The 59,205-nt window shown below is 33.9% G+C and overlaps 5 protein-coding genes across 6 annotated transcripts; 3 read left to right on the forward strand and 2 right to left on the reverse strand.

Moving 5' to 3' along the window:
- Window positions 1–430: 430 nt before the first annotated feature.
- On the forward strand, window positions 431–16,956 carry LOC123704635 (gelsolin, cytoplasmic-like). Its single transcript, XM_045653036.1, has 19 exons — window positions 431–603; window positions 2,464–2,538; window positions 3,024–3,216; window positions 4,094–4,209; window positions 5,187–5,364; window positions 6,890–6,984; window positions 7,397–7,510; window positions 8,277–8,408; window positions 9,415–9,526; window positions 10,879–10,999; window positions 11,747–11,879; window positions 12,421–12,559; window positions 12,959–13,053; window positions 13,358–13,483; window positions 14,530–14,650; window positions 15,209–15,354; window positions 15,645–15,755; window positions 16,145–16,270; window positions 16,772–16,956. The coding sequence occupies exons 1-19, from the start codon at window positions 541–543 to the stop codon at window positions 16,829–16,831; spliced, it is 2,256 nt and encodes a 751-aa protein (XP_045508992.1). The 5' UTR covers window positions 431–540; the 3' UTR covers window positions 16,832–16,956.
- Window positions 16,957–21,244: 4,288 nt separating this feature from the next.
- LOC123704650 (zinc finger protein 431-like) lies at window positions 21,245–24,492 on the reverse strand. Of its 2 annotated transcripts, XM_045653058.1 has the most exons (3): window positions 23,702–24,492; window positions 22,893–23,065; window positions 21,245–22,122 (listed from the first exon to the last, which is right to left on the reverse strand). In XM_045653058.1, the coding sequence occupies exons 1-3, from the start codon at window positions 24,306–24,308 to the stop codon at window positions 21,727–21,729; spliced, it is 1,176 nt and encodes a 391-aa protein (XP_045509014.1). In that variant the 5' UTR covers window positions 24,309–24,492; the 3' UTR covers window positions 21,245–21,726. The 2 variants fall into 2 exon arrangements, with proteins under 2 accessions (XP_045509014.1, XP_045509013.1); XM_045653057.1 differs by having other exon boundaries at window positions 22,893–24,492.
- A 265-nt stretch (window positions 24,493–24,757) lies between these two features.
- On the forward strand, window positions 24,758–26,171 carry LOC123704590 (phosphatidylserine decarboxylase proenzyme, mitochondrial). Its single transcript, XM_045652977.1, has one exon. The coding sequence runs from the start codon at window positions 24,855–24,857 to the stop codon at window positions 25,995–25,997; it is 1,143 nt and encodes a 380-aa protein (XP_045508933.1). The 5' UTR covers window positions 24,758–24,854; the 3' UTR covers window positions 25,998–26,171.
- Window positions 26,172–38,138: 11,967 nt separating this feature from the next.
- On the reverse strand, window positions 38,139–51,615 carry LOC123704721 (solute carrier family 25 member 44). Its single transcript, XM_045653163.1, has 8 exons — window positions 51,473–51,615; window positions 48,491–48,898; window positions 47,903–48,054; window positions 47,260–47,349; window positions 46,578–46,703; window positions 40,900–41,083; window positions 39,485–39,612; window positions 38,139–38,344 (listed from the first exon to the last, which is right to left on the reverse strand). Exons 2-8 carry the CDS (start codon window positions 48,654–48,656, stop codon window positions 38,150–38,152), a joined length of 1,041 nt encoding a protein of 346 aa, XP_045509119.1. The 5' UTR covers window positions 48,657–48,898; window positions 51,473–51,615; the 3' UTR covers window positions 38,139–38,149.
- A 488-nt stretch (window positions 51,616–52,103) lies between these two features.
- Window positions 52,104–54,978, forward strand: LOC123704642 (calmodulin-like protein 4). The gene is made up of 6 exons (XM_045653046.1): window positions 52,104–52,192; window positions 52,274–52,304; window positions 52,829–52,942; window positions 53,612–53,703; window positions 54,080–54,187; window positions 54,782–54,978. The coding sequence occupies exons 1-6, from the start codon at window positions 52,190–52,192 to the stop codon at window positions 54,881–54,883; spliced, it is 450 nt and encodes a 149-aa protein (XP_045509002.1). The 5' UTR covers window positions 52,104–52,189; the 3' UTR covers window positions 54,884–54,978.
- Window positions 54,979–59,205: the final 4,227 nt, after the last annotated feature.

The raw sequence follows: 59,205 nt of genomic DNA on the forward strand, positions 1-59,205 counted from the left end.
CATACAAGAGAAGTTAATAAAAGCGTGTTAAAAACACATCAAAATTCACTGTTTTAAAGAACTAAGCACGCGGGAAGCGACTTTAAACTTTATATTACGAACTAGCTTACCGCCCGCGGCTTCGGCCGCTTTGTCTAAAACCTAATAAATTATATACTAAAACCTTCCTCTTGAATCACTATCTATAAAAAAAACGCATCAAAATCCGTTGCGTAGTTTTAAAGATTTAAGCATACAAAGGGACATAGGGACAGAGAAACTACTTTGTTTTATACTATGTAGTGATCATATATTATGTACCTAGTGCTTATGCTTATTTAGGTTCAAGCAAATTTGACAAACCTCCACCTCACTCATAATGTTATCAACACCATCGCATCATATCGATTTTATTATCTATTATGAATCACATACGATAATAGAACATTACAGCTAGTTGTGACTCAGTATTAGTTAAAGGAACATTGTGTGACAATATTTATTTTTAAAATCTATTTTCTGACTTAATTTGTTTTTAATTGGCAACATTATAATTTGAAAATGGAACACCCGGCGTTCGTTGATGCAGGCGCGGAAGCGGGTTTGGAAATTTGGACGATTGACGTAAGTTTCTATAAATTACTAGCTTAAGACGCGCGGGTCCGCGCGTTTTGTCTAAAAGTCTAAAACTTAACAAATTATATAGTAAAACCTTTGTCGAGAATCACTATCTATTAAAAAAAATCTCATCAAAATCCGTTGCGTAGTTTTAAAGATTTTAGCATATATTATATGAACAAAGACAACGAAAGTGACTTTGTTTTTTACTACCTATGTAGTGATAGTGATGGAAAAATTATACCCTAATATAGATATTGATTTTTATTATCTACGATGAAACTCTTTCGTGTGTCATCATGATATTTATTCCCCTAATAGGTACTGAGCCACGATAAAATGGTTAACAGTCGATCGAAAAGATGACTAGCAATGCTCCCCGGCTCTGCCTAGAATCCTAGATTGATAAATAAAATGTAGCCTGTTTTTCAAGAAATAGTTTCTACAAGTTTTTCTCCCGCGTTTTCAAAGGAAAACCCGCATAGGTCCCGTTCCCGTGGGATTTCCGGGATAAAACCTATCCTATGTGTTAATCCAAGTTACCTACCCTTTGTATAGTTCAGTAGTTTATGTGTGAAAACTATACATACAAACCATTCCTCTTTAAAATATTAGTATGTATAGATTGAAGGAAAGTTAAAAATCTCACCTATGTTATGACTTATGATATTGTATTTAAGTGGATCCTATGCCAATTAAAAACTCAAGAATAAATTATTTTGAAATTTACTTCAAAAACCTTTTAAGAATCCAAATGAAATTATTATCGATAGTGTAAAGTTTTCAGTTGATAGCAATGTTTCTTCTTTCGATTCAGAATCTCCCTGCATCTTGCCAGCAACATGATAACAGCTCTAACGTTAGAAGAGATTTTTTTTAAACAAATGTTTACCAGAAATTCAAATTCAAATTGTCTTAATTTGCTGAAGGAGGAATGTTTATAAGAAAAAAAGACGTGTGTCACTCGGGTACTGCCGCGGTAAAGTTATTGCATGCTATGCCTTCAAGTCACACCTCCGCCCGTCGGAGTGGTGAGCGTGAGGTTTTTTCGTTTCGGAATTTCTCGATTCGGTCCCCGCGCTCAAGGCCCGCGATAGAAGCTATGCAATAGCAACATAAACGCCGTAAGCCGTTAAGGCGCCAAAGAAATGGACATTCATACACTCGAAAAGCATATCCCTCCTGTCGCAGTCGGGTAAAATGCATAATATTGATTGCACAATTATTTTCTAGCAATACCTATATCGAGTCAGAACTTGGAAAGTCGGAACTTGTTAAAGTTTAAACCGATAGGTACTCTTTATCGATCAAGTACCTACGGATTATTAATTATTATGGATAAATATTATCTTAACTATATAATATTATCTTTATTTATTTATTTTATTACTAGGATTCCGCCCGCGGCTTCGCCTGCGCAGTCAAAGAAAAACCCGCATAGTTCCCGTTCCCGTGGGATTTCCGGGATAAAACCTATCCTATTTCCCGGGGTAAAAAGTAGCCTATGTCCTTTCTCGGGTGTCAAAATATCTCTATACCAAATTTCATGCAAATTGGTTCAGTACTTTAGGCGTGATTGAGTAACAGACAGACAGACAGAGTTACTTTCGCATTTATAATATTAGTATGGATTATAAAACAAAATTTCACATATCTTTCAAATACAATTTTGCGATGCGAAACCTTACGAGGTTTGTGGCAAAACTTAACGTCTTAACTATGTATATAATTAGTCCATGTATGCTTTGGCATTTTAACTGGTACAATGAATGTTTCAATAAATAAATAAATAAATAAAATTAATTAAGTGCAGAAATATTGCATCACAGCCTTAATTATATTTATAAGCGTCTTTTATGTTTACAGAAATTTGAGCCTGTCCCCATTGACCGAAAGAAGTATGGAAAATTTTACAATGGTGACTCGTATATTGTTTTAAAGGTAAGTTGTATACACTATACATGTATTTATTTACATATTATAATGCACTCGAAAAAAATCATTTGTCTCATTTTCTTGTAAATAAATTAATGTCTAAAAAAACAAAAAACAGTTATTAAAAAAAACGGACATGCAATTTTTATAATACGAAGGAAAAAGCTACTCTAAATATTGGCGTAAATAACTAGATCAACTGAGTAATGTCTAGTGTTTGATTTTACGTGAGTATTATACATTTAGAAATTTTTTTAAAAGTTTCTTACGGATTCTAAACGCGATTTATTCATTATATTATTTTCCCGACATTTCGCACACTTTGCAGCGAGCGTGGTCACGGGGATAGTAAGTTACGTCTTGACGGTCATTCAAAATAATATAATGAATAAATTAAAAAAGTTTAATGAATAAATCGCGTTTAAAATCCGTTAAAAATATTTATAAATAAATAATAATATACTTATGTAAAAATTGTACTAAAACTCTAGACAACAGGCGAGAACAATTCAACCCTATACTACGACGTTCACTTCTGGTTGGGCAGTAAAACAACGCAAGATAAGAAGGGTTCTGCAGCAATATGGACGGTGACGTTGGATGATCAGCTCGGGGGTAAAGCAGTGCATCATAGAGAGGTTCAGGGGCATGAGTCGAGTTCTTTTGTGGGGTATTTTCAGCCTGGTGAGGATTTTTATTTATTGATTATCTGCACTTTGTATTTGATATTTAGTTATCGCATGCAAAAATGCATTGCTGATCGGATCTGTATGAAATTTTATGCAGAAATAGCTTATAGACTACAGACCACGTTGAAAAAGTTATGGGTCATTTGAACCACCAGGTGACCTATCTAGAACGATATTAGAGCATAAAATTATAAGATTCTGCACCTAAGTCCTGCACTATGCCGTCACTTGTAAGCCGTCCATTAGAGCGCTTTCCTGATGCTGCGCCATGTCACCATTTTTTTTTTACAATTAACGCTCTAATGCGCGCTAAATACGCGTTTTGTTTGGTAAAGCCTTTATAGTATAGAGTATAGACTATAGATTAACAGACAGGCTACTTTTTGTTGGTCTACCACGCAAGTGAAGCCGTGGGATCAAACTAAAAAATATATTACTAATATTTTACTGTATTTGTTTATCTCTATTTATTTTATTGTAAATTATAATATTATGTATTATTTGTATTAATATATAAGTAACTATATAGATTTATGATTATATTTATATATATGTATATATATATCATACATAGGTATATGTATTTATAAATCATATTCATTATGTATATATTTATAAGTAGTTATTTGGTTTAAATCTATTATACCTAATTAAATTTTCATAACCTACTGCACCACCTATTGTTTTTCCCCTTTTTTAATTCAAAATCCTACCCATAGGTTGCCTGGTAGAAATCGCTGAGTAGCGATAAGGCCGCCTTTTTGGCATAACATTGTAATATTGTCTTTTTATTTTTGTTTTATTGTCTGTTTTTTTATCTGGTGCTAAATAAAGTGTATTTATTTATTTATTATTATTATTATGTCCAACAGCAATCAGATATTTGGAAGGTGGCAATGAATCTGGCTTCAACGAGGTGGAAACAAATGCTGGTGCTGAGAAGCGCCTGTTGAGGCTATCTGGCTGCGATAATATGAGAATTGAAGAGGTATATTAAATTATTAAATACATTCCTTTTAATAATAAAAAATGTGTGTGTACTAGTGTAAACACGTAAGAGGTGAAACTTCTTTATGACCTTATTTTTCGATAAATAATTTACTACAGAAATACGTCGAATCACGCGTGGTAGGGATAAGAAAAAGATGGTGCGTAACGGAAAAATGTAACGCGTAACGAAAAAATGTTACACTAAATTTTTTTCCAACCCCGATAAAGAAGTTTCTCTTCAACTAGATTTCCATCTTTAAAACTTAACAAATTGTGTACTAAATTCCTCGAGAACAACAGTATATAAAAAGAGCGTGTGTGCCGTGCACACGTGTGAGAAGTGAAACTTCTTTGGTAAGATTCAAAGATATGAAAATTGTCGCTTTATTGTGTGACGTTACGGTGTTGCCATGACGCGATCTTGAAATTTTACTCTGAAACCGCCTAAAGAAGTTACACTTCAAAAATATTAAAGCAAACATAGGGACAGATAGCGGGAAGCGACTTTGACATGGCAATACCTACGTCATGGAGTATTAATAAGGCGAAGATATTGATATCTTTGAATCTTGCCAAAGAAGTTTCACTTCTGACACGAGTGCTCAGCACACACGCTCTTCTACACTAATATTATAAAGAGGAAAACTTTGTTTGTTTGATTGATTGTAATGAATAGGATCATAAACTACTGGACCGATTTTAAAAAATTTTTCACCATTCGAAAGCTACATTATCCACGAGTAATATAGGCTATATATTATCACGCTAAGACCAACAGGAGCGGAGCCACGCGGGTGAAACTGCGGGGCACAGCTAGTTTGTTTATAAAAATAGAATCGCAACATGAACGTTTTAAATTTTGCTTTTCTTTCTAACTTTATTCAAATCTATATAAAATTATCTATATAAATATATAAAATTATCTATATAAATATATAAAATTATCTATATAAATATATATCCTTTTTCTACCAGGTACCAGCAGACGCCTCATCTCTAACAGCAAACAACTGTTTCATCCTCGAAGTAGAACATGACATCTTCGTGCTCATGCCACAAGGCGCTAAAGCCACGCAGAGACGAAAGATTATTAGTGTTGCCAATAACTTGAGGGACCAGGAACATAATGGGAGGGCAACTATTGAAATTATTGGTAAGTGAACTTCATATTTTGGATTTATGGCATTCAAATCCTATCCTACTTAATATTATAAATGCGAAAGTTTGTGAGGATGTGTATGTGTGTGTTTGTTACTCTTTCACGCAAGTACTACTGAACCGATTACAATGAAATTAAGCACACATATAGAGGGTAACTTTTTTTTTTTTTTTTTTTTTTTTTTTTTTTTATTGTGTGATAGGGAAGCGCTTGACCACGATCTCGCCTGATGGTAAGCTGAGATGTGGCCTAAGATGGAGCGCGCTTCCCTAGAAGGTACCCGTTCACTCTTCGCTTGAAGACCCCCATATTGTACTCGTCGGGGAACACAGACTCAGGAAGCATGTTCCAGTCCCTCGCGGTTCGGATGAAGAATGTCGATCCGAACCGCTTTGTCCGGGTACATGGAACGTCAACCATATGGCGACCATATCAACTTGGATTAACACATAGGTTAGTTTTTATCCCGGAAATCCCACGGGAACGGGAACTATGCGGGTTTTCCTCTGTAAACGCGGGCGAAGCCGCGGGCGGAAATCTAGTAATATTATAAATGCGAAAGTTTGTGAGGATGTGTATGTGTGTGTTTGTTACTCTTTCACGCAAATACTACTGAACCGATTACAATGAAATTAAACACACTTATAGAGGGTAACTTGGATTAACACATAGGATAGGTTTTATCTCGGAAATCCCACGGGAACGGGAACTATGCGGGTTTTCCTCTGTAAACGCGGGCGAAGCCGCGGGCGGAAATCTAGTAATATTATAAATGCGAAAGTTTGTGAGGATGTGTATGAGTGTGTTTGTTACTCTTTCACGCAAATACTACTGAACCGATTACAATGAAATTAAACACACTTATAGAGGGTAACTTGGATTAACACATAGGATAGGTTTTATCTCGGAAATCCCACGGGAACGGGAACTATGCGGCTTTTTTCTTTAAAACGCGAGCGAAGCCGCGTGCAGAGAGCTAGTGGTTTATAAATTAGCTTGACTGCTGCTGCTTAGATAAATAAAACGGAAAGAGTAGAATAAATTCGATTGCTCTGACGCGATCGGGATCACAGGAATGGCGGAAAGACGCGGGTTCGAATCCCGCCTGGTGATCAAATTATTTATTTTCTTTAAAAACTATATTTATTATTAGTAAGTGATGTTAAGTAAATCGATGAAACCTGGATGCACACTGCACAGCTCGTTTATGTATAAAAAAAACATTTATTGAACAACGTATACAAATAAGGTGTGAACTGTGAATGAACACTTTATTTACAAAAAAAGCGTGTGTGCCGAGCGCACGTGTCCAAAGTAAAACTTATTTGGCGAGATTAAAGATACCAAAATCGTCGCCTTACTCCATGATGTGACGGTATTACCATAACACGATCTTGAAATTTTACTCTCAACGCGCGAAGTTTCATTTTAATAAATAAATCACGTTTAAAATCCGTTAAAAAGTCATCAACTTATAAACTATACAAAAATTTGTGGCTTACACTAACATATTTTCTAGACGAATTCTCATCGAACGATGATTTCGCGATGTTCTTCGAAGCGCTCGGATCTGGCTCCAGGGATGAGCTGATTGAAGGAGAAGAATCTATTGCGGTAAGAAAGTGTTTTTTAACAAAAGTAACGAAAAAACTAAAAGATTTTTTGTTACGCTGTGTTTTTTTGTAATTGTATCGAGTGTAATTTTACTTTTTAGTAGGATGCTCAAATATTGTATGAAAAATAATTATAACCGTATCAATAAAACATAAAAAATGGCGACAAAGTTTAAGTAAATCATAAATAAGATCATTATGTACTTAAAACATATTTTTATAAAGTGTTGTGTAAATTGTAATACTTTTTGGTCTCGGTATTATTATTCGAATTGTTTGCCAAATTTTTTATTAATGATAATTTTCACCAACTTATTCATCTTTTCTTGTCTACAGCGTACCATACGATTTTGATTTATTTATTGTAACCTTATAATATTTGTTTAAATACTTATAAAATATTATTATTCCAGGCTTTCTCCAGAGAAAGCATGACAACTGTATACTTATACAGGGTGCTCTATGATGATGATGTCGAATTGGACGCTCTGAGCAAACCCTTCAAGCAAAGCCAGCTGGAGTCTGATGTGAGTATGAATGAATGAACGAACGAATGAAATTTATTCATTGCACCAATGATATAAGTAGCGTTTAGCTACTATTATGTATTCTGTGATATAAGTAAAAAGGTTTAGATAGGTTACAAACACAACATTCGATCTTCAAAAACGGCACACTAACGCACACACAATTAGATGTGTGTGAGATGGCATGATTCAAATAGGGAAAATGCAAAAAATGAGACAGTTGATGTAAAATATGACTAATTAGACACATTTGGACGTGCCGCTCCCGGAGCGCCAATAATCTATATCTAAATTTATTTACTTACTAGCTTACCGCCCGCGGCTTCGCCCGCTTTCTCTAAAACGATTTGAGATTTCAACTATCCTATCTCTCAAGTTGGATCGAACTGCACATGGTGTGCGAATTTTATTATAATCGGATAAGTGGTTTAGGAGTCTATTGAGGACAAAAATTGTGACACGAGATTTATATATATTAAGATTATTATATGTATTGCATAGTTACTTTAATAAAACAGTATGATAATTGCGGTGAATTTATGACGCCAAATTCAGATCATTTAAATTTAATATTTTAAAACAAATTTATAATACAGGTGATTTTGAAAAATTGCAGTTGCGTTTCTAGCATTGCTTTCTAGTTTTTTTAGCTTGTATCACGAGATTTTTTAAAAAACGTACAGAATAAAATAATTTAGGACGTAACCGCTCTTTTTTTTCTTTAAACTATTTTCACTTTTTTAATATTTAATCTGTTATTTTATAGAACATCTACATATTAGACACCCCCTGCTCTGGGGTATACATTTGGATCGGAAATGACGTCGATGCTGAAGTTAAGAAGAATTACAATGACATCGTTCTGAAATATCTTGATGTGAAAAATTATCCTGCTTGGGTAAGTACAATTAATTTTAAATCTTTATTATTGTAATTGTTTATTATTAAATAAGGGCGTATTCAGAAAGAGAGCTTGAAACTTATAAGCGCTTAACTTAACAATAACGAAGGAAAAAATGTATTTTTTTTTGACTCTCAATGAAAATCTTTTTGTTTATGGTGTAAGGAAAAGTACTTACAAAAAAATAACGTATTTTTTGTCTAAGCTCGACTGCTAATCCCTTAAATAGTTGCTTTTGACTATCTTGTGTATCAAATAGCTGATACAAAGCTTTCTATAGCGTTAAGGGGTTAAAATTACATACTAGATAAGGATAAAATAATCTATAACACAAATTAACGGTTGCGAAGTTTAAGAAGCCGGCATTCAAATATATTAGAATCAATTTCATAATTGCATTAAATCAGGTGACGCTTCTTCCGTTGAAAAATTTTACGAAAGATAAATAAAATCAATTAATAATAAAAAAGACGCATTTTGTTTTTAATTATCTGCAATCAGTATTAAGACTATGATATGCACGTATGGCGCTATATCAATAAATAATCCAATTTACAGAATTATCTTATCAAAACTATAAAATAACGAATTACTTTTCGATATATTAAAGCAAACACTTTCTATAAAATACTGTCATATCCCCACAATTATTTTACAGGTTGTTACAACTTAATTTTTATAACCATCCGTTCAAAATAACATGCCCTATACGTAGCAACAATAATTCTAAAGTTTTATAAAACATTACTAACCGGTTGGCAGTGACCCTGCCTTCCAAGCCAGAGGTCGTGGGTTATATTCCCACCCGGGGCAAATATTTGTGTGATGAACATAGATGTTTACTCTGTGTCTGGGTGTTAATTATCTATATAAGTAATTATTTAAAATTATGGATGTATATTTATCAGCCATCTGGTTTCCATAACGCAAGCGAACGCTTAGTATGGGATCAGATCGTGCCGTGTGTGAAAATTGTCCTGAAATATTTATGAATTCTTTCAAGGTGAATGTAACTCGAGTGTCGGAAGGTTCAGAAAATAGTAACTTCAAACAATACTTCCATAACTGGCAGACTATCGTCACTTCCTCTGTGAGAGCTCTTGTTAGCGAATTTGGTGAGTTCAATGAATGAATAAATAATTAACGAAAAATCTTATTGAAGTGAAACTTCTCTATCGGGGTTGGAAAAAAATTTTGTGTAACATGTTTTTGTTACGCGTGACATTTTTCCGTTACGCGCCATCTTTTTCTTAACTCTACCACGCGTGATTCGATGTTTTTCTGTAAAGTTGCATATAGTAAATTATTTTTTGAAAAATAAGGTCTTACGTGTGTACACTAGTACACGCACACATTTTTTTTACTTATTAATATGTGCATGTGAAAAATCTTTTTTTTTTATTAGTAAAAGGTTATATTGACACGGCTCATGCGGCGTTACCTCGCTCTGAGGCGTTCCATGTAAGGACTTGAAGTGCAAGCGAGAGCGCGGAACGAGCGACAAAGAAGCACAATCGGCCTTAAGACGTTGTCACGTTCAACTATCGTCAGTAAACCGATTTTACAGACAACCATTTTTTTTATATGAATTACAATTCAGAGCTATACCACAGAATACATAATAGTAGCTAAACGCTACAGAACGGACACTCTCCGCCTCCCGCCAAAATTAAACACTTACCTCACCCCGCACGATCAGACATAAAATGGTCCATATTTTTCTACAGGGACGATACGCAACGAAGATTGACAACATTAATCAAATTGATTTAAAGTAATTTTATTATTTTGGATTTGTGATTATCGTTTTTCGTAGAAAATGGTTAGATATTGTGCTGTTTACGGATGTATTTCATCAGAAAAACGCGAATTTTTTTTTACGCTAGTCAAAAATGTGCCAACCATAAAGCGTTAACACACACATTTGCAGTCTCTACAGTGTGACTGTCAAAACGATAATTTTGTATGGAGTGTCCGGGGTGTGGCTATACATAGCTCTTTAAAAGCTCTGTCTAGTACAACTAATACAAGCGTATGCTGAGTTTTCCTTTTGACAATTTTTGAGCGTGGTTGTGAGTCTAGTGATTTATAGAAGCCATTGATAAAAAAACACGTTTTAAACATTAAAGCGATTTATTAAAACGATCCTTGAAAAAAAATGTGTGCGTTTACTAGTGTTCACACGTAAGAAATGAAACTTCTTTATGACCTTATTTTTCAAAAAATAATTTACTATATGCAAGTTTACAGAAATACGTAGAATCACGCGTGGAAGGGATAAGAAAAGGATGGCGCGTAACGGAAAAATGTCACGCGTAACGAAAAAATGTTACACTAAACTTTTTTCCAACCCCGATATAGAAGTTTCACTTCAATAATCCATACGTTTAAAGGCTCAAAATTGAATCGAAAGGAGACTATTACATACAAACATACAGGTGAAGCTAAATTTGTGTTAAATTTCCAGACGTTGGCTATTTCTCAAGCGACGCTGATGAATCAGCAAATGCTGCGAAATTTATTGGCAAGAGTGCAGCAGCGAGAGGTTATATGCCAGATGATGGTAGTGGTGAAATGACTGTCTTTAGGTAAGTTATCAAACTCAAACATTTATTTATTCAATAAGACTTCTTTAAAATCACATTTCAACGTTGGCTTGGTTGGTAGTGACCCTGCCTTCGAAGACAGAGGTCGTGGGTTCGATTCCGATAAAAGGCAAATATTGGTGTGATGAACATCGCTTTTTGCTCTGTGTTAATCCATACTAATATTATAAATGCGAAAGTAACTCTGTCTGTCTGTCTCAATCACGCCTAAACTAGGTAGGTACTGAATCAATTTGCATGAAATTTGGTATAGATATATTTTGATTCCCGAGAAAGGACAAAGGCTACTTTTTATTGCGAAATATGTACCACGGGCGAAACCGAGGCGGACCGCTAGTTATCTATATAAGTACTTATTAAAATTTTTATACGTATTTTTGTCAACCATTTGGTTTCCACAACACAAGCAAGCTTAGTGATCGTGTCGTGTGTGAAGGTCCCGAAATATTTATTTATTATTTATTTTTAACATCCTGTGTACTTTTTCCGGAAATGAAAAACGACCGTAATTTCCTTTCACGCGGGAGAAAAGCTACCTTATTGTTGAAGTGAAACTTTTTTGGCGCGTTGAGAGTAAAATTTCAAGGTCGCGTCATGGCAATACCGTCACATCATGGAGTAAGGCAACGATTTTGGTACCTACCTTGCCAAAGAAGTTTCACTTCTGACACGTGTGCTCAATACACACGTTGTTATTTAGCACAACCTATTTATTTATTTCTATTTCAGAATTGCAGAAGAACCCGAAGATATAACTGAGTTAATATCGAAAACACCAATTCTATATCAAAACGACGTATATGTCATACAATATAAATATGATTCGGATGGTAAAGATGCCTATATCCTATATACTTGGGTTGTAAGTATTTCTATTATTTTAATATCACTACATAGTATAAAACAAAGTCGCTTTCTCTGTCCCTATGTCCCTTTGTATGCTTAAATCTTTAAAACTACGCAACAGATATTGATGCGGTTTGTTTTAATAGATAGAGATCAAGAGGAAGGTTTTAGCATATAATTTATTAGGTTTTAGATAAAGCGAGCGAAGCCGCGAGCGGTAAGCTAGTCTCTATTATAATTGCTACCAGTTTTTTTTTATATTCTTATATCTTTTTGACTCATATATAATTTTATTTTCGGTATTTGTTAGACGAAACGTACAAAAAGTTCAATACTTAAATATCTTAAATAATAAACAGCGTTTGTGCAGAGCACACGTGTCAGAAGTGAAACTTCTTTGGCAAGATATGACTTGACGGTATTGCCATGACGCGACCTTGAGATTTTACTCTCAACGCGCCCAAAGAAGTTTCACTTCAAAAATGATATTGGAAATCTAACAATATTTTATTTTCAAGCATTTTTTCATGTACATAAAACGTTATTAATATTTCAAGGGAGAGAAAACAGGAAAGGATACTAAAACAGCAGCAAAAGAGTATTGCAATAAATTGGAAGAAGAGTTAGAGGGAGATGTGAATAACGTGACAGTGCCGCAGGGGAAAGAGACAAAACACTTCTTGAAACTGTTTAAAGGTAGGTTTTAACCGTTTTTGAGGAGAGAATGTTTAGCCTTATTTAATAATTCTGATGTCTGTGTCTTTTTCAATTTTCTTATTTTTTTATTGCAATCGTCTTAGTATTCTTTCTAGTTTAGTAGTAGTCTACTTTCTAGTTTCTTAGTAGTCTAGCTTTCTATTCTTTTTAACATTGTATAAAATATAACCATAAAACCTTAGTAACAAATGGAATAAACAAAATCTATCCAGCCGTGACGGAAATAATGAACAATCATAACTACCTACTGCTGACTAAAGAATCACAAACTAACTCACAATTTAACAAAGTAGGTAACTAACTCACAATCACAAAGTAACTCACAATCACACAAACTGTCTCACAAACTCACTCGCTCACTATTTTTATTTTTTCCAGGAAAATTGGGAATCCTCTACGGTGGTAAAAACAATGAATACAGTCCAGATAACTTCAATCATTCTTACCAAGATGATGGTATACGGCTCTTTAAAGTGAGTAAAAAATAAATAAAAAAAATTGTTGTGCATTTTTAGTGTGTTGTTTTGTTTTGTGGCGTGAAATAAATGGTTCTTTCTTCATTAAAATAATAATTCTTAGCGCGCTTATTGTTTTACTTGGATGGATGAACTGATTTTGATTATTCTTTTTGTTTATTTGAAAGCTGATGATACCTTCTGGCTTGTGTCATTTAAATTCTGTCTTTTATTAACAATTTGAAAAAGAAGACGGTTTAACCTTTTTTGAAAAAAATAATTAATAACTGTTTAAGAATTATTAATATCAGATATAACACAGGTGGAAGGCATAGAGTTAGAAGAGGATATGAGAATAGTGCAAGTGCCAGAGACAACAGAGTCGCTAGAGAACGATGACGTATTCATTCTAGAAACACCGGAAGTTGTCTATGTTTGGAATGGAAAGGTAAGAAAACTATTTGCTCGGTGATTTCATTATCTATATTTAAATGGATGATTTGTATCAAATAATATCGAGGTAAAGTAGCACTAACTTTGCCACTTTTATTCACATGCGTAAGTAGAAATGATTTTTGTAATCTCAAAATGAATTTGTATTTTTTTTATTAGTTATAAAAAAAATACAAATTCACATCACGAACAAAATCTGTGCGCCATTTTTTTGCTCTAACTAAGTTTTAAAAATTATTATGTAGTTAGGTACTTACCGATGAAAGATATTCCTTTGCACTTTTCCGTATTATTTGTATTATTTGTGCAATATCGTAACACACACGAAGGCATATTTCATGCGTTTCACTTTAAAACAAATAAAAAATGAGCGTGCAGTTACGCCATATGGCGTATGTTGAGCGGAACATAAGTGATGTAGGCGGTGTCGTCTCCATATGTATATCTCAATGTTAACTACAAATAATTAATTTCAACCAAATAAATGAAAACGTTTAAATCGTTGAAATAGTTAAAAGCTCACTGACTTTTACGAAAATTGGTCATCCTTTCTCTATCCTTCCCTTAATTTTACTGTTATAACACCAACATTTAATCTATCACTACATAGTATAAAACAGTCGCTTTCTCTGTCCCTATGTCCCTTTTGCATGCTTAAATCTTTATACTACGCAACGGATTTTGATGCGGTTTTTTTTAATAGATAGAGTGATTCAAGAGGAAGGTTTTAGTATATAATTTATTAGGTTTTAGACAAAGCGGCTGAAGCCGGGGGCGTTAAGCTAGTTTGCAATAAAAATGAGAATTAAAAAAATAGATCAAGAGGCGGGATTCGAACACGCGTTATTTCTCCAAACCGGGCCAAACCGTGAGATCATAGATGATAATCTATGACTCTTTCATTTTTTTTTACTTGCCAAATTTCTTATTTAATAAGCAGTTTAGACTTTAGAGCATTTTAATGCTATATAATTGCTAAGGAACTTTATTTTAAGATCAAGCACCTATTAATTACATAAAACCTCATCAATTCACTTTCAGGAATCAAACGAAAAGGAACAAGCCGCAGCGCTACAGTTCACCAAAACTGTGGTCGGTGATGAGAGAGAAGTGATGGCGGTGATACAGGGTGAAGAGAGTTATGAATTTTGGACGGCTTTGGGTGAGTAAGAAAAAAAAAAACAATAATAAAAAAGAGCGTTTGTGACGAGCACACGTGTCAGAAGTGAAACTTCTTTGGCAAGATTCAAAGATACCAAAATCGTCGCCTTACTCGGCGACTGACATGGCGGATACGTATTATTTTATATCATCTGTATATTTTTTTGAATCGAGAATGCTATCTTTCTAAATCTTAAATGATAATTTGTACATTTAAACTCACGGCTGAAACCGCGGGTGGAAAGCTAGTAATAGGAACTAATTATTCTATTCATCCGCGTTTTTAACCGACTTCAAAAAAAAGGAGGAGGTTATAAATTCGGCCGGTATATTTTTTTTTATAGAGTAGGTACAGTTGACAGAGATCGCTTATAAGCGTTATGGCTGTTAACATAACAGGTAATTAATGTTCGTCCCTTCTCTTTTTCTTTGTATTGTACTACGAGTAGTATAGTTCCTAGATATTACATCGTGTTTAATAAATGGTATTGTAATACAATACATTTTAAATCATTTATATGTATTTTTATTTTGAGATATTATTCGTTTAATAAAACAGGCGGTGCACCAGCCACAGAAAGCATATCGGGTTGGCAACAAGCTGTCACCCGCCGCATCACAACGCCCGTCACACTGACAGCTGTCAATGTCACAATTGGCGGGAAAGTTAATTTCGAAGAGTTGCCGCCGGATTTTAAGCAAACGGTAAGCAAATTGGAGTAAAAACTAAAAATGTACTTTCAAATCAAATAGACCTTCCAAGCAAGAGGTCGTAGGTTCAATTCCCACCCGGGGCAAATATTTGTGTGAAGAACATAGATGTTTGCTCTGTGTCTGAGTGTTAGTTATCTATATAAGTATTCATTTAAAATTATATATGTATGTTTATCAGCCATCTGGTTTCCATAACACAAGCGAAAGCTTAGCATGGGATCAGATCGTGCTGTGTTTGAAAATTGTCCCGAATTATTATTATCTTTGGACAACATTTACAGTATCTCTCAGATGACAGCGTTTACATCGTTGATGGAGGGGAGGAACTGTACTTCTGGAAGGGAAACAACACTCCAGAAAGAGTAAAAGCAGCTAAGGATAAAATTATTGAGGTATTTAATATAATCTAAATTTGTGATTTTACGCTGGCAACATTTAAATTTAGTAGATTTAAAATGTTTGTATTTCTTCCATTTTGTAATAATAAGACTAAATTATGTCTCTTGCTTGTAAAAAGCAATTAAACACAACAATTAAACATCATTAAAATCAAAATGAACTCCAATAATTTGAATAAAACTTACATTCTCATACTTTTCCTGTATCCTAATGTTGCCAGGAAGATATCGCTTCTTAGCGATAAGCCTATTGTACTTTTACTACCTTTATTGTGTTTCTTTATAAAATGATATAATTATTAATATATTTAAATAAACAGGAATATATTTTTATTTTCTGTAATGTTGTGTTTCTTTTAATTATATAATTATTATTAAAACAGGAATATTTAGAAGACGATGGTCTCGACCGTACTGTAGACACCGCTATAGTAGTATCAGTGAAACAGGGTAAAGAGCCGGCTAACTTCAAAAAACTGTTCAGAGAATGGGATGATGAAATGTGGGAGGTGAGTATTAAGGGCGGTCGTACACGGACTGCTTCAAGCAGTTGAGACCGACGGCTTGAAGCCGCTATGGACATTCATTCACTGCCGTACACGGACTGCTCGAGCTGTCGCGACTGCTTCAAGCCGTTAACTGCGCCGTTTGTAGCGAAAGCTCGAGCAGTCCACGACCGACCGTTGGAACAGTCCGTGTACGTTGCTCAGCCGTTAACTGTTCGAGATGCCCGTGTACGGCCGCTCTATTAGTTTAAAAGTAGCATATTTATAAAAAAAAAAAATGGAGCACAGTGTTAATCTGAACAGAGAACGGAATAACAAAGAACAAATTAAAAAATATATATATATAAATAACTCGAACAATTTGTAACAAGAGTAAAAAGTATGGGTACAATCTAAAAGGTTCAAAATTGAAAAGTTCTGAATTGTTTTTTTTTTTACTAAATTTAATTGAATTTAAAATTAAATCGTGTTTTTATAATTCACTTTATAAATTTTTCTTTACAGAATCAAACGTCATACGAAGATTTGAAAAACGAAACGAAAGCTGGCAACACCAAGGAATAAATTAAATATCGGAATATTAACCGTTTTATTCAGTCAAATGTCAAATAATTTTTATACACTTTATATTTTATAACTGTTATTTAAAATCACGCACTATAAATATTAAATTTATCGTTATTATAGTATTTTTGTTAAGTTATTTTAAAACCCTTTGAACACAATACACTACGCGTTTGTAAACTAGATAATAAATGATTGATTGATTGAAACTGACTTACAAGTATTACAATGAACACAGAAAAAATCATAAAAAATATCATATCAAATATTATAATCGTTTAATAATGATTTTAAGACCAATTTTTGCAATTATTTTCTATCGAGCCGATTTCGTCCAATAATGTATCGAGTCCGTCCACGGTCTTCGAAATGTGATGAATATTAACATATATTTTTTTGATGGGCTAGAATAAATATATTTTCTTAAATAACAAGTGATAACTGCGTTAAAAACAACCGACTTCAAACTTGCACTTGCAACATTTACAAATACAGACAAAAATGCTTAAAATATTTTTTTTGATGGGCTAGAATAATAATCCTTTTTTAAAAAACTGCTCAAATAACTTCAATTTTAACAAAATTGGTCTTGTCAGCCCCTTAAGCGGATTTTCTCATTGTTTTATAATGTGACTAGCTTTCCGCCCGCGGAATCAAAGAAAAACCCACATAGTTCCCGTTCCCGTGGGATTTCCGGGATTGCGTCATTTTCCCGGAATAAAAAGTAGCCTATGTCCTTTCTCGGGTATCAAAATATCTCCATACCAAATTTCATGAAAATTGGTTCAGTAGTTTAGGCGTGATTGAGTAACAGACAGACAGACAGTTACTTTCGCATATATAATATTATAGTATGGATTATGGATATTTCTTTAAATTTCTACTCTCATCACTCATAGCGAGTTAAAAGTAATAATTATTGGATTAAAGGAAAAATTAAGGAAATTTAAATTATTTACTCTTGAAATAAAATACCGTTTACAATCTAACATCTATATATTTTTAATAATACAATTTAGATATTTTTCTATTACAATGTCCAAAAGAGCACTCATATATTTGACCTTTACTTGACTAATAAATTTAATTTAAAAAATTTTACCAATTTTAATGGTCCTGACGATGGAGCAAACTACCTCAATTAGCCATTCAATCAATGGCCTAGCCTCTTGATCAAGCGCCGCTTAATAAACGGCACATTTGATATGCCTCATAAATAATAATGTCTGGCCTGTCCATTCAAAATAATACAAAAATAATGAATTTACTGGCTGTATAAAATTGATTAACTACTTCTTCTTCTTCTTTTTACAAATGGCAACTCCCGATCCCAGTGAAGACGGATTCTGCCAATGAATTGATTAACTAAATAAGGTAGTTTTCTGCATTAACATTAAAACAAGTGACAGATAAAGACTACAGCAGCCGTAGTCGAAAATAGTATAGTCTGTGACGTCGTGGTTATAAATCAAATGAATAAATAAACCGTTGCGTTGGTATTTAAATTTTTAAATTTAAATACAAAGATAAAGTCATCTACTTTCCTATTCTTAGTCAAATCTATAGTACAGTCGACTATACGGTTTTGTTAGATGATAATAATGAAATTGAGTTAAAGACAATATACAGGGTGTCCCGCTGTTCGTATACTAAGCTCAAGGGAGGATTTGCATACGCTGAGTACGTAAAAATACTTATAAAATTCCAGACCATTTTTTTTCAAATAGATGAATTGAGTCCCTTCGCGCTTAGTATACCAATAGTGGGACATCCTGTATAATATTAACAAAAAAAAAAACAATTCTTATGTATAGTGTATTTCAAACATTATACAATTTCGAAGAAACTTTTTTTTAAAACATATTTCAAGTAAAAACAAGAGCTTAATCTTTAACTATCTTACATAATATAAAATGGTTATTTGTGCGAGTCTCAACACTATAGTATTCGACAAAATATATGTACATCAAAATTATACATAGCCTTAATAAAATATATTACACTTACAGTTAATTTATAAAATTAAACACAATTCCTGACTTCGAGTCTTTATTTTAAATACAACCAAATAAAATTAAGGCAACACAGTTGTAAGCAAGATGGCGCTATTTTCGTAATGTCAAATTTGACAGCTCAAGTGTTTTTTTTTTCTTTTCATTAGGGTGTATTCACAAAGAAAGCTGGAAACTTATAAGCGCTTATAGGCGCTGGTTCGTTCTACACAAAGGAAGCAGACCAAAACAAATTTTATATGGTAGCGACCAGCGCTTGTTGAAGCTTGTCGGAACTTGTCAGCACAGTTCAGCGCTTATCAGCGCGTGTTCATATATATTCCCGCGCGGGTTACCAGCGCTGACAAGCGCCGGTAAGCGTTTATAAGTTTCCAGCTTTCTTTCTGAATACGCCCTTACATATCAAACACGGACCATATCTTTAACATTTACAGTGAGTTTTCAACTCTTTTTTGCAGTACTTTTGAAATATAAACATTCAACATCTATCTATCTATCTATAACTCTATGGTACTTTTTTCTCACGAGAACAATGAAATCGAAATTAGGCAAATATTTAATAGCCAGTTTCACAACTTCTAGATATATTCTGTTTAGCTTATCTATCAGTTAAATCGACTTGTTTTATCAGCAATTCGTGAAACTGGTTCTTCAATAATATTCAAGTGATTTATTGCAGAGTTGCATTTTTTACATCTTAAAGATATTTAAATAAACAATGTCTATAACTATAGAGTTATAGAGACCTGTAGAGGTCATCATAATAACAATAAAAAAAATATCAATTTTCTTACTTGGCTATGGTACCAAAAATAAACAATAATTTAAACTGTACTTTTTCATCATACACAATACAAACTGTAAAAGTTGATAATTGTCATATAAGCATGTAGTTTTAAATCTATTTTCATATATTTTACATTTATTAAATAAAAATGTACTTCAGTACACGACAATATATTCCAAACTTCCTTGAAACATAACTTGTGTAATTTTTTTAATATCAAATAGGAAATAATAACAATAAACACAATCTCAATTTAAATGAGCAATAATATCTTAACCAGATCCCTCATCATCATGCTGCATGACATGCATTTCCTTCAAACCAACAATAAAATCGTAGGAAAGTCAAAACTATACACTTTTTTAAGAATACTTGGAGCATCTACAATCGATACCAAAGCCGATAATATAGTATTTAGAATTTTTATCTGTTTGTCTGTTTGTATGTCTATGTTCGAGCTAAATGCATGGATTTACTGCAAATTCAGAAATGTCAATAGAGTAAAAAAAAAGTGTGCGTGTACTAGTGTACACAAGTAAGAAGTGAACTTCTTTATGACCTTATTTTTCAATAAAAAATTTACTATATGCAACTTTATAGAAATACGTCGAATCACGCATGGTAGGGATAAGGAAAAGATAGCGCGTAACGGAAAAATGTAACGCGTAACGAAAAAATTGTACACTAAATTTTTTTCCAACCCCGATAAAGAAGTTTCACTTCAATAAAAAAGACGTTCAATATTATAATAAGTAAGTTTTAAAAACAAATAACGGAAATGCACAATAAAATAAACATATTTTTTAATTCTAAAAAATGCATGTCATTCAATATGATTGCCTACCATCTTACAATTTTTTTATTCTTAACATTTAACAAAAAATTGTCATTAAGCTTATGTTAGACGTGATATTAGAGCTAGCGCGCAAGAGCAACTTTTGTCTCCGCAACTATGTTGTCTCTTCCATAAACTCTATGGGCTAGTAAGAAAGTGCGCGCACGTAGCGACGCAACTCCCCATACAGTTGATGGGAGAGACAAAATAGTGAAGGAGACAAAAGTTGCTCTTGCGCGCTAGCTCTTATACTTTTTGCAAAAATTTGCGATTCGCAAAAATAACTCGTTAAATTTTGTTTAATACTCTAGAATGTATAATAGATATGTACTTCGTTAATTTTGTAAAATTTGTTCAGAAAAGTAAACAAAATATTTTTTTACCTACTATATATTTTACATTTTAATATAACTGTATTTAATGATTTTCTGTCATAAAATGATTTTAACTAAGTTATGTCAAACATTTTGCTGCAAAGTCAAACTACCAAATTAAACATAACAAAAAGAAAAAATATATATTTGAAACAACTTGAAAAATACGAAAAAAAAAAATAACACGATTAACATTAAAATTACTACTTGATTTATAATACTCATATATATATTACAATCTTTATTAGTTTTTCATATACTAAACTTCTTTAACGTCACTATTTTTATAATTTAAAAAAATAATTTTATTGAGGATTAGTGAATTCTTAGATTTTCTAGCTTAATTATCTACATTTTCATGAAGAAAATAATAACATAGAATACTAGACGATCACTTAGGGATATAAAAAAATAGTTTACAACCATATTAGATCTCAGACCGAACGAATATACAAAAAAATAAGTCGGTCAAACTGTCAAAGTTTGGTTAAGCCGGCTACTCACCGACCTGCCGCAGGGGCAATTTCGGTTAATCTCTAAATTGCTCCCGCTTGCCTATACACGTCACAATTAAGGAGCCAATAATTAAGCGTGCAGTTCCAATATTGCCCCTACTGTAGGTATGTGAATATCATTACGACTGTGATAGACAATTTTATATACATAAACACTAGAATGTATTGACATACTATAAACAACCAGACTACAGCTATAAAATGTTCGTATAAAATATCCGAGCGGTGTATAAGACATTCATTGAAATTAACACCTTATGCCTGTGCATTAATGTTCAAAATCTTTTGTATCGCTCATTATAAAACTCTGCCAAACGCATAGGCAGAGTTTCGTTTGGGACAATTTTTGTATTTTTTATATACAAACTAAAACTAAATAGGTACCTCTTGCAAAACATTATAATCGGGCAACGGATTAACACATATCTTAGTACTCGACGTACCGTCATCATAGTTCAGTACAATTCTTACATTTTCGTATTCCGTCAATTCACAAATTGGAGCAGGCATATCGTAGTCGAGCGAGTTCATATCACTATCGAAGTCGTCTATGTAATCTTCCGGCATATTGTCTATCTGTATCTCTGGTCTTGCGTCATCAAATGGCATTTCCGGTATGTTATCCCGAATACAGTTATGTGACAGCAGAAGGGACGGCCACACAAATATCTCTTCACAACGGTGGCATTGTAAATCGTCGAACTTTTTATGTACCTTCAGTATGTGTCTGTTGAGACAGTAGTTTGAGGAGAAATACTTCATGCATGTCTGAAAAGGTTTTGACCATGTTATACTAAGGGCCAATTTTTCAATCATTGGTTAAAATTTATCCGTCCAATAAAGTATTACACAAACATTTTAAAATGTCACCTGTAAACTTTCAAATACGGACGATTAGAATACATTTTTGAAATAGTAGTTTAATATGTTATTCGATGAATAAGTTTTAACCAAGGATTGAAAAGTCAGCCCTAAATTAAAGTAAGTTTTTCAATGCATAGTTCAATATAAGTGTAGATAAAATGTTATACTGCAAAGTAAATAATAAAAACCTGAAAAAATAAAATAATATTAGATGGAACATACAGTACATAATATGATAATATACAGTTACATATTTTGTAATTAAATTGTAATACTGACATTATTAAAAAGAGCAACTATGGAGTTTCTTGCCGGTTCTTCTCCATAGATACTGCTTTCCGAATTGGTGGTAAATGTAAAAAATATGTAAAAATATGACGTTTCAAAAGTGCTTCTCGAAGAAGTCCAATTGGATAAATAAATGTTTGAGTTTGAAAATCAATTATCAATTCAAGTGCTATTATTATTAAGAAAATCACTACATAGTATAAAACAAAGTCGCTTTCTCTGTCCCTATGTCACTTTGTATGCATAAATATTTTTTTTTTAATAGATAGAGTGACTCAAGAGGAAGGTTTTAGTATATAATATATTATGTTTTAGACAAAGCGGGCAAAGCCGCGGGCGGTAAGCTAGTTTTTTTTTTATTAAAAAAAGATAAATTCGATACTCACAGCACACTGATGTTTCGATATGATAGTCTTCTTGGACACAGGATCTATAACTGGCTTCTTAATCTCTCCACTCTGTATATCCACATTCTTAACCTTGACAAACTTGAGCGGTTCGCTCACGACCCGCCCGCCGACCTTAATCTTCTCGAGAACCAGCTTCGGCTGCATAAACTCTGGAATTTTTTCACTAGCATTATATGTTTGTTTAATTTTCGACTTCCGCATCGGCCGCTCTTGCGAGTTGTCCGTAGAGTTTAAAAAGTGACTCCACTTGTGTTTCAACATGTCCGCTTCCGTGGGGAACTGTTTACAACATTGATCGCAGAAATAGAAATCGTCGTAACCTGTCATCGCTCTGTTCGTTAAATCGGGAAGGGTGGAAATGTGTTTCTCTATTACATCTCTCTCCACTGAACTCATTTCGCAAAATCTACATGTGTACAATGTATCGGAACCCAATGTATGGACTTCAAACAAGTCTTGGGGTGCTTGCGTGGAATGTAGGAACTTAATATGATGAGCGACTTCGCATTTACTTTGAAACTGGTCTTTACATATGTCGCAAATAAAAAATATACCCATATGATTGTAGCTGTGATCTTTTAGATCCATAACACTAAAGTATGACTCGTCACAAGTCTTGCAAGCGTATTTCTTTACTACATTACAAACGTTCCGCCTGTGCTCCATCAATTTCTGCTTATTCAGCAAGAGTTGGCCACAAACATCACAGTGTAATTTGATATGTACTTTGAAAAACATGCGATCGACAAATTTCTTGGAACAATAGTTACAAATGTAGCACTTACGCTTCTTATGATTTCTTTTCATGTGCACTTTCAACGCTGTGTAGTTTTCGAATATTTTCGGACACTTCCTACATCTGTGGTATTCCTTGACTTCGTGGACGATGACGTGATCTGAAAACGATACACGCTTCGGCGTCTTGGCTCGAGGCTTGTAAACTAATAAATGTTTGTTTTCCTGGTGGTTCTTTAGCTTTTTCTCACTGGTATACGCCTTCTCGCAAATCTTACATTTTAACATCAATTTTGCGTCACAGTCCTTAACCGTCTCCTTATTCAGAAGCACATTTTTAGTATACGTTTCTTTTAACTGCTCTAAGTCCTCTCGAACAAGCTTTACGACGCATTCCTGCAGAAACTTCGTAACAGCCGAATTTTTTGCCGCGTCTTTTTCCAACTGTACATTCTCATTTCTGTGTTCCCCATCATTCACATATTTAGATATATCGAAACGTTCTATACGAACCACTGGGATTTTTTCAAAGCCACGGAAATCATCTTCAGACGAGAGATTATGTTCACTGAAACTATTGGCGCCAGAATTCTCGTCCGTAATATTTTCATCCGTCGACAGTCTTTCTGCATGGTGATCATTGCGATAACTGAACATGGAAGTTTAGATTGAGGTACGGGAAACCAAACAGTAAATCAAAAAAACAAAATAATGAAAAAAAACGTCAACAACTTTTCGCATTCCACAATTACAACAACCACAATTATTTACAATGAAACTTGAAGACAATTTACAAACGTCAAACATGAAACGAAATGTAAAATCGATCGAAATACCGAAACTGTCAACCGATACAGTTTATTTGTGAGTTTATTTTTATAATTACCGGTTTTCAATTTATTTTGCGTTGTTATTAAATAAAATAATGTTATGTATATATAGTAATTCTCAATTAAATGCATAGTATGATGCGATATTATAAAATGTAACTTGTATCCGCTTGTATCTAAAAATATTTTATTTCAAGACATAATAAAAAAATCGTGTTGACATGATTTCTGAACGCATCTGACAAATTTTTTATTATTCTTCGTAGCCTTGTGATGTTATCGGACGGTGGTTTTAGTACGCAAAACTATTTGTTACTAATTAAATAAACATAATTTATTTTTAAACCGCTACGGAAGGTTGCCCGAGTGCGAGATGTTCCCGCCGACGCGCATTCGGAGCTGCCTTCCAGTCATAAACCCTATGTTCAAACGATTGAAGCCGCACAGGCCGTTCAGGCAAACATCGAACATCCACAACCAGACAAAGGCGATTAATAACACGGCTCAGCTCCAGAAGTCTAAATGGACAAGTTTTCGAGCGATATTCACACGATGGGTGCCTCTCGGGAGCGTTATTTACGTGGGATGGTGCTATATACGCGCGAGTATAGACTACGAAGTGTCGAAAGTCGAAATAAAATTTTACGAAATGTTTCCTTTCCGAGTGACTAGTCGACTGTGGGGCCGTTTGGCGGCCTGCGAACTTCCAGTATCGCTACGGAGCATCGTTTATGGTACCTATGCCCGTATGTTCAACGTAAATTTAAATGAAGCTGCAGTGTCAGATCTTACATATTACAAGAGTCTATCTGCTTTTTTTACGCGACCACTGCGAGATGGAGCAAGATACATATCTCCAGCGCCTTGCGTATCCCCCTGCGACGGAGTAGTGTTAAACTGTGGTCCCGCAAAGACGGACAGAATAGAGCAAGTTAAAGGTGTCACATACAGCCTTGAAGAATTTCTAGGCGAGAATACATGGTCCGCGAACAAAAGCAACAACTATTATGAATCATTGTTAAAGGATAAAAAGAATATACTCCACCAGTGCATCATATACCTCGCGCCTGGCGATTATCACAGATTCCACGCGCCCTGCGACTGGACGTCGAACTTCCGACGTCATTTTTCCGGGAAATTATTATCTGTTAACCCTTGGATGGCTAAATTGATACCAGGCCTGTTTACAATGAACGAAAGAGCGGTATACGTTGGAGAATGGAAACACGGCTTCTTCAGCATGACAGCAGTCGGAGCTACAAACGTAGGCTCGATAGAAATATACAAAGATCCAGATTTAAGAACAAACACTAAAGGAAAACGGAACAGAGTTGACGAAGCAGTAATAGAAAAGATGTCGTTCAAAAAAGGCGAGCTGTTCGGCCAATTCAACATGGGCAGTACAGTGATACTGCTCTTTGAAGCTCCCGCGGATTTTACGTTTGATTTAAAGAGCGGGGACAAGGTCCTCGTGGGTCAGGCGCTGACAGAAATGACACAGGAACAGTCTAGATGACCAGTTTACAATGACATAGTGTATTTCGCCCAAGTGGCTCTCATGATGTGTATTATGTCCCTGTTGCTATAAGCAGCTTTTTATGTGTATGAGAAAGTGTCAGTGTTGCGATAAATGTATACATGCATGGAACACGCTTGTAATATCTATGTATTGTGTACAATGTCCCTGATTGAGTAAGTAACTTTTTAAGTTTTTTTTTTTATGTAATATGGTGTGTTTAATTGTTGAAAGGCAGAAAATTTTAAAATTGTCTGAAAACTCAGAAAATTATTATTTATTTTTCACACACTCCAATTTTCTATTACACAAATGTTTGCTGTTGAACCAAATTTTAATTACATAAAAGTTCTATACATATTAATTAATTATAATTTTTATCTTTCTATATGTATAAACAATGTTTCAAATATGATAAGGAACAAATCATAAAACCTTCATCTCTTTTAATACACTTTTATTAGCTTCACTGTATGTTTGTATGTACTCATTTAGACTATTGTGACCCACTTTAAACGGACAGATTTGATTCAAGCATTGTATATGTATCAACGATCAGTTTTTTTTTTTTTTTTTTTTCACCTAATATAATGAACCTAACTACTTAGGGTATCATTATTGAAAATTACGATCTAGCCTTATACTATAGGCTAATGAGTAATATAAATCTAACTTAATTTGCTAGGTAAAGTATGTCTAAGAACGTGTCCATTAACACTTTTCTTAATGTCTCTATTAAGGCGAAGACACTTCGTTCATGTGTTCTTTATGAATAGCACTCACTATATTACACTAACACTTCACTAAACTAACTCAAAAGGTTTTGTCCTTTTCAGTCTTCTCACTATGTCCGTGTTGTCAAGGAGCTGGATAGCCTCGACGTTCACATGGTGATGAAGTCTGTGTTCGTGAGCTTCAGCGTTCTTTTTAATTATGTCCGTGACGAGATCTACTTTCAGGTCCCGATGTAGGTCGTCATTTCTAATGTACCAGGGAGCGTTTACGATCTCCCTGAGTACTTTATTTTGAAACCGTTGTATGATTCTGATATTACTTGGTTTGGTACAGCCCCAAAGCTGACTACCATAAGTCCACAAAGGCATAAGGACTTGTTTATACAGGAGTAATTTGTTTTGTTCTGAAAGTGATGAATGCTTCCCAATTAGCCAGTACATGGCCTTGTAGCGAAGCTCTAGCTCCTCGCGTTTCTTTTTGACATGAGCCTTCCAGCGAAGCTTTGCGTCAAGTGTCATACCCAGATATTTAGCTGTGTTTTCATAAGGTATTACATGATTATTTATGTATACCGGATGATAATTTGGCTTTTTGTTTGTGAAGTCTACATGAATAGATTTAGACTCATTGAGTTTTATTCTCCATTTTTTCGTCCAGACAAAGATGGTATTAACAGCTATCTGAACTTTTTCTACTGCTTCTTCATGAGTATCACCTGTGGCCATTATAGCTGTGTCATCAGCAAATGTTGCAATGGTGTTGTTCTCTAACTTAGGAATATCGCAGGTGTACAATAAGTACAGAATAGGACCCAGAACACTTCCTTGCGGTACTCCAGCTTCTATATGCTTAAGCTCTGAATATGCATCATCTTGTCTTACTCTAAACATACGCTGTGATAAGTAAGACTCTAAGATGTCAACGAACTGTTTTGGGAGCATATTTCTTAGTTTGAGTATAAGCCCCTCGTGCCATACTTTATCAAATGCTTGCGCCACATCCAAAAACACCGTGGAGCAGACTTTTCTTTCTTCTAGAGCCTTTTCAATTATATTCGTAATTCTATGTACTTGGTCTATTGTAGAATGGTGTTCTCTGAATCCAAATTGATATTCAGGAATTAAGTTTCTTTCCTCGATTATGGGTTTTAACCGTTTCAAGAAGAGTTTTTCAAATAATTTTGACATGATCGGCAGCAAAGAGATCGGCCGGTATGAAGTAGTATCATGTGGTGGTTTACCAGGTTTTGGTATCATTATAACTTCAGCTATTTTCCACACATCAGGAACACACTTAAGCCTAAAGGTAGCATTAATGATTGTGGTTAGTTTGACAATAGCTTTCCGAGGAAGGTTTCTAAGGATTTCTCCAGTAATGAGATCATAGCCAGGTGTTTTCTTTCGGCTAAGTCGTTTAATTTCACTGGATACTTCTCTTGGATTGACCAATCTTATTTCTAGCTCATCATTTGCTGTTTCTTCTACTAGCGAAGCGAAGTGTTCATTCTCTTCATTGGGTTTAAAAATTTGCTCGAGATGTTCTGCAAATCTTGCTGCTTTTTGCTCGTTGCTAATTGCCCACCTCCCATTCACATCTTTGATTGGTGGGATATGCGTCATTGGTTTTTTTGAACTTTTTGTAGTTTTCCACAGGGAGTAATCTGACGTGCGATCACTAGTTAGATGACTAAGGAAGATGTCCATTTTTTCATCTTGAAACTTTTGAATCGTTCTTTTAAGTCTTTTTGTAAGATTATTAAGTACTGTTTTATCATGTGGAAATCTCGTATGATGCCATATCTGTCTTTGTTGCCTTTTTTTGGCTATGAGTTTTATTATTTCTGGCGGATAATTGTTAGATCTTTTGCTTTTTTTAACAGAAGGTGTGTTATTCCAAGCGCTTTTCTGTATATTAACAATAAATTTTCTGATTTCACGCTCAAGATCTTCTTGACATTTTAACGGAGTTTTTAAATCTATTACAGAGTCCAAGTCCTTTTTGAAGCTTTCCCAATTAGTATATTTATTTACCAAAGTAGGGTGGCATTCTCTCATTATTATATTCTCACTCAAAGTTAGTATGATAGGCGAGTGGTCTGAGCTCATGTCATAACCTTCCTTAATGTGAAGAAAATTTTGTGATATATTTTTATAAATAAAAAAGTCAATTAGGTCTGGTTTTTTCTGTCGGTCGGTTGGCCAATAAGTTGGCTTACCCGTTGATAAAGTTTTACACTGTGTGTCTCTTATAGCACATAGTAATTCTCTTCCTTTGGTTGTGGTCAGTCTAGAGCCCCAGTATACGTTTTTAGCATTAAAATCACCTCCTAGTATAAATCTATTTCCAAGATCGTTTAGAAGGCTTTTGTAATAATCTGCTTTCAAGGAATACCTTGGTGGACAGTATATGGATGATATAGTGATAGGACAATGCTTAGTTTTTACACTGACCGCCACTGCTTGTATTTCTTCTTTTTCGAATTTATTTTCTTGATAATGGTAGATGTTCTCCTTTATAATGACAGCACTTCCTCCTCTTGATGTATTATGGGGATGCAGCGCGTGATAAACTTTGTAGCCTTTGAATTCTACGTGAGATTCTTTGTTGAAATGTGTCTCTGAGATGAGGCATACATCAATGTTTTCTATATCAAGGACTGCTGTTAGTTCATTCTGATGTTTTAGCAGCCCATTTGCATTCCATGCCATAATTTTTAATGTGTTAGACATTTTTATTGCTTATGAACGATCAGTGACAATACAATCATTTCATGAATTTATCTCATTAAGGGCTGATTTTTCAATCCTTGGTTAAAACTTATTCATCAAATAACATATTAAGGTACCATTTCAAAAATGTATCATAACGGTATTGACAGTTTACAGAACAAATTTTAAATGTTCGTGTAATACTTTATTGGACGGATAAATTTTAACCAAGGATTGAAAAATCGGCCCCAAAGCGTGTTTTTTTTAAGGTATTTATTAGCATTTAAATTTTTTATTGGTGGCTGTAATAGATTATGGGCCATCTTCACAATGATCAGCATTGGGCGAGTAGAGGCAATCACGATAGTGTAGAGTACCTATGATTGGCCGTCATTGTACATTTTTTATTCACAATCGTCGTATTCGCGGCAAACATCGACCATCATTTGTTGGGCCAATGCTGCCCATTGTGAAGAGAGCCCATAACGCGTCGTGAGATCTTTTTTCTTTGAGTGTAATTGTATTCATATTTTGTAATAACTGTGCTCAACCCTGTTTAAAGCATTTGATTAGTCTAATAATATGATTTTAATGGTTTGGATACGCATGGAGTATAATGCAAATTAACGATATTCAAAATAAGCCCATAGTATGTAATTTCATTATAATAGTTACAGTTATATGATATTGTGTGATTCTAAAACTTAAAGCAAGATGAAGTAGGAAGGATAATAAGTTATCTAGTTCTTAAGAATTAGATCCATTACTTATTATATTGAATATAATTATGATAATATGAAAATAGGTATATTTTAATATGGAATTCGGGTTTTGATAAGTATGAATTATGCTTTGAGCTTTTGGAATTACAGTATTATTTTTCGTTATAAATTAATAATCGGGTCGTTAATAGGGTTGAATTTAATAAGTGACAACCCTAAGATTAAATACGAACTTGATGAAGTACAACCCTAATTCCCGCAAATTTAATATACAATGAGCGTTGACCTTTGTCCCGTCTGTTTATTATTAGAGTGACATCAAATAGGCTATCATTTTGAATATCGTTTGTTGGTCTGCAATATATTTCAATGTGTGATGTTTAAAAAACGCGTCGTGAATGGCCGTACAATCAATATTCAATAGCTGAATTCTTTGTCTTAACGTGAATGGTACCTTTGTATCGTTTAATTATAAAAACGAGGCTTTTGACACAAATTTGTATTTAACTACAGTATTCTGTGAAATTGGGATTTGCATGTTTTAGCTTAGTAGATAATACTTCCGATAATTTCATTGTTTTAATCTTCCAAAACCAATAGATGGCGCACCGCTCTATGGAAAGAATTACGCGGTAAGCCGCAAAAACTTTTTAAGAATTGCGCGGGAACCCGCAAAAGAGATCGAGGTTTTATAACTGTGTTTAAGATAGATAGTCATTTAGTTAATAGAGTAGATATACATTGAATGTAAAACTTAGAACAGTCGGAATATTTTCAGTAACTTTTGTACAATCGAGAAAAGATTTTGGGGCGATTTATCACTGTAAAAATATATTCGACTAGTCTTTAATGTGAGATTTTTAATCCAATGTACAAAATAGTTTAGCTTTATGTTCAAAAAGTGTTGCATCATTGAAATTTTATCATGTTACATGCCATTTTGGAAAATAGTTTATCACAAAATTTGTTAGAGATGCACTGTCATTATAGTTTATTCTTTGTGTGGTATTTTTTGTATTAACCAAAGGATCTATGTAGTAAACAGAAGCTTAGGACCCTTTTCATAATGGGCAGCGTTGGGCTTAAATCTCTATAGTAGGTCATTGAAGGTGTATTCATTATCGATCATTTGTTGGGCCAACTCTGTCCATTGTGAAGATGGCCCATTAAATATAATTTATTATATTTTGCCAAAATGTCAGGGAGTTACCATAACGTCTTACAGTATTGGAAAAGTGATGGCAGTAGATAACCTATAACTAGTATAGTTTTGGCTGTATTATGTCTCACAAAAGCATTACTACTGCTTTAAGACGTCATAGTAACACCAAGATCCTTTGTAGTTTATATTGTAAGTCATCAAATTGTCTTCAATTTCGTACTGTGGTATTCATAGATTATGGATTATTGTTAAGTATAATATAGCTGTCTTGCTTGCGCTTTTCAACCATCTCTTTCCATCATTATGACGTCAAACGTTAAGAGCGAGATGGCATGAGCTTGCCCAACAATTGTGTGACCTTTCGAGTTTAGAAGCTGTTGAGAAAAAGTTAAATATGAAATTTGCTATATGTCGATGAACCTAACATAAATTTTCCTAAGGCCAAATAGATAGAAGTACAAATAGCATTATATGAACTGTTTGCCCGTGAAGCTTTCTTAAAATACTCAAACCATTTCAAGTGTTACAAAAATATGACGTCCATTGAATATTTTCGGAAATGTTTACACCCAAAAATAGATTTCCAATCCAGTCCGGTAGTTACTAAGCGATCGGGGTACAAACGTAAAATCTAAGAGTTTGTGAACCTCATAATTTTGTGAAAAACGATCAAATATAGCTGACAGAGTGTTTTGTAGCGGTTAGGCCGCGTTTTCATCTGTAAGAAAACATCCGCAAGAAACGTCCGACAGTCTGTCCGACAGCAGCTAGCAAGTCTACTTGCAGGTGGAAAAGCGGCCTAACCGCTACAAAGTAGTCTGTCAGCTATATTTGATCGTTTTTCACAGAATTATGAGGTTCACAATCGGATGGAAACGCGGCCTTAGATGAAGTACAATTAAAAAACGTCAGCTGGCTTTGCTATAATCTTGACCAATATTATCTCGAGCGAGTGCCATAATTATTTCAAAACAAGACAAAAAATAGCGTGATAATTTGTTCGTAATTTACCTTTTCTCAACAATATCTAAAGGTTTTCTACAAGGCCAGATTTATTTACTAAGATAAAGGTCGCTAATTAAGAGGCTTTGAAATTTATCAAGTAGTTTTATATGCCTTTTTGTATATGGCAATCACGGTAGGTTCGCACCGGGGCATTTTTTGTAACGGCAATTTTGTCGTAGGTGGAATGTATGTAATGTAAAATAGTTTAAAAAACTTATGCGTGTTTAGGACTTGAGGTTCGAATGTTGTACACTGTACAGAAATATTAATTTTTAAGCATTTATAGAAAAATTAAAAAAAAAAAAGATATGCCATTTTCTGGTCTCAATGTATTTTACCAAAGCATAGCATGTGTTTATTCAAACTGCAGGATCTAATCGTTTTTAGACTTGTTAGAAAAATAGAAAAGATTGACTCTTTTGAACCCACCACAAATGGTCAATTTTTCTATATTTTCTCAGTTTTGAAGACGTAACTTATTATATTTAAGTCTTTTTGCAATCAATATCAAGGGCCCTTCAAACTAGAGACTAGAGTTACAGCAGCGACTATCAATCAAGTATTGATTACAATAAAATTTCTGTATAGTGTACATATAGAGCTAAAATAATTATATGACATCACACAAAAATAGTGTAGCAAATGAAGTGTAGAAGAAAGGTGGCTCTAGTATCTAAAAGTGGGTAGATATGAATTTTACAGCTCTAGAGTAAGGTACGCTCTAGAGTAAGGTGCGTCTTTAAAGGTTTTTAATACAATTTAAAGTACTTTAAACCCACTTCAATCAGAACATAAGAGCTAGCCCGCAAGAGCAACTTTTGTCTCCGCAACTATTTTGTCTCTCCCATCAACTCTATAGGAAGTTGCGTCGCTACGTGCGCGCACTTTCTTAGTAGCCCATAGAGTTTATGGAAGAGACAAAATAGTTGCGGAGACAAAGGTTGCTCTTGCGCGCTAGCTCTATGGTTTTAATATGTGGTGTATAAATGGACAAACACTGTTCTCTTGAATAGTGTTCACAGTGACAAAATGTTGATTAAATATTTTCTTGACGTTATTTGTTTTATAAAAAGAAGTCTCACTTCTACACTTCAAAGTAGTGACCAAATGTATCAGTGTTCACAACTTTAAACCCGACGTGTGGTAGCTTAGTTTTTGGGTATTGTGTGTTTGGACGTATCTCCTATGTGTTCTGTATGTAGTGTTGCCGTTTAAGCTATGTGTATACTGTATAGTCATTATTTTATAATTGACATAGCATTATAATAATGCAGCTCAGATTGTCTTAATGTTATATTTGCTCGTGTATGTTACACGTGTAGTTTTTGACTTTGCCGTATTTAATGTTCACATTGTCAGTCGCAGGCGACTGTCGATAGTGAATAGCAGTCTTTATTTAGGGATACGTCCATGTAGGGTAGATAAAGAAAACTACTCACGTAGCGTTTTACCAGCGTTGTGTAATTTCATTTTCGACTCGATGCTCAATGTACGAACGTTTTGAATATTAAATGTTTAAATATATTTATTTAAATGTAATTTGATTTTTTATTTTATCCCTATCTAGTCCCGATAGCTCACAAATGGATACGAATATGGTAGGTACGGTTAAAAAGTGTGACGTGGTGACTGAAACCTATGAACTTCGCATTCTTACTGCTAAAACACTCCCGAAGCTTCAGCTGAAGAGTTTGTTTGAACGCGCTAATGTCGGGAACTACTGGTCCGATTTGAAAAATTCTTTCGGTGTTAACTGTTAGATAGCTCATTCATCGAGGAAGGCTATAGGCTATATATCATCTCGCTAAGACCAACAGGAGCGGAGCCAAGTGGGTAAAACCAAGAGCAAAGCTAGTCTATCTTTATATTATATGTATAAAAATGAAACCCGTTTCGCGTTGTCACGGCATCACGTGTGAACGGCTGAACCGATTTCGATAATCCTTTTTTTATTATATTCCTTGAAGTACAAGGATGGTTCTTATGTAGAGAAAACGTAAATATGTACCACGGGCGAAGCCGGGGTGGACCGCTAGTATCAAATATTACTAAATCGGTTAAGCCATTCTTGTAATGCAAGTATTTAATACTAATTAACAAATGAATGTAGCAATTTTCATAAAAAAAAACCTAGAGTTAACATTTCCAAATACTTCCACATTTCCAAGTAGTACTTACAAAATTATAGACAAGGAAATAATTTGAATAATTAGAAAAAATAAGACATATCATATTAACTATAATAAATATAGATAAAGAATAGAAAAAATCGATCACGAAGCGGATACGAACTCGGTGGGTTACGAACCCGCGTTGTGCCCGCGTCATCACGGCACAATTGATCGAAATCGATCGATTTTTATGGATCGCGGGGAACAGCTTTATAAGTTTATAAATTTATAAAGCCGCATTGCTCCGCTCCTGTTGGTCTTTGCGTGATGATATATGTATACTGTATAGCCTATAGCCTTCCTCGATAAAATGGGCTATCTAACACCGAAAGAATTTTTCAAATCGGACCAGTCGTTCCCGAAATTAGCTCGTTCAAACTAGGTAACAAACTCTTCAGCTTTATAATATTCTCTAATATATATAAATCTCGTGTCACAATGTTTGTCCTCAATAGACTCCTAAACCATTAACCGATTATAATAAAATTCGCACACCATGTGCAGTTCGATCCAACTTGAGAGATAGGATAGTTTAAACATGTAGGTACCTACCACGGGCGAAGCCGGGGCGGACCACTAGTTACTTAGTATAGGTTTATGCTATAAACCCAAAAATATAAAATTCATCATAGAAACTAATTAATGTTTCATCGAAATTCGATTTCGTCATTTAATTTATTCGTATATAACGTATATAATTTCGTATATATTAAATTATATATTTTGTTGTGTTTCTTTAGTGGCGCCCTCTGTTATCTCAACTTTTATGATTTCTTCAAAAAAGCAAAATCGATGGCAAATATATTGAGTTGGTAGAGTACACAAACCGTTGATATTTTTTTATATCAAGTGTATCATCTTAGCTTATTTTTGTTTCCACGGAAGTTTAAGTCATTTTCCACTACGCTGGCGATAATCTAATATTTTTTACCGTTAGTAATAGGTAGGTATTTTAAGAAGGTATGAAAGTTTGTAAAGATGGATCACAAATAATATTGTATTCGTAGGCATAGACTGTTGTGTTTGAAATATGGTACCTACCTATAAAGATTGTTAATATAATTATTATTAACTAGCAGTCCGCCCCGGCTTCGCCCGTGGTACATATTTACGTTTTCTCTACATAAGAACCATCCTCGTACTTCAAGGAATATAATAAAAAAAGAATTAACGAAATCGGTTCAGCCGTTCTCAAGTTATGCGCTTACCAACACATTTTGGGATTCATTTTTATATATAAGACTAGCGGTCCGCCCCGGCTTCGCCCGTGGTACATTTTTACGTTCTCTCCATAAGAACCATCCTCGTCCTTCAAGAAATTTAATAAAAAAAGAATTAATTGTTCTCGAGTTATGCGCTTACCAACACATTTTGCGATTCATTTTTATATTATAGATTAGGCTTGAGATTACTGATTAGGTATATATAACTTTACTAAGTTGCCATTTTAGGGAAACAATATCGAATATGAAGGTAAAAAGATACTCGCAATAAATAAACAATTAATAATTTGTAATAAAAGCTAGATAAACCACCAGTAGTAGGTTATCATAGGTTATAAATTTGTCAAAAAAATTAATCAAATAACTACCTATATCGAATACTTATCGGACATTACCTTGTGGATGTTTGCAAGTTTCGTAAGATAAGACTGGTATTCAAATATCGCGTGATTTCTTTATACTAATATCCGGTTTTTGCTAAGAAGATAAGTCTTATAATTTATTTAGTTGTATCTAAGAGAGAATTACCAATATCGGTGAAAAATTATGAACATTGGAAAAATATACATATACCTACGCTATGTATTTAGAACACAGATTTAGAACCTCTGGTTTTTGGAATACGTGAAGGTTAAATTAAGATTTACCCAATGAATTGGGAGATTTTATAATAACAGTTTAAACTTCATGAGATATAAATTTAAAAAGAATAGAAAAAATTCGATCACGAGGCGGGACTTGAACCCGCATCCTTCGCGCCATTCCGGGGCGGATGCCTAACCAACTCAGCCACTCGTGACCCGCCTGAGCAATCGAATTTATTCTATCCTTTCAGTTTTGTGTCTTAAGGGACACACCGCGCGCCATCTATTGAGATGATTTAACAACCATCTCAACCAATATGAAGCACTTTTCACTATTCTTTATAAATTTATATTTATAAAGCATTTGAATGCCATAAAAACCAAAAAATATAAATTCATGAGATATGACAAAAAGATGAAATAACATACCGTCTGCAAAAAATAAGAGAAAATTTATTTTTTTATTTAATTTAGGTACTTTTATTCGAGTGTAGGTACATTTTTTTGAGTGCTCCAATCGCTAAGAAATATAGCGTCGTAAAATGACATAGTTACCTACGAGATTGCCTAACCCAATTTATATTCTTATATTGTAGGTACCTATATCGACTGTTTCCTTTTCTAACAGCTAGGTTGGATGGTATAGTGGGCGCCCGCGCCCGTGATGAAAAAGGTTGGTAGCCCCTGGATTAGCGTTCATTAGAATGGACGCTTTACGAGCGAGATTAGAATTTAAACTTCAGAACATGAGTTACAGCCATGTAGAGTGTGACAATTAAGAAGAGTAAATTCTATAGATGTTATATAGTTTTTAACGTGTTTAACTGATACCACAGATTACTAAAAGTTACTAGAAAACTGACCCTGTATTCTAATTAGGTTTATAATTGCTCTGAGTTTATTAATACCAAGATTAATACCGTGTTAATACCACAATTCTGAATCAATACAATCGTATTGACAGATAAACTTCAGAAAGTAGAAACAAACCAGACAGTGAAACCGGCATAGAATAGTCCTAAATATAATTTTCATCAGGTAAACAGATGAGCATTGGGCGAACTGCGACGGTCATTCTTTCCATTAAATTTTATGCTGATGTTTATATGTATTTGCGTTTATCTATCAAAGTGAATCACCAACTTTTATGACTTAATAAATACCATAATAAAATATATTCAAGATTATTCAGAACTCTTTTATTGCAAAGTTACATATTTATGACTAATATTTTAAATATTTGTGGAAAAAATTAAACCTCGCTATTTTCATACTATTTTTCCCGGGATAAAAGTAGCCTATGTCCTTTCTCGGGTATCAAAATATCTCCATACCAAATTTCATGAAAATTGGTTCAGTAGTTTAGGCGTGATTGAGTAACAGACAGACAGACAGACACACACACACACACACAAACACTCACACCACACATTCATTGGGTTGGCTATCCCCCTTTTATTTTTAATATTTGCCTTTGTACAAATTTTCTTTTTGTTTTAACCTTTATAAGGACCACAATGTATTAAGGGAAGGGACTGGCTTTCTTAACACAGGCTATGCCTAGCAAGAGAGCCAGAGCCTCATAATCAATATTGTATATCCTAAAGGTGAAATAAAGATTTATTTTATTTATTTATTTATTTAATTACTTTCGCATTTATAATATCCCATTGAGCCCCAAGCGGCCCGATCGGTCCCAGACACAATAGATTTTCTATTGTGTCTGTGGTTCCGGGGCCTGAGTTAATATTAAAAGTATGGATATTGTATATGTATTATATGACCATTTTTGTTACAGACACAGGTAAAAAAGAAAACCACGCTATTTTTCATATCATTTATTCACCAACGCACTCTAGGCCTATACTCGTCACTAACAGACACCCGTTTTATCGTCTCATATCCCAGTATGATGGAGAAGGAGAAGCAGGCGGACTGCACTAGTCTTGCCGACAGACCCTTCATGTATAGACCGAATATGCCTTCTTCTTTCCAAAGTTCGTTGAACACTTGCCGCATTGAGCCAACGCCTTCAACCTGGGAAGAGATTTTGTTAGTTAAAATTATGGAATAGAAGAAGAGAAGAGCACACGTGTCAGAAGTGAAACTTCTTTGGCAAGATTCAAATATACCAAAATCTTGGTATATTTGAATTTGCCATGGCGCGACATAGAAATTTTACTCTCAACGCACCAAAAGATGTTTCACTTCAATTAAAAAAAAAAATATTCCATAGAATTTCATTTTAAATGCCATGAAATGATCAAATAGATTTAAAAGCATATCGATAGTAGCTTCAATATTAACAGACAATGCTGTAAATTTACACATTGTGATAATTTTTGAAGGCTAGAAGAATTTGCAACTTTTGTAGTCATATTCATAATTCTCTGATGGGTTGAAATTTATTCAAAACTAGCGGTCCACCCCGGCTTCGCCCGTGGTACATATTTCGCAATAAAAGGTATGCCTATGTTCGCCTATGCCTATGTTCGCCTATGCCTATGTTCCTATATTCTTTCTCAGGGTCTAAAGATTAACTGTGCCAAATTTCATCAAAATCGGTCCAGTAGTTTATGCGTGAAAACCATACATACATACCAACCTTTCCTCTTTATAATATTAGTATAGAAGTATAGATTTTGTATTACTAGCAACTCGTCCGCGATTTCACGCACTGTCTAAACCCGATAAATGATATACTAATAAAACCATCCTGGAGAATCACTCTTTCTATTAAAAAAAAACCGTATCAAAATCCGCTGCGTATTTTTAAATATTGAAGCATACATAGGGATATAGGGACAGAGAGACTTTTTTATACTATGTATATAGAAGTTAAGGTTTAAGGCACTATATTATAGAAAAACATAATATATTCTGTTATGTAGTGAAAAAAAAAATATGTGTGTACAAGTGTACACACGTAAAAAGTGAAACTTCTTTATGACCTTATTTTTCAAAAAATAATTTACTATATGCAACTTTACAGAAATACGTCAATCACGCGTGGTAGGGATAAGAAAAAGATGGCGCGTAACAGAAAAATGTCACGCGTAACGAAAAAATGTTACACTAAATTTTTTTCCAACCCCGATAAAGAAGTTTCACTTCAATAAAATATATATGTATAAGAATTTATTTATTAAAATTAAGGATTCAAAATGAATACCATACCTGTAGCCTAGCCCGTACTATGTCCAAGGGATTCGTCAATATAGTGGTTGTGAACCCACCGAGTGTACCGGCCACGCACTGTATCAAGAGGTGGGACACCCAGACTGGACTTATTTTGATCAGTTCATCTGTAACGATAGATTTATACCTTTATTTTTATTTTTACATATATAGATTCCTTACAGGTATGTATTACAATATTTATAAGTAACTAGCTTTCCGCCCGCGGCTTCGCCCGCGTTTTCAAAGAAAACCCGTTCCCGTTCCCGTTCCCGTGGGATTTCCGGGATAAAACCTATCCTATGTCCTTTCTCGGGTATCAAAATATGTATCTCTATACCAAATTTCATGCAAATTGGTTCAGTAGTTAAGGCGTGATTGAGTAACAGACAGAGTTACTTTCGCATTTATAATATTAGTATGGATTAACTTTAACAAAGCAATACGCCAATAAAAAGGAATACCAATAATAAGATAATTAATGTGACAGAGTAGTTTTACATTAATTATAACAACGATAAAGTGGAAAAAAGAATGTTATGAAGATGAATGATAATATAATATGTTATGATAATTATGTTCTGAAGAGTTAATACAGTAGTTAAAATAAGGAATAATGTGTGAAAATTTATACCAAAATGGCAAATAGGCTACTAATATTGACGTACAATAAACATCTAGACTCATAATAAAAAATAGTCCGAAAGAAAACTCTGCTCACGCGTATATTAGGCAGAGTTTTCTAATGAGCGACACAATATACATTAAACATTGCTGTCACTAAATAAGGTGTTAATTTGAATGAATGTCCTATACAACGCCGCTTCGACATTTTTTGGCGATTGTGGGTCAAGTTGTTTATAGTCTATCTATGGCTTCCGGCAAAATAAGCAATTTCCTATTATTTCTATAGAGTAATATATTATTAATATTATGTAGTTGATGATAATAAATTAAATTATTATAGCAGGTATGTATTGCTACAATTAAATAAATGTAAAATAAGTATGGGGTAGTAATAATCTTGTTTGTTAAAATAATAGTGCTGATGACGAATATGAATAACTTCAATATGGTGATGATGATAAAAGATAAAAATGACGAAATTGATGATGGTAATGATAACGTTGATGATGAAAATGACGACAATGGCGTCAATGGTAATGACTATGTCAACAATAATGACTAACGAAGATACTGATTATGGCAACGATGATAATGACTATAGCAACGATGCTAATGAGTATAGCGACAATGATAGTGACTATGGCAACGATGCTAATGACTATAGCGACGATGAAAGTGACTATGCGACGATGAAAGTCATTATGACGATGACGATGGCGAAGATGATAGTGACTATGGTGACTATAATGACTATGACAACAAGAAAGATGACTACAACGATGATATACCTTGGTACGCGGTATACAACGCCCACCACAGCGCCGAGTTGGGCACGTACGCGGCGAGCGAAGCCGCGTAACCGCGGTAGTATCCCAGCGGCCCGTGCAGGCGGTACACACGGATCGCTACCTCGCGGGCTAGGGCCGATTTGGACATGCGCTGTTCTAGGTTTAAGCCGAGTGGGTTCACTTTCTGTGGGGGAAAAGGGTATAATTGAGAACATATTGAGAAATACAGCTAAAAAATATAAGCATGTTAAAAAAAAATGTTGTGTGGTTTTATGAAACCACGGTAAAAGTGAAACTTAGGCACAAAATTATCGTATTTGTACGATAATTATTTTGGTCTACTCGAAGGAGCGGTCTACTTGGTCTACTCGGTAATAGGTTTGGTCTACTCGAAGGTGCGGTCTACTTGGTCTACTCGGTAATAGGTTTGGTCTACTCGAATGTGCGGTCTACTTGGTCTACTCGGAAATTGATGTAGTCTACTCGGAAATTGGTGTGGTGAGTGGTCTACTTGGTCTACTCGGTGAAGGTACGGTCTACTTGGTCTACTCGGTGAAGGTGCGGTCTACTTGGTCTTCTCTGTGAAGGTACGGTCTACTTGTTCTACTCGGAATTTGGTGTGGTATACTTGGTCTACTCGGTAATAGGTTTGGTCTACTCGAAGGTGCGGTCTACTTGGTCTATTTGGTAATAGGTATGGTCTACTCGAAGGAGCGGTCTAATTGGTCTACTCGGTAAAAGGTTTGGTCTACTCGAATGTGCGGTCTACTTGGTCTACTCGGTAATAGGTTTGGTCTACTCGAAGGTGCTGTCTACTTGGTCTACTCGGTAATAGGTTTGGTCTACTCGAAGGTGCGGTCTACTTGGTCTATTTGGTAATAGGTATGGTCTACTCGAAGGAGCGGTCTAATTGGTCTACTCGGTAATAGGTTTGGTCTACTCGAATGTGCGATCTACTTGTTCTACTCGGTAATAGGTTTGGTCTACTCGAAGGTGCGGTCTACTTGGTCTACTTGGTAATCTAGGTGCGGTCTACTTGGTCTACTCGGTAATAGCCAATAGGTATGGTCTACTCGAATGTACGGTCTACTTGGTCTACTCGGTAATAGGTTTGGTCTACTCGAATGTGCGGTCTACTTGGTCTACTCGGAAATTGATGTAGTCTACTCGGAAATTGGTGTGGTCTACTTGGTCTACTCGGTGAAGGTATGGTCTACTTGGTTTATTCGGTGAGGGTGCGGTCTACTTGGTCTTCTCTGTGAAAGTGCGGTCAACTTGTTCTACTCGGAAATTGATGTAGTCTACTCGGAAATTGGTGTGGTCTACTTGGTCTACTCGGTGAAGGTACGGTCTACTTGGTCTACTCGATGAAGGTGCGGTCTACTTGGTCTTCTCTATGAAAGTGCGATCTACTTGTTCTACTCGGAATTTGGTGTGGTATACTTGGTCTACTCGGTGAAGGTGCGGTCTACTTGGTCTACTCGGAAATTGATGTGGTCTACTTGGTCTATTCGATAATAGGATTGGTCTACTTGGACTAATCGGTGCGGTCTACTTGGTCTACTCGGTAATAGGTTTGGTCTACTCGAAGGTGCGGTCTACTTGGTCTACTCGGAAATTGATGTGGTCTACTTGGTCTATTCGATAATAGGATTGGTCTACTTGGACTAATCGGTGCGGTCTACTTGGTCTACTCGGTAATAGGTTTGGTCTACTCGAAGGTGTGGTCTACTTGGTCTACTTGGTAATCTAGGTATGGTCTACTCAAAGGAGCGGTCTAATTGGTCTACTTGGTCATAGGTTTGGTCTCCTCGAATGTACGGTCTACTTGGTCTACTCGGTAATAGGTTTGGTCTACTCGAATGTGCGGTCTACTCGGAAATTGATGTAGTCTACTCGGAAATTGGTGTGGTCTACTTGGTCTACTCGGTGAAGGCACGGTCTACTTGGTCTACTCGGTGAAAGTGCGGTCTACTTGGTCTTCTCTGTGAAGGTGCGGTCTACTTGTTCTACTCGGAATTTGGTGTGGTATACTTGGTCTACTCGGAATTTGGTGTGGTATACTTGGTCTACTCGGTGAAGGTGCGGTCTACTTGGTCTACTCGGAAATTGATGTGGTCTATTGGTGTGGTATACTTGGTCTACTCGGTGAAGGTGCGGTCTACTTGGTCTACTCGGAAATTGATGTGGTCTACTTGGTCTATTCGATAATAGGATTGGTCTACTTGGACTAATCGGTGAAAGTGCGGTCTACTTGGTCTACTCGGTAATAGGTTTGGTCTACTCGAAGGTGCGGTCTACTTGGTCTACTCGGAAATTGATGTAGTCTACTCGGAAATTGGTGTGGTCTACTTGGTCTACTCGGTGAAGGTACGGTCTACTTGGTCTACTCGGTGAAGGTGCGGTCTACTTGGTCTTCTCTGTGAAGGTGCAGTCTACTTGGTCTACTCGGAAATTGATGTGGTCTACTTGGTCTATTCGATAATAGGATTGGTCTACTTGGTCTACTCGGTAATAGGATTAGTCTACTCGAAGGTGTGGTCTACTTGGTCGACTCGGTAATAGGTATGGTCTACTTGGACTAATCGGTGAAGGTGCGGTCTACTTGGTCTACTCGGTAATAGGTTTGGTCTACTCGAAGGTGCGGTCTACTTGGTCTACTCGGTAATAGGTATGGTCTACTCGAAGGTGCGGTCTAATTGGTCTACTCGGTAATAGGTTTGGTTTACTCGAAGGAGCGGTCTACTTCGTCTACTCGGTAATAGGTTTGGTCTACTCGAAGGTGCAGTCTACTTGGTCTACTCGGTAATAGGTATGGTCTACCTACTCGGCCTACTCGGTGAAGGTGAGGTCATGGCGACATATCCAAGGGTGTGGTTTTATGAAACCCCGGTAAAATGAAATTGTTCGAACGGTTCGGAACACTGCTTTGTGTAGCGCATGTCGCGTGCCGAGTAGGTAATACCTACTCGGTTGCCGCGATACACGCGACATGCGCTACACAGACCAAAAAGTTTGAGGCGATGTAATAAAAGTTTCACTTTAAAAAACTCAAACTCAAACATTTATTTATTCAATTAGACTTCTCCGAGATTCGAGAAGCACTTTTGAAACGTCAATACATAAGGTAAAGGCTCCTAATACGGCGGTAGTCAAAATCGCTTCCTAATACGGAGGTATTTCTATTTTCGAGTTTTATTCCTGTTTTATTAATTTTAAGTACACCAAAACGTAAACTATTTATTCCAAATTTATTACTCCATGACTTAACTAACGTTTGCAAGTATAGCACATAGACAACACAACAAGATCAATCAATCTGTGTAACGGCATCGACATGAGAGGTGTTTCCATACAAACGCGAAACAACAAAAGTAAGTACACTAATATTTATAAACTAAGTTTTTCGTATTAATAAGCCGGTCAAGTTTGTATATGTATTGTTTATTGCATTTTCCTACTATTACACTCACTATTTAAATAGCTTGTTTCATATTTGTAAGTCATTTTCTACCCAAAAAATAAGAAATAAAATACCGCCGTAATACGATAAAAATTTTATAGATTAATCCTAATACGGTGGCATAACTCCGAAATAGGAAAAATACTGGGCATGTTTAATTGTTTATAACTTTCATTTTATTTAATTATTGAATTAATTCCAAGATTAGTTGAAATAATTATTAATCTGATAAATTAGAAACCATATTCTGCGGTATGTGTTCTTAATTAGAAATCCAGTTAAATATGAAAACGGTTGAGTACAAAATGTTTGTTTCTTAGAAGGGGTAAAAATAGGAAGGTGTATTTTAATGCATCACAAATCATTTATTTTGTATAACTGTTGATTTGAGTTTTACACATCTGAGCCAAAAAACTGTTATCATTTGATTAAGCATTTACATTCTCTTGTTTATCGAATTTTTGATGGGTCAGAATTAGGATTATTAAAAACACGAGTAGTTTTCCTATTACGGTGGTAGATATTTCCAGGTAACTCTGTATTAGGTTATATGATCTCCTATTACGGCCCTATTCATAGAACTTAAAATTACCAGATTTAGGGTTGCGTAAATAAATAAGAAGTTTTGTGTCTTTTTTGTGGATTCTTATTTGATATGCGTGTTTTTTTTTTTCGATAAAACTAAAAGCATAAATGAAACACATTAAGGCCGTGTACGCGGTCCGTGCGCTGTTTGGCTCAAATATGTGATTTTTCAAACCAGATTGTCCATCAACCACTTATCTTACAAACATATGAATTACTAATAATTTTAGGGACTTTTATTGTCTATATAGTTAGTTAAGAGTTTTTTTCAATTAATACAGTATTTGTGAATACCATCAAGATAACTGAGCCGATGATTACTTGATTTCACTTTTAGTGTCAATTTCGAAGCTAAAAATATCTGAAATTGCTGACAGATCTAACACACATTTTTTTTTAACTAACTGCAAAAATCCTTATTAAAATAGTTAGTTAAAAGATTTTTTTAATTTGGACTCCTAACTTACGAAATTAAAATCCGAACAATGTGAATTTTTTTAGAAATTATACTCGACAAAATGATTATTTTCACCAAGATATTTGACTTAGTTGAATATAATTTATACATATTGCAATAAAAGAACGTATTATTTATAAGATAAAATTTAAAAAATCAACTAAGGTACCTCTATTATTTTTCTACAATTTTTTTTAAAGTACTATAAAACACTGCGCGCGACCCGATTAAAATCAGTCGGCAGCGAGCCTTCCCAGGGAGAGGACATGTTGCTCGGCGCTCTCCTGTGGACCTATGCTGTTCATAGTAAAAGGATAGCGCAAGCCGCGATCTATCGTAATAGATCGCGGAGATTTTGACTTGCGTTAAATTGAATAAGCGCTCTTAAAAGTGAATCAACGTCATCAAACCAATGGTCAATGAATAAAAAACTTACAATGTACTTTACTAACACATTCCTATTATTTAACAAATATTATTTGTACGGAACTTCAATGAATATAATTTCTGACCCTCCGTATTAGGAGCCGCCTACCGCAGTATTAGGCTCTGACCAAAATCATACCTCCGTATTAGGGAAAATCAACGTGACTATTTTAATATTTTTTTAAAATAAGAAATATCATGAAAATAAACATAGACTCAACAGCAATACAAAATTAAAGTTCCACTTTTAACGATAAAGTGGTTTGGCACCTTTAGAAAGACTTACAAATGCTTATTTTTGATACTTACTTTCAAATGTTGCGAAATACCTCCGTATTAGGTGCTTTTACCTTATTTTTAACATTTACCACCATAAAAAGAAGTTCTAATTCGAAAAAGAGAGAGAGAGAGAGATCTATAGTATATCATCTTATGGAGTGATGAATCATGAATTTCAAATACAGGAAAAAGAAAATATTAAACTGAAAGTATAACATTTATTTATTCAACAATTTGTTTTAGTTTTTAAAACTCCAAAATGAAGGTATATATGAAAAATAACTATATATATGAAAAATTACTGCACTAACTGACTACGACAAAATCGATTTTAAATTTACTAAATCTAGTTTAAGGAACTTAGTTTAGTAGACACTTATGGAAACTGTTTAGTAGTCTAGTGCCTAGCCTATAAAAAATTCTATAAACGAATCTTTATTATATTTTTTACTAACTACCCGCACTCACCGAATTCTTCATGCCACCCGGCGAGCCCTTAACCAGACCCAAAACCATTAGATGCTGACTCAGCACATCGAAGGGTACAATAACCGTCTGACCGACGAGCGACGCACAGCCGCCCGCTATGAACGACTGTAATGTATACAGAATGATGTGTAAACAGGATAACATAAATTGGTCGAAAACATATACAGTGTGTTACTAAAGTTCTCTGATTAAGTAAAAAAAAAAAAGTTTTTTAATTTTAAAAAGATAGCAAGTACCAGTTGTTTTTTTTATATTGTAAACTAGCTGCTACCGGTTAATGGTCATATTTTTGTAGATCTTTAATTTTTTTAACAGTTCGTATCTTAATCCAAGTGGAGACATAACCGACAAAGCAAAAATCATTAATATTCCCTGAGTTATAAGTAGTACACGGAATTAATGAAGTTATACTTCTTTTGGCGCGATGGAGAAAAATGATGAGAGTGAATTTTTACGATGCGCGCGCACACCGACACCTAAATTTAACAGCATGAAGTTAGTTCTAGGTGGTATGGAAATTGATAACTATGTTCAAGTTGTATATTCTAGTATTTTTTTTCCATACGCCAAAGAAGTATAACTTCTAACACGTGTACATAAGTACGCACACTCCTTTTTTTATCTACTGTATAATATTAATATTAAATTTAATAACTTGTACCTTCATTCTAGCGTTAATATCGTAGTTGCCAAGTTCGTGCCTCACTCCTTCATACGTCGAAATGTAGAACACGCCAGAAATTATCTGAAACTGTTTTAAAAACATACATTAATTTTTTCTTTTATTGAAAATTGTCAATTAGAATATTTTTGTGAACTAGCAACATTTTCATTGTCTATACTCCATAGTATAGACTATAGAGTATAGAGTCTTACATGACAGAGACAGACATCAGTATTTTTTTCTTTTTTTGTTCTAGGCAAGGCAAATTTCAAATCGGATTTAACAATTATTGTTTAGAGTTAAAAGATAATCCATTTTGTATAGATACCAACATTCAAAACATATTCACCACAATAAATTTTTTTTACTCATACAGAAAGAAATCTATAATACTTTTATACTATCACTAGCTGTGCTCTGCGGTTTCACCCGCGTGGCTCCGCTCCTGTTGGTCTTAGCGTGATGATATATAATTATATAGCATATAGCCTTCCTCGATAAATGGGCTATCTAACACCGAAATAATTTTTCAAATCGGACCAGTAGTTCTTGAGATTAGTGCGTTCAAACAAACAAACAAACTCTTCAGCTTTATAATATTAGTATAGATAGAGTTAAATGAACATAAAGCCCCACTCACACTGGACAGCCAGAAGCCCCTATAGAGCCCAGCCACACCCTCATTCTTATATATCTTAGATATCGCGTCTGATACACCTTTATACGCCTCTTTCTTCCTTTGTACTTGTATCTGTGTTTTTATAAGCGTCAGTGGGTAGAGTGCACAGCGTACTGTAAAAAAAATAAAAAAAAATTGTAAAAAAAAAATTGAGAATTTTTTTGTTACGAAAAAAGTTTTTTTGCATCCAACATGCTTCAGCTTTAAATAGCATAAAAAAGTCCATATTTGTTTCTTTTTCTTACCAAAACATCTATGTGTAGGAAAATTTTACATAAACATATGTTTATACCTATTAGCTTATATTTTACTTTTCTTACTACGATTACTACCAATTAAATATATTGTATGGCATTCAAATGCTTTATAAATATATATAGACACATGAAACTGAAAGAATAGAATAAATTTGATCTCTCTGGCGGGTCACGGATGGCCGAGTTGGTCAGGCATCCGCCCCGGATTGGCGTGAAAGGATGCGGGTTCGAGTCCCGCCTCGTGATCGATTTTTTTCTATTCTTCATAAATTAATATAAATCAAACACATACCAGTAAAACTACTCAACGTGTACAGCGGAAAGAATTTACTTTTATCCATCATCCCCCATTCTATATTCGTTATCAGCTGAGGCGGGGGAGTCTCAACCATCGTGGCGGCCATATTGCTTCCGTCTTTGTCCTTATTATTCCAAAAATCACATATACTTAACAACATCTACCTAACGTATTTTATACTTTGGTAACTCAAACACTAATATTAAAAATACATTGTTTTAAAAACAATTGGAATCATATATTAATTATATTTATTTGATTATCAATATTCATAAATAAATAATTTAAAATAACAATTCGACTAGATCTATATTACAAGTGTTTTATGATATTTTTTGATTTATATATTTTGCCGATTTCGTGTCTGGCTCTTCCATGTTTTTCTAGGCAGTGTTCTTAGATCTGTAAAAGAAATACATTTATAATTTATACAATTTAGGCTGGTTGCAGAGCTTGACCGACCATCAGTGCGTACGTGAGTCGCGCTTGTAATATGTATGGAAATTTATAAAACCGTTCATAGCTAGACCGACCATACGCACGCGTATTGTCATGATTCTCAGAAAACTGTTGTTATACAGTTATGTCATGAATTTGGTCACTCATTTTGTTATCTTAAAGTATATATTAGTTGCTTATCTCAATCAATAACTTCCTTGTTCATTTTGTTAACAAAGTATCTTAGAGATTCTGATATGAACTAAAAACACTCACACTACCATGGTTTTTACTTTTTACACACACACACACACACACAATATATTATAATTGAATTTCAAGCTCTTCAAAAAATTATCTCTAGTAATTATAATAAGTTTTATGTTAAAATTATGAGACATAGATATACTAATATTATAAAACTGAAGAGTTTGTTTGTTTGAACATGCTAATCTCAGGAACTACGGGTCCGATTAAAAAAAATATTTCGGTGTTAGATAGCTCATTTATCGAGGAAGGCTACAGGCTATATATCATTACGCTACGACCAACAGGACCCACGGGGGTGAAACCGCGCGGATTTTAAACGTATTTCTAATAGTATCAAAACACTATAATAATAAAGTATATTTTTAAATAAACTGTATTATGTTACTAGTTAAGTAAAGAACTTTGTACTTTATGATATGCCAAGTTTTCTTTAATTTTTTATCTGTTTATTAAATTTATCAAGATAAAAAAAAAACAATTTTTTTGACCAAATTTATTATTTTAATGACAAAGAGGACTATTTTTTTTTAATTTTCCTTTTATGTATTTCTTGTTTGTGTACAAAAAAGGATTTTTTAATGATATTACGAAATTTCAAGTTGATGTCTTAACACAAACATAGATATGTTTAATGTTTATATGTACCTATACCTATAGTATTATTATTAACCGACTTCAAAAAAAAGGAGGAGGTTATCAATTCGGCCGGTATGTTTTTTTTTTTATGTATGTACACCGCTTACTCCGCGGTTTCTGAACCGATTTACGTGATTCTTTTTTTCTTCGATGCGGAATGGTGTCGAATTGGTCCCATAAAAATTTTATTCGGATAGGCTCAGTAGTTTTTATTTTATGAGCATTTTTGTCTGTATTTGTAAATGTTGCAAGTGTAAGTTTGAAGTCGGTTGTTTTTAACGCAGTTATCACTTGTATAGCTGACGAGTTTGTTTGCTCAAATGTGTTAATCTCAGAAACAATGGGTCTAATTTGAACAATTATTTCACTGTATTACTATTACATGGTGCTTGAAAAGTACTTCTAGAAGAAGTCTTATGAAATCAATAAATGTTTTATTTTAAAAATGTGAAAACGTAAGAACAATTTTGTCATATATTACAGTAGGCAATTCTCCATATATTATCATCAATTGACTTCTTAGCACAAACTGTTCTATTTTTACGGTTCAATGTCAGTGCCAACACGAAAAATTAATGGGTTATTTATGTTCAGAATATCTGTTTGTTATTCTTTCGTGTTTTAGAGTAGCTTGTTAACTAAATGAATATGATTTTATGTATGTTTTTTGTAGGTTTGTCTATATATGTATGTATATATAAAAGAAAGTCTTAAGTATTAAATATAAAGACTAAAAATGGAAATGTATGAACATATCTGTGTCTAAACCATTCGATCATAGTAGCAAGTAGGCGCTAGTTGTAGAAGCTGTGTTTTTAAATCGCGCTTATGTTATTTTTTTGTATGGTATTGTAGTTCAGTGACCCTCAAATATATGGTCAGAGCATTTTTGTGTTTTTTATTTCCGACTCTGGCTAGTGTATAGTGTATATTACATTGCTGGTGGTACAATCTGTATAATATATACTTGTTTTGTGACTTTTTAAACCCTGTTTTTACAATAGATCACTATATTGTCACTGTTACATTGAATATAAATTAATTAATAATAATTATTAAGTTTGAACTCTTACTATATTTATGTAAATGAAGCACATAACCTGTTGGTACTCATTGTTTTTTTTATAATAACTTAATTTATTTTATGCTGTAGAATCTATCCAAGTTCATATTACATTAGTTAGAAGTAGGTCAAAACAGTGTCAGTGAGAGGTTTTAGAGAAGAAAATAATAAATATATTTTAGTTATTCTGAATTATAAGTAAAATTATGAATATATAATTTAATAAGATGAAAAAAGTAATGGACAATTAAAAACATATTTTATATATTCTTTTGGGTATAGTCATAAAAAAACATCATGATTTAATAATAAATGTGTGACAATACAATTCAATTAATTATACCGAATACGTAGGCGAATAAAAACATTCTTATTAGACTAATATTGAATTAGGTACCTATATTATCGCAATACTTTTTATCATAGATATTACAATTATTTGTCTAGACATTAAAGATTATGGTTTGTGACGTATTATGAAGCTAAACCATGATATTTTAACAATAAATATTATAATTAGGGCTTCAGAGTAATTCGCAAGACATTGTAAGACAAGGTTATATTCTTACCTAACGTTACGGTTCAAGAACATTCTCAGTAACAGCACATCACAACTTTGATTAACACTGAAAACGATTTATGTAATAATTTACACAATTCAAGAGTTTTCAATGTGAAAAATAGTCCTTCAGGTTTAGGATTTGAGGTGTCAGACAGCCAAAGACAGCTCTCAGCTGATTGGTTTTCATAATTTAGACGCAATTTACGTCAAATGATTAACTTTTTCTATGCATTGCACAGATAACTTACGTATGCTTTCTTTTGAAATTATAGCTATATTACGCACAGATTTTACGGTATAATATATAATAAGAAGCGTAAGATGCCTATTCCAAGTGCCTATTACTCAAGAGAAATTAAATCTGCATGCATTTGAATCTTGTAAAGATTGTATTTCACATGTTCTTTAGAGCATAATGTTCTTTTTTATTGATAAAATGATGCTCTATTTAGGAAATTAAATATATATGATAGGTAAACATTATTATATTTAGTAAAAAATCTCGGGTATCTCCATTTTTCAGCAAATTTCTGCAAGGCCCTTGCAAGGCCTATATCAACACAGATTATAGTGTCGAACAGCTGCTGTGACCAGTATTGTCATTATCTGTGGGCATTGATGTCAAAACTAGAGTATCTGTTTCAAGTGCAGTGAACTTTTATCTCAACTTTTATTTATTTACTTACATTATTTTCTTTACTTTCTACGTGTTTTTCTTTCTAAAATGGTAAGGATAGTAACAATTACACTCATTTTATATACAAAAACAATATCGTTACTATATTTTAGTAATTCTTTTTATTTCCAGGCTCGATATTTCAAAGAACAGGATATTGATGGTATGTTTTATCTAATATAACATCTAATATGACTAAGAGATAATAAAACTTATCAAAATTTATTATTTACTTCTTTTTTGTTTTTAACTTAACGTAAAATAACATGAAAGCACCTATATGAAATAAGTAGCACACATAACAGTAACTACTGAAGTCATATCCCCTATCTCTATTGATTAAAAACGTTCGTATTTGTAGTCTCAATGTTCTCTATACTTTCTTACATCACTACAATATATTTTTTTTTGTAATAAAATACTAGGTACTTTAAATTTAAAATAATTGATGTTTCTATGGTAAAAATACAATAAATCTTTGTAACAAAAATCTTAACTGCCTTCAAATAGTCAGAACTAGCCAAATATTAATGAGATCAACCGAAAGGCATTTGCTTTTAAATAAAAAGAGATTCCTCATAATCAATTATTAGTCAAAAGTTCAGAAATAACAGTTCAAGAAAACAGTTGAATTGTGAACTTCCTTTTTATCAAGTTGGAAAATGCAAAAATAATGCAATTTTTCAGAGTTCCGTGAATGTTTCTATCTCTTCGCGCGTTCAGGGCAGATCACATCCCTTGATGAGTTGACGGTTGTCATGCGGTCATTGGGAATGAGCCCAACTATACAGGAACTTACAGGTATGATTTTTAAGTCTATGTTTTGGTGAATATGTGATTTATACTACAAATAAAATAGTAATACATATATCAAAAAAGACGAGTGGCACTCGGGGACTGCCGCCGTAAAGCTATTGCCTTCAAGCCACACCTCCGTGCCCGTCGGAGTGGGGAGCGTGAGGTTTTTTCGTTACGGAATTTCTGGATTCGGTCCCCGTGCTCAAGGCCCGCGATAGAAGCTATGCAATATAACTAAAACTACTTGTTACAAATAAAATTTAATTATAGGAATTAAAATATAAAGCATTTGAATGCTTTAGAACTAAATATTAAATACTTACAAACTTATCTTGCTGACTATGACGACGCGGTTGGCGCAGTGATAAAGTAACTGCCTACTGAGCCGACGGTCCCGGGTTTGATCCCCGGTCAGGTCAAATATTTGTGTGATGAACTCAATTATTTGTTCTTGGGTCTGGGTGTTATTATCTATATATGTATTTATTAAATATTATATTTATCGTCACCTAGTACCCACAACACAAGCCTTAATTGAGCTTACTGTGGGACAAGGTCGATTTGTGTAATAATGTCCTATAATATAAAAAATATAATAATAATATAAACAGTTATGAAATAGCACATAAATAACACAATCACCTGTAATGACTCAAAATTTTAAAATTTTAGGATATTTAAAAGGAAAGGGAGGGAAGATGTCGTTCGCAGATTTTCTAGAAGTGATGCATATTCACTCTAGAGCAGAAAATCTGCCACACGAGGTAAGCTAAGTGTTATAAGTATATTTTACTAAATTAAAACACATAAAAATAGTGCATGGCACAGATCACTGCTTAGTGATAAGACCGCCAATTTTGCTACATCTTTCTGGTTAATTTTTATTGTTTCTTTTTATGTAATGATTGTACTACAAAAAAGTGTAATAAATAGTTTACTAACACAACATTCAATCTTCAAAAACTGTTAGATAGCCCATATATCATCACGCTATCGCTAAGACCAACAGGAACGGAGCAATGCGGGTAACCGCACAGCACAGCTAGATAGCCATATTTTGACATACTTATAACTACCCACATCTGTACCTTGCTCTATCTATCTTTAGCTATGGAAACCAATATTAATAATCTCTGGCAGGTGGTGAACGCCTTCAGAGCAGCTGACAATGACAAAAAGGGCGTAGTCCCGGCGAAGCAGCTGCGCAATCTGCTGCAGAACTGGGGCGAAGGCCTATCAGCTCGTGAAGTAAGTAGAATATTATGTCTTTCGATAGATGAGTTTTTAATAGTAAAATAAATAGTTTATTTTGATAATAAATACTACTTGATTATAAATGTAGGAAAACATGTTGCATGATTTTATTACCGTGCACTTATTGTAACTTAGTGAATTGTGCAAATTAAATTGGAATTAATTTGATAATGACTAATGAAATTTCCTAAAATATATTAAATTTAATATAAATTCAGGATCTATTCATAGTATAAATCCCTGGTATTACTTATTTAAATTTAATTTTGATTATCCAAGCATTATATATTACTAGCTTTCCGCCCGCGGCTTCGCCCGCGTTCTCAAAGAAAAACCCGTTCCCGTATGATTTCCGGGATAAAACTTATCCTTTATCCTTTCTCGGGTATCAAAATATCTCTATACCAAATTTCATGCAAATTGGTTCAGAAGTTAAGGCGTGATTGAGTAACAGACAGGACAGACAGAGTTACTTTCGCATTTATAATATTAGTATGGATTTGAACATCTTTAAAAACGGTATCCAGTCACTCTCAAGTTATAGCAACACCAAATTATATAGAAATTATTTTTTTTTTTATTTTCCAGGTAGACAATATATTCCGCGAAGCGAACGTCTCTAACAACGGTCTGGTGCATTATGAAGACTTTGTCAAGATCGCTTGCGCTCCAGTACCAGATTATTATTAACTACCCTACTTTTTTATTTTGAGTCTACCCTCATTTTTTGTAAATTAAAAATGCAATTTATTTATATGTTACGTGAATACAGTATTAAAATCATTTTATAATGTGTGTTTAATTTAGAAATTATCTATACAACGACAAAAATATCACTACATAGTATAAAACAAAGTCGCTTTCTCTGTTCCTTCGTATGCTTAAATCTTTAAAACTACGCAACGGATTTAAATGCGGTTTTTTTAATAGATAGAGTGATTCAAGAGGAAGGTTTTAGTACATAATTTATTAGGTTTTAGACAAAGCGGGTGAAGCCGCGGGCGGTAGGCTAGTAATGAATAAATTGCATTTTTAATTAGCAGATTCTTTTTATTTAACTAACTTATATTTGAAACATTCCTTTTATGTACTTAAATCAATATTTTATATTAAATTTAGGGCTGATTTTTCAATCGTTACAGTATATATATGACAGTTTACAGGTGACATTTTAAAATGTTCGTGTAATACTTTATTGGACGGATAAATTTTAACCAAGGATTGAAAAATCGGCCCTTAGTATTTTCACAGATATTGTTTTATGGCATATATTTCCTTATGTGTTATTCATGAATCAAATTATATTGTAATTTAAATTTAATGATGAAAAAAAGCAACAAGAGTATTTTACAACAGAACTATTACTAAAATTATATTTTTTATAACAATGTATGTACCTACGTAATGTATTCTATTATTAGTAAGGTGAAAGGTAAATAAAACGATATTTTTATTAAACTGTGTTTTATTGCAAAATTTAACAAACTCATTGATATGGAACTATTCGAGTGGTCCATTCGCTAACACTTCTTATGATTATAAAATAACTCATTACATATATTATTGTTTGTAAGTATGTTTGTTTGTTACTCTTTCACGTAAAAACAGCTGATCGTTTCTGTATGTAACTATGTCCCGACGAAAACCGCACACACGATTAAACTTCAAAGTGAGATGGCATGATTAAACTATCGTGAGCGAAAAAGAGACAACATCACACAAAAACAAGTAAAGTGTGGCCAATTAGCCACATTTAGACGTGCGACTCCAGGTGCGCTTATAGCCTATGCCAACTCTTTTATTTATAAAATACTAGATTTCCGCCCGCGGCTTCGCCCGCGTTTGCAAAGGAAAACCCGCATAGTTCCCGTTCCCGTGGGATTTCCGGGATAAAAACTATCGTATGTGTTAATCCAAGTTACCCTCTATATGTGTGCTAAATTTCATTGTAATCGGTTCAGTAGTTTTTACGAGAAAGAGTAACAAACATCCATACATCCATACTTACAAACTTTCGCCTTTATAATATGTATATTAGATCATATTTTGGATCAGTAAATAATCTATTAGTATTTGTTAATCTAATCAACCTGAGTTATTTTATAATCAATTGAATTACAAATTGTAAAAACACTATTCTACAAAGCACTGTTTTCACTGCAAACGTTGGATTAAAATACAAAAAAACCTATAAAATATAACATGTTGTAATAAAGAATAGAATACTGTAATCACATCACATCTCACAAGTGCGAGCGAGACGACCTATGCATGAGCGAGATAGCATAAAGTATTCTGTTCTTTAGCACAGATTATAATTGTTTAAGTCATAAGTGGTAGGTAAACTGTATAATTCGAAATTAAAATAAGAAATAGCGGTATATGAAATTCATAAAATTCTTGAATTCTTTTTCTAAAATGTTAAAACTTAAACCAGTATTAAAAAACATTATGCATCATTTTACCGCCAAAATATGATAAAATAATTTACTTTTGTAAAATAACAATTTATAATATTTCCTTTTGATTCATTATTCATTTTTAAAGTCTGTAACATAATCAAGTAAATATAAAATTCTAACCGATACGATAGAATAGGGTACATTGTTTTAAAAAGATAATTTAAAAAATGACTAGTATCATCGAAAACACATTTTCGATATAAATAAAATACTTACATGGTAGTATGTATTGCCAAATAATACTTACAAATTAAATAAAAAATAAAATTTACTTATAAATTAAAAAAAAATGTTTGCGTGAACTAGTGTACACACGTAAGAAGTGAAACTTCTTTATGACTTTATTTTTCAAAAAATAATTTACTATATGCAACTTTAAAGAAATACATCAAATAACGCGTAGGGATAAGAAAAAGATGGCGCGTAACGGAAAAATGTCACGCATAACAAAAAAATGTTACATTAAATTTTCTTCCAACCCCGATAAAGAAGTTTCACTTCTAAATATGTCATGACATTAAAACCGTTACATTTAAACACATAAACAAATTAGAGACGAGATTAGAGCCAGTTTCACGACTTGCAAATAAAGTCTCAGATGGCCTATTCGACACTATTTAACACATCATAAAGTTAAAGATTTTTGTTTGTTGGTTTGATCGCGCTAATCTCACGAACCTACAAGATAAAATTGAAAATTTATTGAAGTGAAACTTCTTTAGGCGCGTTGAGAGTAAAAATTTTAAGGTCGCGCCATCGCAATTCCATCACGTCATGGAATAAGACGACGATTTTAGTTACTTTGAATCCGGCCAAAGAAGTTTCACTTCTGACACGTGTCATTTGCACACACGCTCTTTTTTGTGTCGAACAGAATATTTTGTCATTTTAACTGTCAGATAACCTATTCATAACATATCCACAAGTCGTGAAACTAACCAACAGTTATAACAACTTATTACGTGTCAGCTAACTATCCTATGTATTATAAAACAGATAAATATTACCGAAATATATTTATTGTATGTAAATATATTCTTGCATTGGCACTGGTGTAAGGTAGAATTGTTCTAGTCTATGGTCGATTCAATGAGAATTGAGAAGCAATAGATTATAGAGTATTATGATCGTACCACAGTGAAGCAAACTCCTAGTTTTAATAGAGTGAACATAAGAGGAGTAAGATCTTCAAAGGAGATCAATCAATAGTCAGACGAAACTTTTAATCAATAATCAGACGTAAAACGCTGGCCCATATGGTGTGGGCCATCATGGCAATAACGTCACGTCATATCATGGTGTAAGGCGACGGTTTTGGCAAGTATCTTTGAATCTTGCCTTGAAGTTTCACTTCTGACACGTGTGCTCGGCACACACGCTCTATTGGTCAATTTTTTTTGCAATATGAATTATGATCAAAATTTTGCTTTTTGATTTTCAATTCTCACCAAACCGACTTATAGTAAGGCATCTACAAATTACTAGGAAAAATAGTAGGTAGAGTTGAGGAAAAGTGAATTAAAAGTGTTTTAATATAAAAATTTGGCCTTACTCTTACACTATCTAGCGTGTTGAATTGTCTAGCTAAGTCTATGTCTAAGTGTAAGCTAAGCTATGTAAAGCTATATAGGAAAAGGCAGCCCAAGCGATCTTCCGTACCTTCTAGTTCAAATTTCTAGTTCACTTAATTTGCTTGCGTCACCTAAACTTTCATGTGATAGAAGCGAAACTTCTTAACATATATCCATCTCTTTCTTATCCCCTAACGTCATATGACTCGCGCGCTCGTAGAATAATCGTATCCGTCTCACTCATACACTATTGCTCTCGCATATACAGGCAGTAGATTTGATTTTGCAAATAATCTACATAAGTAACGATATATCATAACTTTGATTACAAAAACAACAGACCAAAATAGGTACCTATATTTGTTTTTTTAAGTAATTTAATTATTGGAAGTAATTTACACAATCTATTCGTAATGCACATTCGTCAAGTTTTCCATAGAGTGAATAGACATTTTGCACATCAACTAATTGTCACATTATAAAGACGAAGTAAATTTTTCTTCTCACTCACTCACATGATTTATAACACACTCAGTAACTCATCCACATTATCTAACTCACGCTCACTACATTCAAGAGATACAACTTCTTATCGTATTGATACATATTCGATGTCTCACTCAGACTTAGCTGGTACAATAAGTTTGACTCACTCACACACTCATGCCATAACATCCCAACTTTAAAGTGAACTAAAAATTTGACACAAAATAACTTCCACTAGGAAAAAAAACCATTTCACCATACTAAAATCGACTATTCGAGTACTCTTGACTTTTTCAGTCAATAAAATTTGTCAAATTTATGTATCATGCGAAAAATAGTGTCGTCTTTTTCACTCTTGCTATAAAGTGCATAGTATTGTTTCATGCTATAAAATACGCGAATTTTTTTTTAATAATCTAAAGGAGAATGCCCATGAAAGTATGGACCACAGTATAGTGTTGCGTCAATGCCAGAGTGCTTTTGGAGGATTCTT

This window comes from Colias croceus, chromosome 30 (genome assembly GCF_905220415.1).
Source record: "Colias croceus chromosome 30, ilColCroc2.1".
Lineage (NCBI taxonomy): Eukaryota > Metazoa > Arthropoda > Insecta > Lepidoptera > Pieridae > Colias > Colias croceus.

Excerpts from the sequence above, each read along its gene's own strand:
- LOC123704635 (XM_045653036.1), top strand. The coding sequence starts at position 541 with ATGGAACACCCGGCGTTCGTTGATGCAGGCGCGGAAGCGGGTTTGGAA. Across the intron at positions 604-2,463 it reads TGGAAATTTGGACGATTGAC|AAATTTGAGCCTGTCCCCAT; the intron begins GTAAGTTTCTAT and ends TTATGTTTACAG. Across the intron at positions 15,756-16,144 it reads CTAAGGATAAAATTATTGAG|GAATATTTAGAAGACGATGG; the intron begins GTATTTAATATA and ends TTATTAAAACAG.
- LOC123704650 (XM_045653057.1), bottom strand. The coding sequence starts at position 24,308 with ATGTTCAGTTATCGCAATGATCACCATGCAGAAAGACTGTCGACGGAT. Across the intron at positions 22,123-22,892 it reads TATCGAAACATCAGTGTGCT|ACATGCATGAAGTATTTCTC; the intron begins GTGAGTATCGAA and ends AAACCTTTTCAG.
- LOC123704721 (XM_045653163.1), bottom strand. The coding sequence starts at position 48,656 with ATGTTGTTAAGTATATGTGATTTTTGGAATAATAAGGACAAAGACGGA. Across the intron at positions 41,084-46,577 it reads CGGGTGGCATGAAGAATTCG|AAAGTGAACCCACTCGGCTT; the intron begins GTGAGTGCGGGT and ends TTTCCCCCACAG. Across the intron at positions 39,613-40,899 it reads GTTGTATACCGCGTACCAAG|ATGAACTGATCAAAATAAGT; the intron begins GTATATCATCGT and ends CTATCGTTACAG.
- LOC123704642 (XM_045653046.1), top strand. Across the intron at positions 52,305-52,828 it reads CAAAGAACAGGATATTGATG|AGTTCCGTGAATGTTTCTAT; the intron begins GTATGTTTTATC and ends GCAATTTTTCAG. Across the intron at positions 54,188-54,781 it reads AAGGCCTATCAGCTCGTGAA|GTAGACAATATATTCCGCGA; the intron begins GTAAGTAGAATA and ends TTTATTTTCCAG.
- LOC123704590 (XM_045652977.1), top strand. The coding sequence starts at position 24,855 with ATGTTCCCGCCGACGCGCATTCGGAGCTGCCTTCCAGTCATAAACCCT.